This window comes from Narcine bancroftii, chromosome 2 (assembly GCF_036971445.1).
Source record: "Narcine bancroftii isolate sNarBan1 chromosome 2, sNarBan1.hap1, whole genome shotgun sequence".
NCBI classification, from domain to species: Eukaryota; Metazoa; Chordata; class Chondrichthyes; order Torpediniformes; family Narcinidae; genus Narcine; species Narcine bancroftii.
This window is the reverse complement of record NC_091470.1, coordinates 260509122-260580765: the sequence shown is the minus strand read 5'-3', so window position 1 is coordinate 260580765 and position 71644 is coordinate 260509122.

Below are 71644 nucleotides of genomic sequence, written 5' to 3'. Positions count from 1 at the left end.
TCAGATATAGGGAATCAGAGGTGGGGAATCAAGGGTTGTGAATCAGAGGTAGGGAATCAGACGCGGGGAATAAGAGGCGGGGAATCAGAGGCAGGGAATCGGATGTGCGGAATCAGAGCTGGGGAATCAGAGGTGGGGAATCAGAGGTGGTGATTCAGAGCTGGGGAATCAGAGGCGGGGAATCAGAGGCAGGGAATCAGACGCGGGGTATCAGAGGCGGGGAATCAGAGCTGGGGAATCAGAGGTGGGGAATCAGATATGGGGAAACAGAGTCGGAGAATCAGAGGCTGGGAAACAGAGGCGGAGAATATGATATAGGGAATCAGAGGTGGGGAATCATAGATTGGGAATCAGAGGTAAGGAATCAGACGCGGTGAATCAGAGGCGGGGAATCAGAGGCAGGGAATCGGATGTGCGGAATCAGAGATGGGGAATCAGAGGTGGGGAATCAGAATCCGGGAATCAGATATGGGGAAACAGAGGCGGGGAATCAGACGCAGGGAATCAGAGGTGGTGAATCAGAGATTGGTATTCAGAGGTGGGGAATCAGAGGCAGGGAATCAGACGCGGGGAATCAGAGGCGGGGAATCATAGCTGGCGAATCAGAGGCGGGGAATCAGAGTTGGGGAATCAGAAGCGGAGAATCAGATATGGGGAATCAGAGGCGGGGAATCAGAGTCGGGGAAACAGAGGCGGGGAATCAGATATGGGGAATCAGAGGTGGGGAATCAGAGGTGATGAATCAGAGATGGGGAATAAGAGGCGGGGAATCAGAGGCAGGGAATCAGACGTGGGGAATCAGAGGTGGGGAATCAGAGCTGTGGATCAGAGGCGGGGAATCAGAGGCAGGGAATCAGATGCGGGGTATCAGAGGCGGGGAATCAGAGCTGGGGAATCAGAGGCAGGGAATCAGAGTTGGTGAATCAGAGGTGGGGAATCAGATATGGGGAAACAGAGTCAGAAAATCAGAGGCTGGGAAACAGAGGCGGAGAATCAGATATAGGGAATCAGAGGTGGGGAATCATAGATTGGGAATCAGAGGTAAGGAATCAGACGCGGGGAATCAGAGGCGGGGTATCAGAGGCAGGGAATCGGATGTGCGGAATCAGAGATGGGGAATCAGAGGTGGGGAATCAGAATCCGGGAATCAGATATGTTGAAACAGAGGCGGGGAATCAGAGGCGGGGAAACAGAGGCGGGGCATCAGATATGGGGAATCAGAGGTGGGGAATCAGAGGTTGGGAATCAGAGGCGGGGAATCAAAGGTGGTGATCAGAGGCAGGGAATCAGAGGCATGGAATCAGATGTGGGGAATCAGAGATGGGGAATCAGAGGCAGGGAATCAGAATCAGAAGCGGGGAATCAGAGGCCGTGAATCAGAGGCCGGGAATCAAAGGCCGGGAATCAGAGGCCGGGAATCAGAGGCCGGGAATCAGAGGTGGGGACTCAGAGTCCGGGAATCAGAGGCGGGGAATCTGAGGCGGGGAAACAGAGGCGGGGAATCAGATATGGGGAATCAGAGGTGGGGAATCAGAGGTGGTGAATCACAGATGGTGAATAAGAGGCGGGGAATCAGAGGCGGGGAATCAGACGCGGGGAATCAGAGGCGGCGAATCAGAGCTGGGGAATCAGAGGCGGGGAATCAGAGTTGGGGAATCAGAGGCGGGGAATCAGATATGGGGAATCAGAGGCGGGGAATCAGAGGCGGGGAATCAGAGGCAGGGAATCAGAGATTAGGAATCAGAGGCAGGGCATCAGAGGCAGGGAATCAGACGCGGTGTATCAGAGGTGGGGAATTAGAGCTGGGGAATCAGGGGCAGGGAATCAGAGTTGGGGAATCAGAGGCGGGGAATCAGATATGGGGAAACAGAGGCGGGGAATCAGAGGCTGGGAAACAGTGGCGGAGAATCAGATATAGGGAATCAGAGGTGGGGAATCATAGGTTGGGAATCAGAGGTAGGGAATCAGATGCAGGGAATCAGAGGCGGGGAATCAGAGGCATGGAATTGGATGTGCAGAATCAGAGATGGGTAATGTTAGCTGGGGAATCAGAGTCCGGGAATCAGATATGGGGAACCAGAGGCGGGGAATCAGAGGCGGGGAAACAGAGGCGGGTAATCAGATATGGGGAATCAGAGGTGGGGAATCAGAGGCGGGGATTCAGAGGCGGGGAATCAGAGGCAGGGTATCAGAGGCAGGGAATCAGATGTGGGGAATCAGAGATGGGGAATCAGAGTCAGGGAATCAGAATCAGAAGCGGGGAATCAGAGGCCGGGAATCAGAGGCCGGGAATCAGAGGTGGGGAAACAGACGCGGGGAATCAGATATGGGGAATCAGAGGTGGGGAATCAGAGGTTGAGAATCAGAGGCAGGGAATCAGAGGCGGGGTATCAGAGCTGGGGAATCAGAGGCGGGGAATCAGACGCAGGGAATCAGAGGTGGGGAATCAGAGGTTGAGAATCAGAGGCAGGGAATCAGAGGCGGGGTATCAGAGCTGGGGAATCAGAGGCGGGGAATCAGAATTGGGGAATCAGAGATGGGGAATCAGAGATGGGGAATCAGAGGTGGGGAATCAGAGTCGGGGAAACAGAGGCGGGGTTTCAGATATGGGGAATCAGAGGTGGGGAATCAGAGGTGATGAATCAGAGATGGGGAATCAGAGGCGGGGAATCAGTGGCAGGGAATCAGAGGCAGGGAATCAGACGTGGGGTATCAGAGGCGGGGAATCAGAGCTGGGGAATCAGAGGCGGGGAATCAGAGTTGGGGAATCAGAGGCGGGGAATCAGATATGGGGAAACAGAGTCAGAGAATCAGAGGCTGGGAAACAGAGGCGGAGAATCAGATATAGGGAATCAGAGGTGGGGAATCAAGGGTTGTGAATCAGAGGTAGGGAATCAGACGCGGGGAATCAGAGGCGGGGAATCAGAGGCAGGGAATCGGATGTACAGAATCAGAGCTGGGGAATCAGAGGTGGGGAATCAGATTCCGGGAATGAGATATGGGGAAACAGAGGCGGGGAATCAGATATGGGGAATCAGAGGTGGCGAATCAGAGGTGGTGATTCAGAGATGGGAATCGGAGGCGGGGAATCAGAGGCAGGGAATCAGAGGCGGGGAATCAGAGGTGGGGAATCAGAGCTGGGGAATCAGAGGTGGGGAATCAGAGGCAGGGAATCAGACGCGGGGTATCAGAGGCGGGGAATCAGAGCTGGGGAATCAGAGGTGGGGAATCAGATATGGGGAAACAGAGTCGGAGAATTAGAGGCTGGGAAACAGAGGAGGAGAATAAGATATAGGGAATCAGAGGTGGCGAATCATAGATTGGGAATCAGAGGTAAGGAATCAGACGCGTGGAATCAGAGGCGGGGAGTCAGAGGCAGGGAATCGGATGTGCGGAAACAGAGATGGGGAATCAGAGGTGGGGAATCAGAATCCGGGAATCAGATATGGGGAAACAGAGGCGGGGAATCAGAGGCGGGGAATCAGAGGCGGGGCATCAGAGGTGGGGAATCAGACGCAGGGAATCAGAGGTGGTGAATCAGAGATGGGGATTCAGAGGCGGGGAATCAGAGGCAGGAAATCAGACGTGGGGAATCAGAGGTGGGGAATCAGAGCTGGGGATCAGAGGCGGGGAATCAGAGGCAGGGAATCAGAAGCGGGGTATCAGAGGCGGGGAATCGGAGCTGGGGAATCAGAGGCGGGGAATCAGAGTTGGGGAATCAGAGGTGGGGAATCAGATATGGGGAAACAGAGTCAGAGAATCAGAGGCTGGGAAACAGAGGCGGAGAATCAGATATAGGGAATCAGAGGTGGGGAATCATAGATTGGGAATCAGAGGTAAGGAATCAGACGCGGGGAATCAGAGGCGGGGAATCAGAGGCAGGGAATCGGATGTGCGGAATCAGAGATGGGGAATCAGAGGTGGGGAATCAGAATCCGGGAATCAGATATGTTGAAACAGAGGCGGGGAATCAGAGGCGGGGAAACAGAGGCGGGGCATCAGATATGGGGAATCTGAGGTGGGGAATCAGAGGTTGGGAATCAGAGGCGGGGAATCAAAGGTGGTGATCAGAGGCAGGGAATCAGAGGCATGGAATCAGATGTGGGGAATCAGAGATGGGGAATCAGAGGCAGGGAATCGGATGTACGGAATCAGAGCTGGGGAATCAGAGGTGGGGAATCAGATTCCGGGAATGAGATATGGGGAAACAGAGGCGGGGAATCAGATATGGGGAATCAGAGGTGGCGAATCAGAGGTGGTGATTCAGAGATGGGAATCGGAGGCGGGGAATCAGAGGCAGGGAATCAGACGCGGGGAATCAGAGGTGGAGAATCAGAGCTGGGGAATCAGAGGTGGGGAATCAGAGGCAGGGAATCAGACGCGGGGTATCAGAGGCGGGGAATCAGAGCTGGGGAATCAGAGGTGGGGAATCAGATATGGGGAAACAGAGTCGGAGAATTAGAGGCTGGGAAACAGAGGAGGAGAATAAGATATAGGGAATCAGAGGTGGCGAATCATAGATTGGGAATCAGAGGTAAGGAATCAGACGCGGGGAATCAGAGGCGGGGAGTCAGAGGCAGGGAATCGGATGTGCGGAAACAGAGATGGGGAATCAGAGGTGGGGAATCAGAATCCGGGAATCAGATATGGGGAAACAGAGGCGGGGAATCAGAGGCGGGGAATCAGAGGCGGGGCATCAGAGGCGGGGAATCAGACGCAGGGAATCAGAGGTGGTGAATCAGAGATGGGGATTCAGAGGCGGGGAATCAGAGGCAGGGAATCAGACGTGGGGAATCAGAGGTGGGGAATCAGAGCTGGGGATCAGAGGCGGGGAATCAGAGGCAGGGAATCAGAAGCGGGGCATCAGAGGCGGGGAATCAGACGCAGGGAATCAGAGGTGGTGAATCAGAGATGGGGATTCAGAGGCGGGGAATCAGAGGCAGGGAATCAGACGTGGGGTATCAGAGGCGGGGAATCGGAGCTGGGGAATCAGAGGCGGGGAATCAGAGTTGGGGAATTAGAGGTGGGGAATCAGATATGGGGAAACAGAGTCAGAGAATCAGAGGCTGGGAAACAGAGGCTGAGAATCAGATATAGGGAATCAGAGGTGGGGAATCATAGATTGGGAATCAGAGGTAAGGAATCAGACGCGGGGAATCAGAGGCGGGGAATCAGAGGCAGGGAATCGGATGTGCGGAATCAGAGATGGGGAATCAGAGGTGGGGAATCAGAGGCGGGGAAACAGAGCCGGGGCATCAGATATGGGGAATCAGAGGTGGGGAATCAGAGGTTGGGAATCAGAGGCGGGGAATCAAAGGTGGTGATCAGAGGCAGGGAATCAGAGGCATGGAATCAGATGTGGGGAATCAGAGATGGGGAATCAGAGGCAGGGAATCAGAATCAGAAGCGGGGAATCAGAGGCCGGGAATCAGAGGCCGGGAATCAAAGGCCGGGAATCAGAGGCCGGGAATCAGAGGCCGGGAATCAGAGGTGGGGACTCAGAGTCCGGGAATCAGAGGCGGGGAATCTGAGGCGGGGAAACAGAGGCGGGGAATCAGATATGGGGAATCAGAGGTGGGGAATCAGAGGTGGTGAATCAAAGATGGTGAATCAGAGGCGGGGAATCAGAGGCGGGGAATCAGACGCGGGGAATCAGAGGCGGGGAATCAGAGCTGGGGAATCAGAGGCGGGGAATCAGAGTTGGGGAATCAGAGGCGGGGAATCAGATATGGGGAATCAGAGGCGGGGAATCAGAGGCGGGGAATCAGAGGCGGGGAATCAGATATGGGGAAACAGAGGCGGAGAATCAGATATAGGGAATCAGAGGTGGGGAATCATAGGTTGGGAATCAGAGGTAGGGAATCAGATGCAGGGAATCAGAGGCGGGGAATCAGAGGCAGGGAATCGGATGTGCAGAATCAGAGATGGGTAATCTGAGCTGGGGAATCAGAGTCCGGGAATCAGATATGGGGAAACAGAGGCGGGGAATCAGAGGCGGGGAAACAGAGGCGGGTAATCAGATATGGGGAATCAGAGGTGGGGAATCAGAGGCGGGGATTCAGAGGCGGGGAATCAGAGGCAGGGTATCAGCGGCAGGGAATCAGATGTGGGGAATCAGAGATGGGGAATCAGAGTCAGGGAATCAGAATCAGAAGCGGGGAATCAGAGGCCGAAAATCAGAGGCCGGGAATCAGAGGTCTGGAATCAGAGGCCGGGAATCAGAGGTGGGGAAACAGACGCGGGGAATCAGATATGGGGAATCAGAGGTGGGGAATCAGAGGTTGAGAATCAGAGGCAGGGAATCAGAGGCGGGGTATCAGAGCTGGGGAATCAGAGGCGGGGAATCAGAATTGGGGAATCAGAGATGGGGAATCAGAGATGGGGAATCAGAGGCGTGGAATCAGACGCAGGGAATCAGAGGTGGTGAATCAGAGATGGCGATTCAGTGGCGGGGAATCAGAGGCAGGGAATCAGACGCGGGGAATCAGAGGCGGGGAATCATAGCTGGCGATTCAGAGGCGGGGAATCAGAGTTGGGGAATCAGAAGCGGAGAATCAGATATGGGGAGTCAGAGGTGGGGAATCAGAGTCGGGGAAACAGAGGCGGGGTATCAGATATGGGGAATCAGAGGTGGGGAATCAGAGGTGATGAATCAGAGATGGGGAATCAGAGGCAGGGAATCAGAGGCAGGGAATCAGACGCGGGGAATCAGAGGTGGGGAATCAGAGCTGGGGAATCAGTGGCAGGGAATCAGAGGCAGGGAATCAGACGTGGGGCATCAGAGGCGGGGAATCAGAGCTGGGGAATCAGAGGCGGGGCATCAGAGGTGGGGAATCAGACGCAGGGAATCAGAGGCGGGGCATCAGAGGCGGGGCATCAGAGGTGGGGAATCAGACGCAGGGAATCAGAGGTGGTGAATCAGAGATGGGGATTCAGAGGCGGGGAATCAGAGGCAGGAAATCAGACGTGGGGAATCAGAGGTGGGGAATCAGAGCTGGGGATCAGAGGCGGGGAATCAGAGGCAGGGAATCAGAAGCGGGGTATCAGAGGCGGGGAATCGGAGCTGGGGAATCAGAGGCGGGGAATCAGAGTTGGGGAATCAGAGGTGGGGAATCAGATATGGGGAAACAGAGTCAGAGAATCAGAGGCTGGGAAACAGAGGCGGAGAATCAGATATAGGGAATCAGAGGTGGGGAATCATAGATTGGGAATCAGAGGTAAGGAATCAGACGCGGGGAATCAGAGGCGGGGAATCAGAGGCAGGGAATCGGATGTGCGGAATCAGAGATGGGGAATCAGAGGTGGGGAATCAGAATCCGGGAATCAGATATGTTGAAACAGAGGCGGGGAATCAGAGGCGGGGAAACAGAGGCGGGGCATCAGATATGGGGAATCTGAGGTGGGGAATCAGAGGTTGGGAATCAGAGGCGGGGAATCAAAGGTGGTGATCAGAGGCAGGGAATCAGAGGCATGGAATCAGATGTGGGGAATCAGAGATGGGGAATCAGAGGCAGGGAATCGGATGTACGGAATCAGAGCTGGGGAATCAGAGGTGGGGAATCAGATTCCGGGAATGAGATATGGGGAAACAGAGGCGGGGAATCAGATATGGGGAATCAGAGGTGGCGAATCAGAGGTGGTGATTCAGAGATGGGAATCGGAGGCGGGGAATCAGAGGCAGGGAATCAGACGCGGGGAATCAGAGGTGGAGAATCAGAGCTGGGGAATCAGAGGTGGGGAATCAGAGGCAGGGAATCAGACGCGGGGTATCAGAGGCGGGGAATCAGAGCTGGGGAATCAGAGGTGGGGAATCAGATATGGGGAAACAGAGTCGGAGAATTAGAGGCTGGGAAACAGAGGAGGAGAATAAGATATAGGGAATCAGAGGTGGCGAATCATAGATTGGGAATCAGAGGTAAGGAATCAGACGCGGGGAATCAGAGGCGGGGAGTCAGAGGCAGGGAATCGGATGTGCGGAAACAGAGATGGGGAATCAGAGGTGGGGAATCAGAATCCGGGAATCAGATATGGGGAAACAGAGGCGGGGAATCAGAGGCGGGGAATCAGAGGCGGGGCATCAGAGGCGGGGAATCAGACGCAGGGAATCAGAGGTGGTGAATCAGAGATGGGGATTCAGAGGCGGGGAATCAGAGGCAGGGAATCAGACGTGGGGAATCAGAGGTGGGGAATCAGAGCTGGGGATCAGAGGCGGGGAATCAGAGGCAGGGAATCAGAAGCGGGGCATCAGAGGCGGGGAATCAGACGCAGGGAATCAGAGGTGGTGAATCAGAGATGGGGATTCAGAGGCGGGGAATCAGAGGCAGGGAATCAGACGTGGGGTATCAGAGGCGGGGAATCGGAGCTGGGGAATCAGAGGCGGGGAATCAGAGTTGGGGAATTAGAGGTGGGGAATCAGATATGGGGAAACAGAGTCAGAGAATCAGAGGCTGGGAAACAGAGGCTGAGAATCAGATATAGGGAATCAGAGGTGGGGAATCATAGATTGGGAATCAGAGGTAAGGAATCAGACGCGGGGAATCAGAGGCGGGGAATCAGAGGCAGGGAATCGGATGTGCGGAATCAGAGATGGGGAATCAGAGGTGGGGAATCAGAGGCGGGGAAACAGAGCCGGGGCATCAGATATGGGGAATCAGAGGTGGGGAATCAGAGGTTGGGAATCAGAGGCGGGGAATCAAAGGTGGTGATCAGAGGCAGGGAATCAGAGGCATGGAATCAGATGTGGGGAATCAGAGATGGGGAATCAGAGGCAGGGAATCAGAATCAGAAGCGGGGAATCAGAGGCCGGGAATCAGAGGCCGGGAATCAAAGGCCGGGAATCAGAGGCCGGGAATCAGAGGCCGGGAATCAGAGGTGGGGACTCAGAGTCCGGGAATCAGAGGCGGGGAATCTGAGGCGGGGAAACAGAGGCGGGGAATCAGATATGGGGAATCAGAGGTGGGGAATCAGAGGTGGTGAATCAAAGATGGTGAATCAGAGGCGGGGAATCAGAGGCGGGGAATCAGACGCGGGGAATCAGAGGCGGGGAATCAGAGCTGGGGAATCAGAGGCGGGGAATCAGAGTTGGGGAATCAGAGGCGGGGAATCAGATATGGGAAATCAGAGGCGGGGAATCAGAGGCGGGGAATCAGAGGCGGGGAATCAGATATGGGGAAACAGAGGCGGAGAATCAGATATAGGGAATCAGAGGTGGGGAATCATAGGTTGGGAATCAGAGGTAGGGAATCAGATGCAGGGAATCAGAGGCGGGGAATCAGAGGCAGGGAATCGGATGTGCAGAATCAGAGATGGGTAATCTGAGCTGGGGAATCAGAGTCCGGGAATCAGATATGGGGAAACAGAGGCGGGGAATCAGAGGCGGGGAAACAGAGGCGGGTAATCAGATATGGGGAATCAGAGGTGGGGAATCAGAGGCGGGGATTCAGAGGCGGGGAATCAGAGGCAGGGTATCAGCGGCAGGGAATCAGATGTGGGGAATCAGAGATGGGGAATCAGAGTCAGGGAATCAGAATCAGAAGCGGGGAATCAGAGGCCGAAAATCAGAGGCCGGGAATCAGAGGTCTGGAATCAGAGGCCGGGAATCAGAGGTGGGGAAACAGACGCGGGGAATCAGATATGGGGAATCAGAGGTGGGGAATCAGAGGTTGAGAATCAGAGGCAGGGAATCAGAGGCGGGGTATCAGAGCTGGGGAATCAGAGGCGGGGAATCAGAATTGGGGAATCAGAGATGGGGAATCAGAGATGGGGAATCAGAGGCGTGGAATCAGACGCAGGGAATCAGAGGTGGTGAATCAGAGATGGCGATTCAGTGGCGGGGAATCAGAGGCAGGGAATCAGACGCGGGGAATCAGAGGCGGGGAATCATAGCTGGCGATTCAGAGGCGGGGAATCAGAGTTGGGGAATCAGAAGCGGAGAATCAGATATGGGGAGTCAGAGGTGGGGAATCAGAGTCGGGGAAACAGAGGCGGGGTATCAGATATGGGGAATCAGAGGTGGGGAATCAGAGGTGATGAATCAGAGATGGGGAATCAGAGGCAGGGAATCAGAGGCAGGGAATCAGACGCGGGGAATCAGAGGTGGGGAATCAGAGCTGGGGAATCAGTGGCAGGGAATCAGAGGCAGGGAATCAGACGTGGGGCATCAGAGGCGGGGAATCAGAGCTGGGGAATCAGAGGCGGGGAATCAGTGTTGGGGAATCAGAGGCGGGGAATCAGATATGGGGAAACAGAGTCAGAGAATCAGAGGCTGGGAAACAGAGGCGGAGAATCAGATATAGGGAATCAGAGGTGGGGAATCAAGGGTTGTGAATCAGAGGTAGGGAATCAGACGCGGGGAATCAGAGGCGGGGAATCAGAGGCAGGGAATCGGATGTACGGAATCAGAGCTGGGGAATCAGAGGTGGGAAATCAGATTCCGGGAATGAGATATGGGGAAACAGAGGCGGGGAATCAGATATGGGGAATCAGAGGTGGCGAATCAGAGGCGGTGATTCAGAGATGGGAATCAGAGGCGGGGAATCAGAGGCAGGGAATCAGACGCGGGGAATCAGAGGTGGGGAATCAGAGCTGGGGAATCAGAGGTGGGGAATCAGAGGCAGGGAATCAGACGCGGGGTATCAGAGGCGGGGAATCAGAGCTGGGGAATCAGAGGTGGGGAATCAGAGGCCGTGAATCAGAGGTGGGGACTCAGAGTCCGGGAATCAGAGGAGGGGAATCTGAGGCGGGGAAACATAGGCGGGGAATCAGATATGGGGAATCAGAGGTGGGGAATCAGAGGTGGTGAATCAGAGATGGTGAATCAGAGGCGGGGAATCAGAGGCGGGGAATCATACGCGGGGAATCAGAGGCGGGGAATCAGAGCTGGGGAATCAGAGGCGGGGAATCAGAGTTGGGGAATCAGAGGCGGGGAATCAGATATGGGGAATCAGAGGCGGGGAATCAGAGGCGGGGAATCAGAGGCAGGGAATCAGAGATTAGGAATCAGAGGCAGGGCATCAGAGGCAGGGAATCAGACGCGGTGTATCAGAGGTGGGGAATTAGAGCTGGGGAATCAGCGGCAGGGAATCAGAGTTGGGGAATCAGAGGCGGGGAATCAGATATGGGGAAACAGAGGCGGGGAATCAGAGGCTGGGAAACAGAGGCGGGGAATCAGATATGGGGAATCAGAGGTGGGGAATCATAGATTGGGAATCAGAGGTAAGGAATCAGACGCTGGGAATCAGAGGCGGGGAATCAGAGGCAGGGAATCGGATGTGCGGAATCAGAGATGGGGAATCAGAGGTGGGGAATCAGAATCCGGGAATCAGAGGTGGGGAATCAGAGGTTGGGAATCAGAGGCGGGGAATCAAAGGTGGGGATCAGAGGCAGGGAATCAGAGGCAGGGAATCAGATGTGGGGAATCAGAGATGGGGAATCAGAGGCAGGGAATCAGAATCAGAAGCGGGGAATCAGAGGCCGGGAATCAGAGGCCGGGAATCAGAGGCCGGGAATCAGAGGCCGGGAATCAGAGGCCGGGAATCAGAGGTGGGGACTCAGAGTCCGGGAATCAGAGGCGGGGAATCTGAGGCGGGGAAACAGAGGCGGGGAATCAGATATGGGGAATCAGAGGTGGGGAATCAGAGGTGGTGAATCAGAGATGGTGAATCAGAGGCGGGGAATCAGAGGTGGGGAATCAGACGCGGGGAATCAGAGGCGGGGAATCAGAGCTGGGGAATCAGAGGCGGGGTATCAGAGTTGGGGAATCAGAGGCGGGGAATCAGATATGGGGAATCAGAGGCTGGGAATCAGAGGCGGGGAATCAGAGGCAGGGAATCAGAGATTAGGAATCAGAGGCAGGGCATCAGAGGCAGGGAATCAGACGCGGTGTATCAGAGGTGGGGAATTAGAGTTGGGGAATCAGAGGCGGGGAATCAGATATGGGGAAACAGAGGCGGGGAATCAGAGGCTGGGAAACAGAGGCGGAGAATCAGATATAGGGAATCAGAGGTGGGGAATCATAGGTTGGGAATCAGAGTTGGGAATCAGATGCCGGGAATCAGAGGCGGGGAATCAGAGGCAGGGAATCGGATGTGCGGAATCAGAGATGGGTAATCTGAGCTGGGGAATCAGAGTCCGGGAATCAGATATGGGGAAACAGAGGCGGGGAATCAGAGGCGGGGAAACAGAGGCGGGTAATCAGATATGGGGAGTCAGAGGTGGGGAATCAGAGGTGGGGAATCAGAGGCGGGGAATCAGAGGCAGGGTATCAGAGGCAGGGAATCAGATGTGGGGAATCAGAGATGGGGAATCAGAGGCAGGGAATCAGAATCAGAAGCGGGGAATCAGAGGCCGGGAATCAGAGGCCGGGAATCAGAGGCCTGGAATCAGAGGCAGGGAATCAGAGGCAGGGAATCAGATGTGGGGAATCAGAGATGGGGAATCAGAGGCAGGGAATCAGAATCAGAAGTGCGGAATCAGAGTCCGGGAATCAGAGGCCGGGAATCAGAGGCCGGGAATCAGAGGCCGGGAATCAGAGGTGGGGACTCAGAGTCCGGGAATCAGAGGCGGGGAATCTGAGGCGGGGAAACAGAGGCGGGGAATCAGATATGGGGAATCAGAGGTGGGGAATCAGAGGTGGTGAATCAGAGATGGTGAATCAGAGGCGGGGAATCAGAGGCGGGGAATCAGACGCGGGGAATCAGAGGCGGGGAATCAGAGCTGGGGAATCAGAGGCGGGGAATCAGAGTTGGGGAATCAGAGGCGGGGAATCAGATATGGGGAATAAGAGGCTGGGAATCAGAGGCGGGGAATCAGAGGCAGGGAATCAGAGATTAGGAATCAGAGGCAGGGCATCAGAGGCAGGGAATCAGACGCGGTGTATCAGAGGTGGGGAATTAGAGCTGGGGAATCAGGGGCAGGGAATCAGAGTTGGGGAATCAGAGGCGGGGAATCAGATATGGGGAAACAGAGGCGGGGAATCAGAGGCTGGGAAACAGAGGCGGAGAATCAGATATAGGGAATCAGAGGTGGGGAATCATAGGTTGGGAATCAGAGGTAGGGAATCAGACGTAGGGAATCAGAGGCGGGGAATCAGAGGCAGGGAATCGGATGTGCGGAATCAGAGATGGGTAATCTGAGCTGGGGAATCAGAGTCCGGGAATCAGATATGGGGAAACAGAGGCGGGGAATCAGAGGCGGGGAAACAGAGGCGGGTAATCAGATATGGGGAATCAGAGGTGGGGAATCAGAGGTGGGGAATCAGAGGCGGGGAATCAGAGGCAGGGTATCAGAGGCAGGGAATCAGATGTGGGGAATCAGAGATGGGGAATCAGAGGCAGGGAATCAGAATCAGAAGCGGGGAATCAGAGGCCGGGAATCAGAGGCCGGGAATCAGAGGCCTGGAATCAGAGGCCGGGAATCAGAGGTGGGGAAACAGACGCGGGGAATCAGATATGGGGAATCAGAGGTGGGGAATCAGAGGTTGAGAATCAGAGGCAGGTAATCAGAGGCGGGGTATCAGAGCTGGGGAATCAGAGGCGGGGAATCAGAATTGGGGAATCAGAGATGGGGAATCAGAGATGGGGAATCAGAGGCGGGGAATCAGACGCAGAGAATCAGAGGTGGTGAATCAGAGATGGGGATTCTGAGGCGGGGAATCAGAGGCAGGGAATCAGACGCGGGGAATCAGAGGCGGGGAATCATAGCTGGCGAATCAGAGGCGGGGAATCAGAGTTGGGGAATCAGAAGCGGAGAATCAGATATGGGGAATCAGAGGCGGGGAATCAGAGTCGGGGAAACAGAGGCGGGGTATCAGATATGGGGAATCAGAGGTGGGGAATCAGAGGTGATGAATCAGAGATGGGGAATCAGAGGCGGGGAATCAGAGGCAGGGAATCAGACGCGGGGAATCAGAGGTGGGGAATCAGAGCTGGGGAATCAGAGGCAGGGAATCAGAGGCAGGGAATCAGACGCGGGGTATCAGAGGCGGGGAATCAGAGCTGGGGAATCAGGGGCGGGGAATCAGAGTTGGGGAATCAGAGGCGGGGAATCAGATATGGGGAAACAGAGTCAGAGAATCAGAGGCTGGGAAACAGAGGCGGAGAATCAGATATAGGGAATCAGAGGTGGGGAATCAAGGGTTGTGAATCAGAGGTAGGGAATCAGACGCTGGGAATCAGAGGCGGGAAATCAGAGGCAGGGAATCGGATGTGCGGAATCAGAGGTGGTGATTCAGAGATGGGGAATCAGAGGCGGGGAATCAGAGGCAGGGAATCAGACGCGGGGAGTCAGAGGTGGGGAATCAGAGCTGGGGAATCAGAGGCGGGGAATCAGAGGCAGGGAATCAGACGCGGGGTATCAGAGGCGGGGAATCAGTGCTGGGGAATCAGAGGTGGGGAATCAGAGTTGGGGAATCAGAGGCTGGGAAACAGAGGCGGAGTATAAGATATAGGGAATCAGAGGTGGGGAATCATAGATTGGGAATCAGAGGTAAGGAATCAGATGCGGGGAATCAGAGGCGGGGAATCAGAGGCAGGGAATCGGATGTGCGGAATCAGAGATGGGGAATCAGAGGTGGGGAATCAGAATCCGGGAATCAGATATGGGGAAACAGAGGCGGGGAATCAGAAGCGGGGAATCAGAGGCGGGGCATCAGATATGGGGAATCAGAGGTGGGGAATCAGAGGTTGGGAATCAGAGGCGGGGAATCAAATGTGGGGATCAGAGGCAGGGAATCAGAGGCAGGGAATCAGATGTGGGGAATCAGAAATTGGGAATCAGAGGCAGGGAATCAGAATCAGAAGCGGGGAATCAGAGGCCGGGAATCAGAGGCCGGGAATCAGAGGCCGGGAATCTGAGGCCGGGAATCAGAGGCCGGGAATCAGAGGTGGGGACTCAGAGTCCGGGAATCAGAGGCGGGGAATCTGAGGCGGGGAAACAGAGGCGTGGAATCAGATATGGGGAATCAGAGATGGTGAATCAGAGATGGTGAATCAGAGGCGGGGAATCAGAGGCAGGGAATCAGACGCGGGGAATCAGAGGCGGGGAATCAGAGCTGGGGAATCAGAGGCGGGGAATCAGAGTTGGGGAATCAGAGGCGGGGAATCAGATATGGGGAATCAGAAGCGGGGAATCAGAGGCGGGGAATCAGAGACAGGGAATCAGAGATTAGGAATCAGAGGCAGGGCATCAGAGGCAGGGAATCAGACGCGGGGTATCAGAGGTGGGGAATCAGAGCTGGGGAATCAGGGGCAGGGAATCAGAGTTGGGGAATCAGAGGCGGGGAATCAGATATGGGGAAACAGAGGCGGGGAATCAGAGGCTGGGAAACAGAGGCGGAGAATCAGATATAGGGAATCAGAGGTGGGGAATCATAGGTTGGGAATCAGAGGCGGAGAATCAGAGGCAGGGAATCGGATGTGCGGAATCAGAGATGGGTAATCTGAGCTGGGGAATCAGAGTCCGGGAATCAGATATGGGGAAACAGAGGCGGGGAATCAGAGGCGGGGAAACAGAGGCGGGTAATCAGATATGGGGAGTCAGAGGTGGGGAATCAGAGGTGGGGAATCAGAGGCGGGGAATCAGAGGCAGGGTATCAGAGGCAGGGAATCAGATGTGGGGAATCAGAGATGGGGAATCAGAGGCAGGGAATCAGAATCAGAAGCGGGGAATCAGAGGCCGGGAATCAGAGGCCGGGAATCAGAGGCCTGGAATCAGAGGCAGGGAATCAGAGGCAGGGAATCAGATGTGGGGAATCAGAGATGGGGAATCAGAGGCAGGGAATCAGAATCAGAAGTGCGGAATCAGAGTCCGGGAATCAGAGGCCGGGAATCAGAGGCCGGGAATCAGAGGCCGGGAATCAGAGGTGGGGACTCAGAGTCCGGGAATCAGAGGCGGGGAATCTGAGGCGGGGAAACAGAGGCGGGGAATCAGATATGGGGAATCAGAGGTGGGGAATCAGAGGTGGTGAATCAGAGATGGTGAATCAGAGGCGGGGAATCAGAGGCGGGGAATCAGACGCGGGGAATCAGAGGCGGGGAATCAGAGCTGGGGAATCAGAGGCGGGGAATCAGAGTTGGGGAATCAGAGGCGGGGAATCAGATATGGGGAATCAGAGGCTGGGAATCAGAGGCGGGGAATCAGAGGCAGGGAATCAGAGATTAGGAATCAGAGGCAGGGCATCAGAGGCAGGGAATCAGGCGCGGTGTATCAGAGGTGGGGAATTAGAGCTGGGGAATCAGGGGCAGGGAATCAGAGTTGGGGAATCAGAGGCGGGGAATCAGATATGGGGAAACAGAGGCGGGGAATAAGAGGCTGGGAAACAGAGGCGGAGAATCAGATATAGGGAATCAGAGGTGGGGAATCATAGGTTGGGAATCAGAGGTAGGGAATCAGACGCAGGGAATCAGAGGCGGGGAATCAGAGGCAGGGAATCGGATGTGCGGAATCAGAGATGGGTAATCTGAGCTGGGGAATCAGAGTCCGGGAATCAGATATGGGGAAACAGAGGCGGGGAATCAGAGGCGGGGAAACAGAGGCGGGTAATCAGATATGGGGAATCAGAGGTGGGGAATCAGAGGTGGGGAATCAGAGGCGGGGAATCAGAGGCAGGGTATCAGAGGCAGGGAATCAGATGTGGGGAATCAGAGATGGGGAATCAGAGGCAGGGAATCAGAATCAGAAGCGGGGAATCAGAGGCCGGGAATCAGAGGCCGGGAATCAGAGGCCTGGAATCAGAGGCCGGGAATCAGAGGTGGGGAAACAGACGCGGGGAATCAGATATGGGGAATCAGAGGTGGGGAATCAGAGGTTGAGAATCAGAGGCAGGTAATCAGAGGCGGGGTATCAGAGCTGGGGAATCAGAGGCGGGGAATCAGAATTGGGGAATCAGAGATGGGGAATCAGAGATGGGGAATCAGAGGCGGGGAATCAGACGCAGGGAATCAGAGGTGGTGAATCAGAGATGGGGATTCTGAGGCGGGGAATCAGAGGCAGGGAATCAGACGCGGGGAATCAGAGGCGGGGAATCATAGCTGGCGAATCAGAGGCGGGGAATCAGAGTTGGGGAATCAGAAGCGGAGAATCAGATATGGGGAATCAGAGGCGGGGAATCAGAGTCGGGGAAACAGAGGCGGGGTATCAGATATGGGGAATCAGAGGTGGGGAATCAGAGGTGATGAATCAGAGATGGGGAATCAGAGGCGGGGAATCAGAGGCAGGGAATCAGGCGCGGGGAATCAGAGGTGGGGAATCAGAGCTGGGGAATCAGAGGCAGGGAATCAGAGGCAGGGAATCAGACGCGGGGTATCAGAGGCGGGGAATCAGAGCTGGGGAATCAGGGGCGGGGAATCAGAGTTGGGGAATCAGAGGCGGGGAATCAGATATGGGGAAACAGAGTCAGAGAATCAGAGGCTGGGAAACAGAGGCGGAGAATCAGATATAGGGAATCAGAGGTGGGGAATCAAGGGTTGTGAATCAGAGGTAGGGAATCAGACGCGGGGAATCAGAGGCGGGAAATCAGAGGCAGGGAATCGGATGTGCGGAATCAGAGGTGGTGATTCAGAGATGGGGAATCAGAGGCGGGGAATCAGAGGCAGGGAATCAGACGCGGGGAGTCAGAGGTGGGGAATCAGAGCTGGGGAATCAGAGGCGGGGAATCAGAGGCAGGGAATCAGACGCGGGGTATCAGAGGCGGGGAATCAGAGCTGGGGAATCAGAGGTGGGGAATCAGAGTTGGGGAATCAGAGGCTGGGAAACAGAGGCGGAGTATAAGATATAGGGAATCAGAGGTGGGGAATCATAGATTGGGAATCAGAGGTAAGGAATCAGACGCGGGGAATCAGAGGCGGGGAATCAGAGGCAGGGAATCGGATGTGCGGAATCAGAGAAGGGGAATCAGAGGTGGGGAATCAGAATCCGGGAATCAGATATGGGGAAACAGAGGCGGGGAATCAGAGGCGGGGAATCAGAGGCGGGGCATCAGATATGGGGAATCAGAGGTGGGGAATCAGAGGTTGGGAATCAGAGGCGGGGAATCAAATGTGGGGATCAGAGGCAGGGAATCAGAGGCAGGGAATCAGATGTGGGGAATCAGAAATGGGGAATCAGAGGCAGGGAATCAGAATCAGAAGCGGGGAATCAGAGGCCGGGAATCAGAGGCCGGGAATCAGAGGCCGGGAATCTGAGGCCGGGAATCAGAGGCCGGGAATCAGAGGTGGGGACTCAGAGTCCGGGAATCAGAGGCGGGGAATCTGAGGCGGGGAAACAGAGGCGTGGAATCAGATATGGGGAATCAGAGGCGGGGAATCAGAGGCAGGGAATCAGACGCGGGGAGTCAGAGGTGGGGAATCAGAGCTGGGGAATCAGAGGCGGGGAATCAGAGTTGGGGAATCAGACGCGGGGTATCAGATATGGGGAATCAGAAGCGGGGAATCAGAGGCGGGGAATCAGAGACAGGGAATCAGAGATTAGGAATCAGAGGCAGGGCATCAGAGGCAGGGAATCAGACGCGGGGTATCAGAGGTGGGGAATCAGAGCTGGGGAATCAGGGGCAGGGAATCAGAGTTGGGGAATCAGAGGCGGGGAATCAGATATGGGGAATCAGAGGCCGGGAATCAGAGGTGGGGACTCAGAGTCCGGGAATCAGAGGCGGGGAATCTGAGGCGGGGAAACAGAGGCGTGGAATCAGATATGGGGAATCAGAGGTGGTGAATCAGAGATGGTGAATCAGAGGCGGGGAATCAGAGGCAGGGAATCAGACGCGGGGAATCAGAGGCGGGGAATCAGAGCTGGGGAATCAGAGGCGGGGAATCAGAGTTGGGGAATCAGAGGCGGGGAATCAGATATGGGGAATCAGAAGCGGGGAATCAGAGGCGGGGAATCAGAGACAGGGAATCAGAGATTAGGAATCAGAGGCAGGGCATCAGAGGCAGGGAATCAGACGCGGGGTATCAGAGGTGGGGAATCAGAGCTGGGGAATCAGGGGCAGGGAATCAGAGTTGGGGAATCAGAGGCGGGGAATCAGATATGGGGAAACAGAGGCGGGGAATCAGAGGCTGGGAAACAGAGGCGGAGAATCAGATATAGGGATCAGAGGTGGGGAATCATAGGTTGGGAATCAGAGGTAGGGAATCAGACGCAGGGAATCAGAGGCGGGGAATCAGAGGCAGGGAATCGGATGTGCGGAATCAGAGATGGGTAATCTGAGCTGGGGAATCAGAGTCCGGGAATCAGATATGGGGAAACAGAGGCGGGGAATCAGAGGCGGAGAAACAGAGGCGGGTAATCAGATATGGGGAATCAGAGGTGGGGAATCAGAGGTGGGGAATCAGAGGCGGGGAGTCAGAGGCAGGGTATCAGAGGCAGGGAATCAGATGTGGGGAATCAGAGATGGGGAATCAGAGGCAGGGAATCAGAATCAGAAGCGGGGAATCAGAGGCCGGGAATCAGAGGCCGGCAATCAGAGGCCTGGAATCAGAGGCCGGGAATCAGAGGTGGGGAAACAGTCACGGGGAATCAGATATGGGGAATCAGAGGTGGGGAATCAGAGGTTGAGAATCAGAGGCAGGGAATCAGAGGTGGTGTATCAGAGCTGGGGAATCAGAGGCGGGGAATCAGAATTGGGGAATCAGAGATGGGGAATCAGAGATGGGGAATCAGAGGCGGGGAATCAGACGCAGGGAATCAGAGGAGGTGAATCAGAGATGGGGATTCAGACGCGGGGAATTAGAGGCAGGGAATCAGACGCGGGGAATCAGAGGCGTGGAATCATAGCTGGCGAATCAGAGGCGGGGAATCAGAGTTGGGGAATCAGAAGCGGAGAATCAGATATGGGGAATCAGAGGCGGGGAATCAGATTCGGGGAAACAGAGGCGGGGAATCAGATATGGGGAAGAAGATGTGGGGAATCAGAGGTGATGAATCAGAGATGGGGAATCAGAGGCGGGGAATCAGAGGCAGGGAATCAGACGCGGGGAATCAGAGGTGGGGACTCAGAGCTGGGGAATCAGAGGCGGGGAATCAGAGGCAGGGAATCAGACGCGGGGTATCAGAGGCGGGGAATCAGAGCTGGGGAATCAGAGCTGGGGAATCAGAGTTGGGGAATCAGAGGCTGGGAAACAGAGGCGGAGTATAAGATATAGGGAATCAGAGGTGGGGAATCATAGATTGGGAATCAGAGGTAAGGAATCAGACGCGGGGAATCAGAGGCGGGGAATCAGAGGCAGGGAATCGGATGTGCGGAATCAGAGAAGGGGAATCAGAGGTGGGGAATCAGAATCCGGGAATCAGATATGGGGAAACAGAGGCGGGGAATCAGAGGCGGGGAATCAGAGGCGGGGCATCAGATATGGGGAATCAGAGGTGGGGAATCAGAGGTTGGGAATCAGAGGCGGGGAATCAAATGTGGGGATCAGAGGCAGGGAATCAGAGGCAGGGAATCAGATGTGGGGAATCAGAAATGGGGAATCAGAGGCAGGGAATCAGAATCAGAAGCGGGGAATCAGAGGCCGGGAATCAGAGGCCGGGAATCAGAGGCCGGGAATCTGAGGCCGGGAATCAGAGGCCGGGAATCAGAGGTGGGGACTCAGAGTCCGGGAATCAGAGGCGGGGAATCTGAGGCGGGGAAACAGAGGCGTGGAATCAGATATGGGGAATCAGAGGCGGGGAATCAGAGGCAGGGAATCAGACGCGGGGAGTCAGAGGTGGGGAATCAGAGCTGGGGAATCAGAGGCGGGGAATCAGAGTTGGGGAATCAGACGCGGGGTATCAGATATGGGGAATCAGAAGCGGGGAATCAGAGGCGGGGAATCAGAGACAGGGAATCAGAGATTAGGAATCAGAGGCAGGGCATCAGAGGCAGGGAATCAGATGCGGGGTATCAGAGGTGGGGAATCAGAGCTGGGGAATCAGGGGCAGGGAATCAGAGTTGGGGAATCAGAGGCGGGGAATCAGATATGGGGAATCAGAGGCCGGGAATCAGAGGTGGGGACTCAGAGTCCGGGAATCAGAGGCGGGGAATCTGAGGCGGGGAAACAGAGGCGTGGAATCAGATATGGGGAATCAGAGGTGGTGAATCAGAGATGGTGAATCAGAGGCGGGGAATCAGAGGCAGGGAATCAGACGCGGGGAATCAGAGGCGGGGAATCAGAGCTGGGGAATCAGAGGCGGGGAATCAGAGTTGGGGAATCAGAGGCGGGGAATCAGATATGGGGAATCAGAAGCGGGGAATCAGAGGCGGGGAATCAGAGACAGGGAATCAGAGATTAGGAATCAGAGGCAGGGCATCAGAGGCAGGGAATCAGACGCGGGGTATCAGAGGTGGGGAATCAGAGCTGGGGAATCAGGGGCAGGGAATCAGAGTTGGGGAATCAGAGGCGGGGAATCAGATATGGGGAAACAGAGGCGGGGAATCAGAGGCTGGGAAACAGAGGCGGAGAATCAGATATAGGGAATCAGAGGTGGGGAATCATAGGTTGGGAATCAGAGGTAGGGAATCAGACGCAGGGAATCAGAGGCGGGGAATCAGAGGCAGGGAATCGGATGTGCGGAATCAGAGATGGGTAATCTGAGCTGGGGAATCAGAGTCCGGGAATCAGATATGGGGAAACAGAGGCGGGGAATCAGAGGCGGAGAAACAGAGGCGGGTAATCAGATATGGGGAATCAGAGGTGGGGAATCAGAGGTGGGGAATCAGAGGCGGGGAGTCAGAGGCAGGGTATCAGAGGCAGGGAATCAGATGTGGGGAATCAGAGATGGGGAATCAGAGGCAGGGAATCAGAGTCAGAAGCGGGGAATCAGAGGCCGGGAATCAGAGGCCGGCAATCAGAGGCCTGGAATCAGAGGCCGGGAATCAGAGGTGGGGAAACAGTCACGGGGAATCAGATATGGGGAATCAGAGGTGGGAAATCAGAGGTTGAGAATCAGAGGCAGGGAATCAGAGGTGGTGTATCAGAGCTGGGGAATCAGAGGCGGGGAATCAGAATTGGGGAATCAGAGATGGGGAATCAGAGATGGGGAATCAGAGGCGGGGAATCAGACGCAGGGAATCAGAGGAGGTGAATCAGAGATGGGGATTCAGACGCGGGGAATTAGAGGCAGGGAATCAGACGCGGGGAATCAGAGGCGGGGAATCATAGCTGGCGAATCAGAGGCGGGGAATCAGAGTTGGGGAATCAGAAGCGGAGAATCAGATATGGGGAATCAGAGGCGGGGAATCAGATTCGGGGAAACAGAGGCGGGGAATCAGATATGGGGAAGAAGATGTGGGGAATCAGAGGTGATGAATCAGAGATGGGGAATCAGAGGCGGGGAATCAGAGGCAGGGAATCAGACGCGGGGAATCAGAGGTGGGGACTCAGAGCTGGGGAATCAGAGGCGGGGAATCAGAGGCAGGGAATCAGATGCGGGGTATCATAGGCGGGGAATCAGAGCTGGGGAATCAGAGGTGGGGTATCAGGGTTGGGGAATCAGAGGCGGGGAATCAGATATGGGGAAACAGAGTGAGAGAATCAGAGGCTGGGAAACAGAGGCGGAGAATCAGATATAGGGAATCAGAGGTGGGGAATCATAGATTGGGAATCAGAGGTAAGGAATCAGACGCGGGGAATCAGAGGCGGGGAATCAGAGGCAGGGAATCGGATGTGCGGAATCAAAGATGGGGAATCAGAGGTGGGGAATCAGAATCCGGGAATCAGATATGGGGAAACAGAGGCGGGGAATCAGAGGCGGGGAAACAGAGGCGGGGCATCAGATATGGGGAATCAGAGGTGGGGAATCAGAGGTTGGGAATCAGAGGCGGGGAATCAAAGGTGGGGATCAGAGGCAGGGAATCAGAGGCAGGGAATCAGATGTGGGGAATCAGAGATGGTGAATCAGAGGCCGGGAATCAGAGGCCGGGAATCAGAGGCCTGGAATCAGAGGCCGGGAATCAGAGGTGGGGACTCAGAGTCCGGGAAATCTGAGGCGGGGAAACAGAGGCGGGGAATCAGATATGGGGAATCAGAGGTGGGGAATCAGAGGTGGTGAATCAGAGATGGTGAATCAGAGGCGGGGAATCAGAGCTGGGGAATCAGAGGCGGGGAATCAGAGTTGGGGAATCAGAGGCGGGGAATCAGATATGGGGAATCAGAGGCGGGGAATCAGAGGCGGGGAATCAGAGGCAGGGAATCAGAGATTAGGAATCAGAGGCAGGGTATCAGAGGCAGGGAATCAGACGCGGGGTATCAGAGGTGGGGAATTAGAGCTGGGGAATCAGGGGCAGGGAATCAGAGTTGGGGAATCAAAGGCGAGGAATCAGATATGGGGAAACAGAGGCGGGAAATCAGAGGCTGGGAAACAGAGGCGGAGAATCAGATATAGGGAATCAGAGGTGGGGAATCATAGGTTGGGAATGAGAGGTAGGGAATCAGACGCAGGGAATCATAGGCGGGGAAACAGAGGCGGGTAATCAGATATGGGGAATCAGAGGTGGGGAATCAGAGGCGGGGAATCAGAGGCGGGGAATCAGAGGCGGGGAATCAGAGGCAGGGTATCAGAGGCAGGGAATCAGATGTGGGGAATCAGAGATGGGGAATCAGAGGCAGGGAATCAGAATCAGAAGCGGGGAATCAGAGGCCGGGAATCAGAGGCCGGGAATCAGAGGCCTGGAATCAGAGGCCGGGAATCAGAGGTGTGGAAACAGACGCGGGGAATCAGATATGGGGAATCAGAGCTGGGGAATCAGAGGTTGAGAATCAGAGGCAGGGAATCAGAGGTGGGGTATCAGAGCTGGGGAATCAGAGGCGGGGAATCAGAATTGGGGAATCAGAGATGGGGAATCAGAGATGGGGAATCAGAGGCGGGAAATCAGACGCAGGGAATCAGAGGTGGTGAATCAGAGATGGGGATTCAGAGGCGGGCAATCAGAGGCAGGGAATCAGAAGCGGGGAATCAGAGGCGGGGAATCATAGCTGGCGATTCAGAGGCGGGGAATCAGAGTTGGGGAATCAGAAGCAGAGAATCAGATATGGGGAATCAGAGGTGGGGAATCAGAGTCGGGGAAACAGAGGCGGGGTATCAGATATGGGGAATCAGAGGTGGGGAATCAGAGGTGATGAATCAGAGATGGGGAATCAGAGGCGGGGAATCAGAGGCAGGGAATCAGACGCGGGGAATCAGAGGTGGGGAATCAGAGCTGGGGAATCAGTGGCAGGGAATCAGAGGCAGGGAATCAGACGTGGGGTATCAGAGGCGGGGAATCAGAGCTGGGGAATCAGAGGCAGGGAATCAGAGTTGGGGAATCAGAGGCGGGGAATCAGATATGGGGAAACAGAGTCAGAGAATCAGAGGCTGGGAAACAGAGGCGGAGAATCAGATATAGGGAATCAGAGGTGGGGAATCATAGATTGGGAATCAGAGGTAAGGAATCAGACGCGGGGAATCAGAGGCGGGGAATCAGAGGCAGGGAATCGGATGTGCGGAATCAGAGATGGGGAATCAGAGGTGGGGAATCAGAATCCGGGAATCAGATATGTTGAAACAGAGGCGGGGAATCAGAGGCGGGGAAACAGAGGCGGGGCATCAGATATGGGGAATCAGAGGTGGGGAATCAGAGGTTGGGAATCAGAGGCGGGGAATCAAAGGTGGTGATCAGAGGCAGGGAATCAGAGGCATGGAATCAGATGTGGGGAATCAGAGATGGGGAATCAGAGGCAGGGAATCGGATGTACGGAATCAGAGCTGGGGAATCAGAGGTGGGGAATCAGATTCCGGGAGTGAGATATGGGGAAACAGAGGCGGGGAATCAGATATGGGGAATCAGAGGTGGCGAATCAGAGGTGGTGATTCAGAGATGGGAATCGGAGGCGGGGAATCAGAGGCAGGGAATCAGACGCGGGGAATCAGAGGTGGGGAATCAGAGCTGGGGAATCAGAGGTGGGGAATCAGAGGCAGGGAATCAGACGCGGGGTATCAGAGGCGGGGAATCAGAGCTGGGGAATCAGAGGTGGGGAATCAGATATGGGGAAACAGAGTCGGAGAATTAGAGGCTGGGAAACAGAGGAGGAGAATAAGATATAGGGAATCAGAGGTGGCGAATCATAGATTGGGAATCAGAGGTAAGGAATCAGACGCGGGGAATCAGAGGCGGGGAGTCAGAGGCAGGGAATCAGATATGGGGAAACAGAGGCGGGGAATCAGAGGCGGGGAATCAGAGGCGGGGCATCAGAGGCGGGGAATCAGACGCAGGGAATCAGAGGTGGTGAATCAGAGATGGGGATTCAGAGGCGGGGAATCAGAGGCAGGGAATCAGACGTGGGGAATCAGAGGTGGGGAATCAGAGCTGGGGATCAGAGGCGGGGAATCAGAGGCAGGGAATCAGAAGCGGGGTATCAGAGGCGGGGAATCGGAGCTGGGGAATCAGAGGCGGGGAATCAGAGTTGGGGAATCAGAGGTGGGGAATCAGATATGGGGAAACAGAGTCAGAGAATCAGAGGCTGGGAAACAGAGGCGGAGAATCAGATATAGGGAATCAGAGGTGGGGAATCATAGATTGGGAATCAGAGGTAAGGAATCAGACGCGGGGAATCAGAGGTGGGGAATCAGAGGCAGGGAATCGGATGTGCGGAATCAGAGATGGGGAATCAGAGGTGGGGAATCAGAGGCGGGGAAACAGAGGCGGGGCATCAGATATGGGGATTCAGAGGTGGGGAATCAGAGGTTGGGAATCAGAGGCGGGGAATCAAAGGTGGTGATCAGAGGCAGGGAATCAGAGGCATGGAATCAGATGTGGGGAATCAGAGATGGGGAATCAGAGGCAGGGAATCAGAATCAAAAGCGGGGAATCAGAGGCCGGGAATCAGAGGCCGGGAATCAAAGGCCGGGAATCAGAGGCCGGGAATCAGAGGCCGGGAATCAGAGGTGGGGACTCAGAGTCCGGGAATCAGAGGCGGGGAATCTGAGGCGGGGAAACAGAGGCGGGGAATCAGATATGGGGAATCAGAGGTGGGGAATCAGAGGTGGTGAATCAGAGATGGTGAATCAGAGGCGGGGAATCAGAGGCGGGGAATCAGACGCGGGGAATCAGAGGCGGGGAATCAGAGCTGGGGAATCAGAGGCGGGGAATCAGAGTTGGGGAATCAGAGGCGGGGAATCAGATATGGGGAATCAGAGGCGGGGAATCAGAGGCGGGGAATCAGAGGCGGGGAATCAGATATGGGGAAACAGAGGCGGGGAATCAGAGGCTGGGAAACAGAGGCGGAGAATCAGATATAGGGAATCAGAGGTGGGGAATCATAGGTTGGGAATCAGAGGTAGGGAATCAGATGCAGGGAATCAGAGGCGGGGAATCAGAGGCAGGGAATCGGATGTGCAGAATCAGAGATGGGTAATCTGAGCTGGGGAATCAGAGTCCGGGAATCAGATATGGGGAAACAGAGGCGGGGAATCAGAGGCGGGGAAACAGAGGCGGGTAATCAGATATGGGGAATCAGAGGTGGGGAATCAGAGGCGGGGATTCAGAGGCGGGGAATCAGAGGCAGGGTATCAGCGGCAGGGAATCAGATGTGGGGAATCAGAGATGGGGAATCAGAGTCAGGGAATCAGAATCAGAAGCGGGGAATCAGAGGCCGAAAATCAGAGGCCGGGAATCAGAGGTCTGGAATCAGAGGCCGGGAATCAGAGGTGGGGAAACAGACGCGGGGAATCAGATATGGGGAATCAGAGGTGGGGAATCAGAGGTTGAGAATCAGAGGCAGGGAATCAGAGGCGGGGTATCAGAGCTGGGGAATCAGAGGCGGGGAATCAGAATTGGGGAATCAGAGATGGGGAATCAGAGATGGGGAATCAGAGGCGTGGAATCAGACGCAGGGAATCAGAGGTGGTGAATCAGAGATGGGGATTCAGTGGCGGGGAATCAGAGGCAGGGAATCAGACGCGGGGAATCAGAGGCGGGGAATCATAGCTGGCGATTCAGAGGCGGGGAATCAGAGTTGGGGAATCAGAAGCGGAGAATCAGATATGGGGAGTCAGAGGTGGGGAATCAGAGTCGGGGAAACAGAGGCGGGGTATCAGATATGGGGAATCAGAGGTGGGGAATCAGAGGTGATGAATCAGAGATGGGGAATCAGAGGCGGGGAATCAGAGGCAGGGAATCAGAAGCGTGGAATCAGAGGTGGGGAATCAGAGCTGGGGAATCAGTGGCAGGGAATCAGAGGCAGGGAATCAGACGTGGGGCATCAGAGGGGGGGAATCAGAGCTGGGGAATCAGAGGCGGGGAATCAGTGTTGGGGAATCAGAGGCGGGGAATCAGATATGGGGAAACAGAGTCAGAGAATCAGAGGCTGGGAAACAGAGGCGGAGAATCAGATATAGGGAATCAGAGGTGGGGAATCAAGGGTTGTGAATCAGAGGTAGGGAATCAGACGCAGGGAATCAGAGGCGGGGAATCAGAGGCAGGGAATCGGATGTACGGAATCAGAGCTGGGGAATCAGAGGTGGGGAATCAGATTCCGGGAATGAGATATGGGGAAACAGAGGCGGGGAATCAGATATGGGGAATCAGAGGTGGCGAATCAGAGGTGGTGATTCAGAGATGGGAATCAGAGGCGGGGAATCAGAGGCAGGGAATCAGACGCGGGGAATCAGAGGTGGGGAATCAGAGGCAGGGAATCAGAATCAGAAGCGGGGAATCAGAGGCCGGGAATCAGAGGCCGGGAATCAGAGGCCTGGAATCAGAGGCCGGGAATCAGAGGTGTGGAAACAGACGCGGGGAATCAGATATGGGGAATCAGAGCTGGGGAATCAGAGGTTGAGAATCAGAGGCAGGGAATCAGAGGTGGGGTATCAGAGCTGGGGAATCAGAGGCGGGGAATCAGAATTGGGGAATCAGAGATGGGGAATCAGAGATGGGGAATCAGAGGCGGGAAATCAGACGCAGGGAATCAGAATTGGTGAATCAGAGATGGGGATTCAGAGGCGGGCAATCAGAGGCAGGGAATCAGACGCGGGGAATCAGAGGCGGGGAATCATAGCTGGCGATTCAGAGGCGGGGAATCAGAGTTGGGGAATCAGAAGCAGAGAATCAGATATGGGGAATCAGAGGTGGGGAATCAGAGTCGGGGAAACAGAGGCGGGGTATCAGATATGGGGAATCAGAGGTGGGGAATCAGAGGTGATGAATCAGAGATGGGGAATCAGAGGCGGGGAATCAGAGGCAGGGAATCAGACGCGGGGAATCAGAGGTGGGGAATCAGAGCTGGGGAATCAGTGGCAGGGAATCAGAGGCAGGGAATCAGACGTGGGGTATCAGAGGCGGGGAATCAGAGCTGGGGAATCAGAGGCGGGGAATCAGAGTTGGGGAATCAGAGGCGGGGAATCAGATATGGGGAAACAGAGTCAGAGAATCAGAGGCTGGGAAACAGAGGCGGAGAATCAGATATAGGGAATCAGAGGTGGGGAATCATAGATTGGGAATCAGAGGTAAGGAATCAGACGCGGGGAATCAGAGGCGGGGAATCAGAGGCAGGGTATCGGATGTGCGGAATCAGAGATGGGGAATCAGAGGTGGGGAATCAGAATCCGGGAATCAGATATGTTGAAACAGAGGCGGGGAATCAGAGGCGGGGAAACAGAGGCGGGGCATCAGATATGGGGAATCAGAGGTGGGGAATCAGAGGTTGGGAATCAGAGGCGGGGAATCAAAGGTGGTGATCAGAGGCAGGGAATCAGAGGCATGGAATCAGATGTGGGGAATCAGAGATGGGGAATCAGAGGCAGGGAATCGGATGTACGGAATCAGAGCTGGGGAATCAGAGGTGGGGAATCAGATTCCGGGAGTGAGATATGGGGAAACAGAGGCGGGGAATCAGATATGGGGAATCAGAGGTGGCGAATCAGAGGTGGTGATTCAGAGATGGGAATCGGAGGCGGGGAATCAGAGGCAGGGAATCAGACGCGGGGAATCAGAGGTGGGGAATCAGAGCTGGGGAATCAGAGGTGGGGAATCAGAGGCAGGGAATCAGACGCGGGGTATCAGAGGCGGGGAATCAGAGCTGGGGAATCAGAGGTGGGGAATCAGATATGGGGAAACAGAGTCGGAGAATTAGAGGCTGGGAAACAGAGGAGGAGAATAAGATATAGGGAATCAGAGGTGGCGAATCATAGATTGGGAATCAGAGGTAAGGAATCAGACGTGGGGAATCAGAGGCGGGGAGTCAGAGGCAGGGAATCAGATATGGGGAAACAGAGGCGGGGAATCAGAGGCGGGGAATCAGAGGCGGGGCATCAGAGGCGGGGAATCAGACGCAGGGAATCAGAGGTGGTGAATCAGAGATGGGGATTCAGAGGCGGGGAATCAGAGGCAGGGAATCAGACGTGGGGAATCAGAGGTGCGGAATCAGAGCTGGGGATCAGAGGCGGGGAATCAGAGGCAGGGAATCAGAAGCGGGGTATCAGAGGCGGGGAATCGGAGCTGGGGAATCAGAGGCGGGGAATCAGAGTTGGGGAATCAGAGGTGGGGAATCAGATATGGGGAAACAGAGTCAGAGAATCAGAGGCTGGGAAACAGAGGCGGAGAATCAGATATAGGGAATCAGAGGTGGGGAATCATAGATTGGGAATCAGAGGTAAGGAATCAGACGCGGGGAATCAGAGGCGGGGAATCAGAGGCAGGGAATCGGATGTGCGGAATCAGAGATGGGGAATCAGAGGTGGGGAATCAGAGGCGGGGAAACAGAGGCGGGGCATCAGATATGGGGAATCAGAGGTGGGGAATCAGAGGTTGGGAATCAGAGGCGGGGAATCGGAGGCGGGGAAACAGAGGCGGGGCATCAGATATGGGGAATCAGAGGTGGGGAATCAGAGGTTGGGAATCAGAGGCAGGGAATCGGAGGCATGGAATCAGATGTGGGGAATCAGAGATGGGGAATCAGAGGCAGGGAATCAGAATCAAAAGCGGGGAATCAGAGGCCGGGAATCAGAGGCCGGGAATCAAAGGCCGGGAATCAGAGGCCGGGAATCAGAGGCCGGGAATCAGAGGTGGGGACTCAGAGTCCGGGAATCAGAGGCGGGGAATCTGAGGCGGGGAAACAGAGGCGGGGAATCAGATATGGGGAATCAGAGGTGGGGAATCAGAGGTGGTGAATCAGAGATGGTGAATCAGAGGCGGGGAATCAGAGGCGGGGAATCAGACGCGGGGAATCAGAGGCGGGGAATCAGAGCTGGGGAATCAGAGGCGGGGAATCAGAGTTGGGGAATCAGAGGCGGGGAATCAGATATGGGGAATCAGAGGCGGGGAATCAGAGGCGGGGAATCAGAGGCGGGGAATCAGATATGGGGAAACAGAGGCGGGGAATCAGAGGCTGGGAAACAGAGGCGGAGAATCAGATATAGGGAATCAGAGGTGGGGAATCATAGGTTGGGAATCAGAGGTAGGGAATCAGATGCAGGGAATCAGAGGCGGGGAATCAGAGGCAGGGAATCGGATGTGCAGAATCAGAGATGGGTAATCTGAGCTGGGGAATCAGAGTCCGGGAATCAGATATGGGGAAACAGAGGCGGGGAATCAGAGGCGGGGAAACAGAGGCGGGTAATCAGATATGGGGAATCAGAGGTGGGGAATCAGAGGCGGGGATTCAGAGGCGGGGAATCAGAGGCAGGGTATCAGCGGCAGGGAATCAGATGTGGGGAATCAGAGATGGGGAATCAGAGTCAGGGAATCAGAATCAGAAGCGGGGAATCAGAGGCCGAAAATCAGAGGCCGGGAATCAGAGGTCTGGAATCAGAGGCCGGGAATCAGAGGTGGGGAAACAGACGCGGGGAATCAGATATGGGGAATCAGAGGTGGGGAATCAGAGGTTGAGAATCAGAGGCAGGGAATCAGAGGCGGGGTATCAGAGCTGGGGAATCAGAGGCGGGGAATCAGAATTGGGGTATCAGAGATGGGGAATCAGAGATGGGGAATCAGAGGCGTGGAATCAGACGCAGGGAATCAGAGGTGGTGAATCAGAGATGGGGATTCAGTGGCGGGGAATCAGAGGCAGGGAATCAGACGCGGGGAATCAGAGGCGGGGAATCATAGCTGGCGATTCAGAGGCGGGGAATCAGAGTTGGGGAATCAGAAGCGGAGAATCAGATATGGGGAGTCAGAGGTGGGGAATCAGAGTCGGGGAAACAGAGGCGGGGTATCAGATATGGGGAATCAGAGGTGGGGAATCAGAGGTGATGAATCAGAGATGGGGAATCAGAGGCGGGGAATCAGAGGCAGGGAATCAGACGCGGGGAATCAGAGGTGGGGAATCAGAGCTGGGGAATCAGTGGCAGGGAATCAGAGGCAGGGAATCAGACGTGGGGCATCAGAGGGGGGGAATCAGAGCTGGGGAATCAGAGGCGGGGAATCAGTGTTGGGGAATCAGAGGCGGGGAATCAGATATGGGGAAACAGAGTCAGAGAATCAGAGGCTGGGAAACAGAGGCGGAGAATCAGATATAGGGAATCAGAGGTGGGGAATCAAGGGTTGTGAATCAGAGGTAGGGAATCAGACGCAGGGAATCAGAGGCGGGGAATCAGACGCAGGGAATCGGATGTACGGAATCAGAGCTGGGGAATCAGAGGTGGGGAATCAGATTCCGGGAATGAGATATGGGGAAACAGAGGCGGGGAATCAGATATGGGGAATCAGAGGTGGCGAATCAGAGGTGGTGATTCAGAGATGGGAATCAGAGGCGGGGAATCAGAGGCAGGGAATCAGACGCGGGGAATCAGAGGTGGGGAATCAGAGCTGGGGAATCAGAGGTGGGGAATCAGAGGCAGGGAATCAGAAGCGGGGTATCAGAGGCGGGGAATCAGAGCTGGGGAATCAGAGGTGGGGAATCAGAGGCCGTGAATCAGAGGTGGGGACTCAGAGTCCGGGAATCAGAGGAGGGGAATCTGAGGCGGGGAAACAGAGGCGGGGAATCAGATATGGGGAATCAGAGGTGGGGAATCAGAGGTGGTGAATCAGAGATGGTGAATCAGAGGCGGGGAATCAGAGGCGGGGAATCAGACGCGGGGAATCAGAGGCGGGGAATCAGAGCTGGGGAATCAGAGGCGGGGAATCAGAGTTGGGGAATCAGAGGCGGTGAATCAGATATGGGGAATCAGAGGCGGGGAATCAGAGGCGGGGAATCAGAGGCAGGGAATCAGAGATTAGGAATCAGAGGCAGGGCATCAGAGGCAGGGAATCAGACGCGGTGTATCAGAGGTGGGGAATTAGAGCTGGGGAATCAGGGGAAGGGAATCAGAGTTGGGGAATCAGAGGCGGGGAATCAGATATGGGGAAACAGAGGCGGGGAATCAGAGGCTGGGAAACAGAGGCGGGGAATCAGATATGGGGAATCAGAGGTGGGGAATCATAGATTGGGAATCAGAGGTAAGGAATCAGACGCGGGGAATCAGAGGCTGGGAATCAGAGGCAGGGAATCGGATGTGCGGAATCAGAGATGGGGAATCAGAGGTGGGGAATCAGAATCCGGGAATCAGAGGTGGGGAATCAGAGGTTGGGAATCAGAGGCGGGGAATCAAAGGTGGGGATCAGAGGCAGGGAATCAGAGGCAGGGAATCAGATGTGGGGAATCAGAGATGGGGAATCAGAGGCAGGGAATCAGAATCAGAAGCGGGGAATCAGAGGCCGGGAATCAGAGGCCGGGAATCAGAGGCCGGGAATCAGAGGCCGGGAATCAGAGGCCGGGAATCAGAGGTGGGGACTCAGAGTCCGGGAATCAGAGGCGGGGAATCTGAGGCGGGGAAACAGAGGCGGGGAATCAGATATGGGGAATCAGAGGTGGGGAATCAGAGGTGGTGAATCAGAGATGGTGAATCAGAGGCGGGGAATCAGAGGTGGGGAATCAGACGCGGGGAATCAGAGGCGGGGAATCAGAGCTGGGGAATCAGAGGCGGGGTATCAGAGTTGGGGAATCAGAGGCGGGGAATCAGATATGGGGAATCAGAGGCTGGGAATCAGAGGCGGGGAATCAGAGGCAGGGAATCAGAGATTAGGAATCAGAGGCAGGGCATCAGAGGCAGGGAATCAGACGCGGTGTATTAGAGGTGGGGAATTAGAGTTGGGGAATCAGAGGCGGGGAATCAGATATGGGGAAACAGAGGCGGGGAATCAGAGGCTGGGAAACAGAGGCGGAGAATCAGATATAGGGAATCAGAGGTGGGGAATCATAGGTTGGGAATCAGAGTTGGGAATCAGATGCAGGGAATCAGAGGCGGGGAATCAGAGGCAGGGAATCGGATGTGCGGAATCAGAGATGGGTAATCTGAGCTGGGGAATCAGAGTCCAGGAATCAGATATGGGGAAACAGAGGCGGGGAATCAGAGGCGGGGAAACAGAGGCGGGTAATCAGATATGGGGAGTCAGAGGTGGGGAATCAGAGGTGGGGAATCAGAGGCGGGGAATCAGAGGCAGGGTATCAGAGGCAGGGAATCAGATGTGGGGAATCAGAGATGGGGAATCAGAGGCAGGGAATCAGAATCAGAAGCGGGGAATCAGAGGCCGGGAATCAGAGGCCGGGAATCAGAGGCCTGGAATCAGAGGCAGGGAATCAGAGGCAGGGAATCAGATGTGGGGAATCAGAGATGGGGAATCAGAGGCAGGGAATCAGAATCAGAAGTGCGGAATCAGAGTCCGGGAATCAGAGGCCGGGAATCAGAGGCCGGGAATCAGAGGCCGGGAATCAGAGGTGGGGACTCAGAGTCCGGGAATCAGAGGCGGGGAATCTGAGGCGGGGAAACAGAGGCGGGGAATCAGATATGGGGAATCAGAGGTGGGGAATCAGAGGTGGTGAATCAGAGATGGTGAATCAGAGGCGGGGAATCAGAGGCGGGGAATCAGACGCGGGGAATCAGAGGCGGGGAATCAGAGCTGGGGAATCAGAGGCGGGGAATCAGAGTTGGGGAATCAGAGGCGGGGAATCAGATATGGGGAATCAGAGGCTGGGAATCAGAGGCAGGGAATCAGAGGCAGGGAATCAGAGATTAGGAATCAGAGGCAGGGCATCAGAGGCAGGGAATCAGACGCGGTGTATCAGAGGTGGGGAATTAGAGCTGGGGAATCAGGGGCAGGGAATCAGAGTTGGGGAATCAGAGGCGGGGAATCAGATATGGGGAAACAGAGGCGGGGAATCAGAGGCTGGGAAACAGAGGCGGAGAATCAGATATAGGGAATCAGAGGTGGGGAATCATAGGTTGGGAATCAGAGGTAGGGAATCAGACGCAGGGAATCAGAGGCGGGGAATCAGAGGCAGGGAATCGGATGTGCGGAATCAGAGATGGGTAATCTGAGCTGGGGAATCAGAGTCCGGGAATCAGATATGGGGAAACAGAGGCGGGGAATCAGAGGTGGGGAAACAGAGGCGGGTAATCAGATATGGGGAATCAGAGGTGGGGAATCAGAGGTGGGGAATCAGAGGCGGTGAATCAGAGGCAGGGTATCAGAGGCAGGGAATCAGATGTGGGGAATCAGAGATGGGGAATCAGAGGCAGGGAATCAGAATCAGAAGCGGGGAATCAGAGGCCGGGAATCAGAGGCCGGGAATCAGAGGCCTGGAATCAGAGGCCGGGAATCAGAGGTGGGGAAACAGACGCGGGGAATCAGATATGGGGAATCAGAGGTGGGGAATCAGAGGTTGAGAATCAGAGGCAGGTAATCAGAGGCGGGGTATCAGAGCTGGGGAATCAGAGGCGGGGAATCAGAATTGGGGAATCAGAGATGGGGAATCAGAGATGGGGAATCAGAGGCGGGGAATCAGACGCAGGGAATCAGAGGTGGTGAATCAGAGATGGGGATTCTGAGGCGGGGAATCAGAGGCAGGGAATCAGACGCGGGGAATCAGAGGCGGGGAATCATAGCTGGCGAATCAGAGGCGGGGAATCAGAGTTGGGGAATCAGAAGCGGAGAATCAGATATGGGGAATCAGAGGCGGGGAATCAGAGTCGGGGAAACAGAGGCGGGGTATCAGATATGGGGAATCAGAGGTGGGGAATCAGAGGTGATGAATCAGAGATGGGGAATCAGAGGCGGGGAATCAGAGGCAGGGAATCAGACGCGGGGAATCAGAGGTGGGGAATCAGAGCTGGGGAATCAGAGGCAGGGAATCAGAGGCAGGGAATCACACGCGGGGTATCAGAGGCGGGGAATCAGAGCTAGGGAATCAGGGGCGGGGAATCAGAGTTGGGGAATCAGAGGCGGGGAATCAGATATGGGGAAACAGAGTCAGAGAATCAGAGGCTGGGAAACAGAGGCGGAGAATCAGATATAGGGAATCAGAGGTGGGGAATCAAGGGTTGTGAATCAGAGGTAGGGAATCAGACGCGGGGAATCAGAGGCGGGAAATCAGAGGCAGGGAATCGGATGTGCGGAATCAGAGGTGGTGATTCAGAGATGGGGAATCAGAGGCGGGGAATCAGATATGGGGAAACAGAGGCGGGGAATCAGAGGCGGGGAATCAGAGGCGGGGCATCAGATATGGGGAATCAGAGGTGGGGAATCAGAGGTTGGGAATCAGAGGCGGGGAATCAAATGTGGGGATCAGAGGCAGGGAATCAGAGGCAGGGAATCAGATGTGGGGAATCAGAAATTAGGAATCAGAGGCAGGGAATCAGAATCAGAAGCGGGGAATCAGAGGCCGGGAATCAGAGGCCGGGAAACAGAGGCCGGGAATCTGAGGCCGGGAATCAGAGGCCGGGAATCAGAGGTGGGGACTCAGAGTCCGGGAATCAGAGGCGGGGAATCTGAGGTGGGGAAACAGAGGCGTGGAATCAGATATGGGGAATCAGAGGTGGTGAATCAGAGATGGTGAATCAGAGGCGGGGAATCAGAGGCAGGGAATCAGACGCGGGGAATCAGAGGCGGGGAATCAGAGCTGGGGAATCAGAGGCGGGGAATCAGAGTTGGGGAATCAGAGGCGGGGAATCAGATATGGGGAATCAGAAGCGGGGAATCAGAGGCGGGGAATCAGAGACAGGGAATCAGAGATTAGGAATCAGAGGCAGGGCATCAGAGGCAGGGAATCAGACGCGGGGTATCAGAGGTGGGGAATCAGAGCTGGGGAATCAGGGGCAGGGAATCAGAGTTGGGGAATCAGAGGCGGGGAATCAGATATGGGGAAACAGAGGCGGGGAATCAGGGGCTGGGAAACAGAGGCGGAGAATCAGATATAGGGAATCAGAGGTGGTGAATCATAGGTTGGGAATCAGAGGTAGGGAATCAGACGCAGGGAATCAGAGGCGGGGAATCAGAGGCAGGGAATCGGATGTGCGGAATCAGAGATGGGTAATCTGAGCTGGGGAATCAGAGTCCGGGAATCAGATATGGGGAAACAGAGGCGGGGAATCAGAGGCGGGGAAACAGAGGCGGGTAATCAGATATGGGGAATCAGAGGTGGGGAATCAGAGGTGGGGAATCAGAGGCGGGGAGTCAGAGGCAGGGTATCAGAGGCAGGGAATCAGATGTGGGGAATCAGAGATGGGGAATCAGAGGCAGGGAATCAGAATCAGAAGCGGGGAATTAGGCCGGGAATCAGAGGCCGGCAATCAGAGGCCTGGAATCAGAGGCCGGGAATCAGAGGTGGGGAAACAGTCGCGGGGAATCAGATATGGGGAATCAGAGGTGGGGAATCAGAGGTTGAGAATCAGAGGCAGGGAATCAGAGGTGGTGTATCAGAGCTGGGGAATCAGAGGCGGGGAATCAGAATTGGGGTATCAGAGATGGGGAATCAGAGATGGGGAATCAGAGGCGGGGAATCAGACGCAGGGAATCAGAGGAGGTGAATCAGAGATGGGGATTCAGACGCGGGGAATTAGAGGCAGGGAATCAGACGCGGGGAATCAGAGGCGGTGAATCATAGCTGGCGAATCAGAGGCGGGGAATCAGAGTTGGGGAATCAGAAGCGGAGAATCAGATATGGGGAATCAGAGGCGGGGAATCAGATTCGGGGAAACAGAGGCGGGGAATCAGATATGGGGAAGAAGATGTGGGGAATCAGAGGTGATGAATCAGAGATGGGGAATCAGAGGCGGGGAATCAGAGGCAGGGAATCAGACGCGGGGAATCAGAGGTGGGGACTCAGAGCTGGGGAATCAGAGGCGGGGAATCAGAGGCAGGGAATCAGATGCGGGGTATCATAGGCGGGGAATCAGAGCTGGGGAATCAGAGGTGGGGTATCAGGGTTGGGGAATCAGAGGCGGGGAATCAGATATGGGGAAACAGAGTGAGAGAATCAGAGGCTGGGAAACAGAGGCGGAGAATCAGATATAGGGAATCAGAGGTGGGGAATCATAGATTGGGAATCAGAGGTAAGGAATCAGACGCGGGGAATCAGAGGCGGGGAATCAGAGGCAGGGAATCGGATGTGCGGAATCAAAGATGGGGAATCAGAGGTGGGGAATCAGAGTCCGGGAATCAGATATGGGGAAACAGAGGCGGGGAATCAGAGGCGGGGAAACAGAGGCGGGGCATCAGATATGGGGAATCAGTGGTGGGGAATCAGAGGTTGGGAATCAGAGGCGGGGAATCAAAGGAGGGGATCAGAGGCAGGGAATCAGAGGCAGGGAATCAGATGTGGGGAATCAGAGATGGTGAATCAGAGGCCGGGAATCAGAGGCCGGGAATCAGAGGCCTGGAATCAGAGGCCGGGAATCAGAGGTGGGGACTCAGAGTCCGGGAAATCTGAGGCGGGGAAACAGAGGCGGGGAATCAGATATGGGGAATCAGAGGTGGGGAATCAGAGGTGGTGAATCAGAGATGGTGAATCAGAGGCGGGGAATCAGAGCTGGGGAATCAGAGGCGGGGAATCAGAGTTGGGGAATCAGAGGCGGGGAATCAGATATGGGGAATCAGAGGCGGGGAATCAGAGGCGGGGAATCAGAGGCAGGGAATCAGAGATTAGGAATCAGAGGCAGGGTATCAGAGGCAGGGAATCAGACGCGGGGTATCAGAGGTGGGGAATTAGAGCTGGGGAATCAGGGGCAGGGAATCAGAGGTTGGGAATCAGAGGCGAGGAATCAGATATGGGGAAACAGAGGCGGGAAATCAGAGGCTGGGAAACAGAGGCGGAGAATCAGATATAGGGAATCAGAGGTGGGGAATCATAGGTTGGGAATGAGAGGTAGGGAATCAGACGCAGGGAATCATAGGCGGGGAAACAGAGGCGGGTAATCAGATATGGGGAATCAGAGGTGGGGAATCAGAGGTTGAGAATCAGAGGCAGGTAATCAGAGGCGGGGTATCAGAGCTGGGGAATCAGAGGCGGGGAATCAGAATTGGGGAATCAGAGATGGGGAATCAGAGATGGGGAATCAGAGGCGGGGAATCAGACGCAGGGAATCAGAGGTGGTGAATCAGAGATGGGGATTCTGAGGCGGGGAATCAGAGGCAGGGAATCAGACGCGGGGAATCAGAGGCGGGGAATCATAGCTGGCGAATCAGAGGCGGGGAATCAGAGTTGGGGAATCAGAAGCGGAGAATCAGATATGGGGAATCAGAGGCGGGGAATCAGAGTCGGGGAAACAGAGGCGGGGTATCAGATATGGGGAATCAGAGGTGGGGAATCAGAGGTGATGAATCAGAGATGGGGAATCAGAGGCGGGGAATCAGAGGCAGGGAATCAGACGCGGGGAATCAGAGGTGGGGAATCAGAGCTGGGGAATCAGAGGCAGGGAATCAGAGGCAGGGAATCAGACGCGGGGTATCAGAGGTGGGGAATCAGAGCTGGGGAATCAGGGGCGGGGAATCAGAGTTGGGGAATCAGAGGCGGGGAATCAGATATGGGGAAACAGAGTCAGAGAATCAGAGGCTGGGAAACAGAGGCGGAGAATCAGATATAGGGAATCAGAGGTGGGGAATCAAGGGTTGTGAATCAGAGGTAGGGAATCAGACGCGGGGAATCAGAGGCGGGAAATCAGAGGCAGGGAATCGGATGTGCGGAATCAGAGGTGGTGATTCAGAGATGGGGAATCAGAGGCGGGGAATCAGATATGGGGAAACAGAGGCGGGGAATCAGAGGCGGGGAATCAGAGGCGGGGCATCAGATATGGGGAATCAGAGGTGGGGAATCAGAGGTTGGGAATCAGAGGCGGGGAATCAAATGTGGGGATCAGAGGCAGGGAATCAGAGGCAGGGAATCAGATGTGGGGAATCAGAAATTAGGAATCAGAGGCAGGGAATCAGAATCAGAAGCGGGGAATCAGAGGCCGGGAATCAGAGGCCGGGAATCAGAGGCCGGGAATCTGAGGCCGGGAATCAGAGGCCGGGAATCAGAGGTGGGGACTCAGAGTCCGGGAATCAGAGGCGGGGAATCTGAGGCGGGGAAACAGAGGCGTGGAATCAGATATGGGGAATCAGAGGTGGTGAATCAGAGATGGTGAATCAGAGGCGGGGAATCAGAGGCAGGGAATCAGACGCGGGGAATCAGAGGCGGGGAATCAGAGCTGGGGAATCAGAGGCGGGGAATCAGAGTTGGGGAATCAGAGGCGGGGAATCAGATATGGGGAATCAGAAGCGGGGAATCAGAGGCGGGGAATCAGAGACAGGGAATCAGAGATTAGGAATCAGAGGCAGGGCATCAGAGGCAGGGAATCAGACGCGGGGTATCAGAGGTGGGGAATCAGAGCTGGGGAATCAGGGGCAGGGAATCAGAGTTGGGGAATCAGAGGCGGGGAATCAGATATGGGGAAACAGAGGCGGGGAATCAGAGGCTGGGAAACAGAGGCGGAGAATCAGATATAGGGAATCAGAGGTGGGGAATCATAGGTTGGGAATCAGAGGTAGGGAATCAGACGCAGGGAATCAGAGGTGGGGAATCAGAGGCAGGGAATCGGATGTGCGGATTCAGAGATGGGTAATCTGAGCTGGGGAATCAGAGTCCGGGAATCAGATATGGGGAAACAGAGGCGGGGAATCAGAGGCGGGGAAACAGAGGCGGGTAATCAGATATGGGGAATCAGAGGTGGGGAATCAGAGGTGGGGAATCAGAGGCGGGGAGTCAGAGGCAGGGTATCAGAGGCAGGGAATCAGATGTGGGGAATCAGAGATGGGGAATCAGAGGCAGGGAATCAGAATCAGAAGCGGGGAATCAGAGGCCGGGAATCAGAGGCCGGCAATCAGAGGCCTGGAATCAGAGGCCGGGAATCAGAGGTGGGGAAACAGTCGCGGGGAATCAGATATGGGGAATCAGAGGTGGGGAATCAGAGGTTGAGAATCAGAGGCAGGGAATCAGAGGTGGTGTATCAGAGCTGGGGAATCAGAGGCGGGGAATCAGAATTGGGGAATCAGAGATGGGGAATCAGAGATGGGGAATCAGAGGCGTGGAATCAGACGCAGGGAATCAGAGGAGGTGAATCAGAGATGGGGATTCAGACGCGGGGAATTAGAGGCAGGGAATCAGACGCGGGGAATCAGAGGCGGGGAATCATAGCTGGCGAATCAGAGGCGGGGAATCAGAGTTGGGGAATCAGAAGCGGAGAATCAGATATGGGGAATCAGAGGCGGGGAATCAGATTCGGGGAAACAGAGGCGGGGAATCAGATATGGGGAAGAAGATGTGGGGAATCAGAGGTGATGAATCAGAGATGGGGAATCAGAGGCGGGGAATCAGAGGCAGGGAATCAGACGCGGGGAATCAGAGGTGGGGACTCAGAGCTGGGGAATCAGAGGCGGGGAATTAGAGGCAGGGAATCAGATGCTGGGTATCATAGGCGGGGAATCAGAGCTGGGGAATCAGAGGTGGGGTATCAGGGTTGGGGAATCAGAGGCGGGGAATCAGATATGGGGAAACAGAGTGAGAGAATCAGAGGCTGGGAAACAGAGGCGGAGAATCAGATATAGGGAATCAGAGGTGGGGAATCATAGATTGGGAATCAGAGGTAAGGAATCAGACGGGGGGAATCAGAGGCGGGGAATCAGAGGCAGGGAATCGGATGTGCGGAATCAAAGATGGGGAATCAGAGGTGGGGAATCAGAGTCCGGGAATCAGATATGGGGAAACAGAGGCGGGGAATCAGAGGCGGGGAAACAGAGGCGGGGCATCAGATATGGGGAATCAGAGGTGGGGAATCAGAGGTTGGGAATCAGAGGCGGGGAATCAAAGGAGGGGATCAGAGGCAGGGAATCAGAGGCAGGGAATCAGATGTGGGGAATCAGAGATGGTGAATCAGAGGCCGGGAATCAGAGGCCGGGAATCAGAGGCCTGGAATCAGAGGCCGGGAATCAGAGGTGGGGACTCAGAGTCCGGGAAATCTGAGGCGGGGAAACAGAGGCGGGGAATCAGATATGGGGAATCAGAGGTGGGGAATCAGAGGTGGTGAATCAGAGATGGTGAATCAGAGGCGGGGAATCAGAGCTGGGGAATCAGAGGCGGGGAATCAGAGTTGGGGAATCAGAGGCGGGGAATCAGATATGGGGAATCAGAGGCGGGGAATCAGAGGCGGGGAATCAGAGGCAGGGAATCAGAGATTAGGAATCAGAGGCAGGGTATCAGAGGCAGGGAATCAGACGCGGGGTATCAGAGGTGGGGAATTAGAGCTGGGGAATCAGGGGCAGGGAATCAGAGTTGGGGAATCAAAGGCGAGGAATCAGATATGGGGAAACAGAGGCGGGAAATCAGAGGCTGGGAAACAGAGGCGGAGAATCAGATATAGGGAATCAGAGGTGGGGAATCATAGGTTGGGAATGAGAGGTAGGGAATCAGACGCAGGGAATCATAGGCGGGGAAACAGAGGCGGGTAATCAGATATGGGGAATCAGAGGTGGGGAATCAGAGGCGGGGAATCAGAGGCGGGGAATCAGAGGCGGGGAATCAGAGGCAGGGTATCAGAGGCAGGGAATCAGATGTGGGGAATCAGAGATGGGGAATCAGAGGCAGGGAATCAGAATCAGAAGCGGGGAATCAGAGGCCGGGAATCAGAGGCCGGGAATCAGAGGCCTGGAATCAGAGGCCGGGAATCAGAGGTGTGGAAACAGACGCGGGGAATCAGATATGGGGAATCAGAGCTGGGGAATCAGAGGTTGAGAATCAGAGGCAGGGAATCAGAGGTGGGGTATCAGAGCTGGGGAATCAGAGGCGGGGAATCAGAATTGGGGAATCAGAGATGGGGAATCAGAGATGGGGAATCAGAGGCGGGAAATCAGACGCAGGGAATCAGAGGTGGTGAATCAGAGATGGGGATTCAGAGGCGGGCAATCAGAGGCAGGGAATCAGACGCGGGGAATCAGAGGCGGGGAATCATAGCTGGCGATTCAGAGGCGGGGAATCAGAGTTGGGGAATCAGAAGCAGAGAATCAGATATGGGGAATCAGAGGTGGGGAATCAGAGTCGGGGAAACAGAGGCGGGGTATCAGATATGGGGAATCAGAGGTGGGGAATCAGAGGTGATGAATCAGAGATGGGGAATCAGAGGCGGGGAATCAGAGGCAGGGAATCAGACGCGGGGAATCAGAGGTGGGGAATCAGAGCTGGGGAATCAGTGGCAGGGAATCAGAGGCAGGGAATCAGACGTGGGGTATCAGAGGCGGGGAATCAGATATGGGGAAACAGAGGCGGGGAATCAGAGGCTGGGAAACAGAGGCGGAGAATCAGATATAGGGAATCAGAGGTGGGGAATCATAGGTTGGGAATCAGAGTTGGGAATCAGATGCAGGGAATCAGAGGCGGGGAATCAGAGGCAGGGAATCGGATGTGCGGAATCAGAGATGGGTAATCTGAGCTGGGGAATCAGAGTCCGGGAATCAGATATGGGGAAACAGAGGCGGGGAATCAGAGGCGGGGAAACAGAGGCGGGTAATCAGATATGGGGAGTCAGAGGTGGGGAATCAGAGGTGGGGAATCAGAGGCGGGGAATCAGAGGCAGGGTATCAGAGGCAGGGAATCAGATGTGGGGAATCAGAGATGGGGAATCAGAGGCAGGGAATCAGAATCAGAAGCGGGGAATCAGAGGCCGGGAATCAGAGGCCGGGAATCAGAGGCCTGGAATCAGAGGCAGGGAATCAGAGGCAGGGAATCAGATGTGGGGAATAAGAGATGGGGAATCAGAGGCAGGGAATCAGAATCAGAAGTGCGGAATCAGAGTCCGGGAATCAGAGGCCGGGAATCAGAGGCCGGGAATCAGAGGCCGGGAATCAGAGGTGGGGACTCAGAGTCCGGGAATCAGAGGCGGGGAATCTGAGGCGGGGAAACAGAGGCGGGGAATCAGATATGGGGAATCAGAGGTGGGGAATCAGAGGTGGTGAATCAGAGATGGTGAATCAGAGGCGGGGAATCAGAGGAGGGGAATCAGACGCGGGGAATCAGAGGCGGGGAATCAGAGCTGGGGAATCAGAGGCGGGGAATCAGAGTTGGGGAATCAGAGGCGGGGAATCAGATATGGGGAATCAGAGGCTGGGAATCAGAGGCGGGGAATCAGAGGCAGGGAATCAGAGATTAGGAATCAGAGGCAGGGCATCAGAGGCAGGGAATCAGACGCGGTGTATCAGAGGTGGGGAATTAGAGCTGGGGAATCAGGGGCAGGGAATCAGAGTTGGGGAATCAGAGGCGGGGAATCAGATATGGGGAAACAGAGGCGGGGAATCAGAGGCTGGGAAACAGAGGCGGAGAATCAGATATGGGGAATCAGAGGTGGGGAATCAGAGGTGGGGAATCAGAGGTGGGGAATCAGAGGTGGGGAATCAGAGGCGGTGAATCAGAGGCAGGGTATCAGAGGCAGGGAATCAGATGTGGGGAATCAGAGATGGGGAATCAGAGGCAGGGAATCAGAATCAGAAGCGGGGAATCAGTGGCCGGGAATCAGAGGCCGGGAATCAGAGGCCTGGAATCAGAGGCCGGGAATCAGAGGTGGGGAAACAGACGCGGGGAATCAGATATGGGGAATCAGAGGTGGGGAATCAGAGGTTGAGAATCAGAGGCAGGTAATCAGAGGCGGGGTATCTGAGCTGGGGAATCAGAGGCGGGGAATCAGAATTGGGGAATCAGAGATGGGGAATCAGAGATGGGGAATCAGAGGCGGGGAATCAGACGCAGGGAATCAGAGGTGGTGAATCAGAGATGGGGATTCTGAGGCGGGGAATCAGAGGCAGGGAATCAGACGCGGGGAATCAGAGGCGGGGAATCATAGCTGGTGAATCAGAGGCGGGGAATCAGAGTTGGGGAATCAGAAGCGGAGAATTAGATATGGGGAATCAGAGGCGGGGAATCAGAGTCGGGGAAACAGAGGCGGGGTATCAGATATGGGGAATCGGAGGTGGGGAATCAGAGGTGATGAATCAGAGATGGGGAATCAGAGGCGGGGAATCAGAGGCAGGGAATCAGACGCGGGGAATCAGAGGTGGGGAATCAGAGCTGGGGAATCAGAGGCAGGGAATCAGAGGCAGGGAATCAGACGCGGGGTATCAGAGGCGGGGAATCAGAGCTGGGGAATCAGGGGCGGGGAATCAGAGTTGGGGAATCAGAGGCGGGGAATCAGATATGGGGAAACAGAGTCAGAGAATCAGAGGCTGGGAAACAGAGGCGGAGAATCAGATATAGGGAATCAGAGGTGGGGAATCAAGGGTTGTGAATCAGAGGTAGGGAATCAGACGCGGGGAATCAGAGGCGGGAAATCAGAGGCAGGGAATCGGATGTGCGGAATCAGAGGTGGTGATTCAGAGATGGGGAATCAGAGGCGGGGAATCAGATATGGGGAAACAGAGGCGGGGAATCAGAGGCGGGGAATCAGAGGCGGGGCATCAGATATGGGGAATCAGAGGTGGGGAATCAGAGGTTGGGAATCAGAGGCGGGGAATCAAATGTGGGGATCAGAGGCAGGGAATCAGAGGCAGGGAATCAGATGTGGGGAATCAGAAATTAGGAATCAGAGGCAGGGAATCAGAATCAGAAGCGGGGAATCAGAGGCCGGGAATCAGAGGCCGGGAATCAGAGGCCGGGAATCTGAGGCCGGGAATCAGAGGCCGGGAATCAGAGGTGGGGACTCAGAGTCTGGGAATCAGAGGCGGGGAATCTGAGGCGGGGAAACAGAGGCGTGGAATCAGATATGGGGAATCAGTGGTGGTGAATCAGAGATGGTGAATCAGAGGCGGGGAATCAGAGGCAGGGAATCAGACGCGGGGAATCAGAGGCGGGGAATCAGAGCTGGGGAATCAGAGGCGGGGAATCAGAGTTGGGGAATCAGAGGCGGGGAATCAGATATGGGGAATCAGAAGCGGGGAATCAGAGGCGGGGAATCAGAGACAGGGAATCAGAGATTAGGAATCAGAGGCAGGGCATCAGAGGCAGGGAATCAGACGCGGGGTATCAGAGGTGGGGAATCAGAGCTGGGGAATCAGGGGCAGGGAATCAGAGTTGGGGAATCAGAGGCGGGGAATCAGATATGGGGAAACAGAGGCGGGGAATCAGAGGCTGGGAAACAGAGGCGGAGAATCAGATATAGGGAATCAGAGGTGGGGAATCATAGGTTGGGAATCAGAGGTAGGGAATCAGATGCAGGGAATCAGAGGCGGGGAATCAGAGGCAGGGAATCGGATGTGCGAATCAGAGATGGGTAATCTGAGCTGGGGAATCAGAGTCCGGGAATCAGATATGGGGAAACAGAGGCGGGGAATCAGAGGCGGGGAAACAGAGGCGGGTAATCAGATATGGGGAATCAGAGGTGGGGAATCAGAGGTGGGGAATCAGAGGTGGGGAGTCAGAGGCAGGGTATCAGAGGCAGGGAATCAGATGTGGGGAATCAGAGATGGGGAATCAGAGGCAGGGAATCAGAATCAGAAGCGGGGAATCAGAGGCCGGGAATCAGAGGCCGGCAATCAGAGGCCTGGAATCAGAGGCCGGGAATCAGAGGTGGGGAAACAGTCGCGGGGAATCAGATATGGGGAATCAGAGGTGGGGAATCAGAGGTTGAGAATCAGAGGCAGGGAATCAGAGGTGGTGTATCAGAGCTGGGGAATCAGAGGCGGGGAATCAGAATTGGGGAATCAGAGATGGGGAATCAGAGATGGGGAATCAGAGGCGGGGAATCAGACGCAGGGAATCAGAGGAGGTGAATCAGAGATGGGGATTCAGACGCGGGGAATTAGAGGCAGGGAATCAGACGCGGGGAATCAGAGGCGGGGAATCATAGCTGGCGAATCAGAGGCGGGGAATCAGAGTTGGGGAATCAGAAGCGGAGAATCAGATATGGGGAATCAGAGGCGGGGAATCAGATTCGGGGAAACAGAGGCGGGGAATCAGATATGGGGAAGAAGATGTGGGGAATCAGAGGTGATGAATCAGAGATGGGGAATCAGAGGCGGGGAATCAGAGGCAGGGAATCAGACGCGGGGAATCAGAGGTGGGGACTCAGAGCTGGGGAATCAGAGGCGGGGAATCAGAGGCAGGGAATCAGATGCGGGGTATCATAGGCGGGGAATCAGAGCTGGGGAATCAGAGGTGGGGTATCAGGGTTGGGGAATCAGAGGCGGGGAATCAGATATGGGGAAACAGAGTGAGAGAATCAGAGGCTGGGAAACAGAGGCGGAGAATCAGATATAGGGAATCAGAGGTGGGGAATCATAGATTGGGAATCAGAGGTAAGGAATCAGACGCGGGGAATCAGAGGCGGGGAATCAGAGGCAGGGAATCGGATGTGCGGAATCAAAGATGGGGAATCAGAGGTGGGGAATCAGAGTCCGGGAATCAGATATGGGGAAACAGAGGCGGGGAATCAGAGGCGGGGAAACAGAGGCGGGGCATCAGATATGGGGAATCAGAGGTGGGGAATCAGAGGTTGGGAATCAGAGGCGGGGAATCAAAGGAGGGGATCAGAGGCAGGGAATCAGAGGCAGGGAATCAGATGTGGGGAATCAGAGATGGTGAATCAGAGGCCGGGAATCAGAGGCCGGGAATCAGAGGCCTGGAATCAGAGGCCGGGAATCAGAGGTGGGGACTCAGAGTCCGGGAAATCTGAGGCGGGGAAACAGAGGCGGGGAATCAGATATGGGGAATCAGAGGTGGGGAATCAGAGGTGGTGAATCAGAGATGGTGAATCAGAGGCGGGGAATCAGAGCGGGGGAATCAGAGGCGGGGAATCAGAGTTGGGGAATCAGAGGCGGGGAATCAGATATGGGGAATCAGAGGCGGGGAATCAGAGGCGGGGAATCAGAGGCAGGGAATCAGAGATTAGGAATCAGAGGCAGGGTATCAGAGGCAGGGAATCAGACGCGGGGTATCAGAGGTGGGGAATTAGAGCTGGGGAATCAGGGGCAGGGAATCAGAGTTGGGGAATCAAAGGCGAGGAATCAGATATGGGGAAACAGAGGCGGGAAATCAGAGGCTGGGAAACAGAGGCGGAGAATCAGATATAGGGAATCAGAGGTGGGGAATCATAGGTTGGGAATGAGAGGTAGGGAATCAGACGCAGGGAATCATAGGCGGGGAAACAGAGGCGGGTAATCAGATATGGGGAATCAGAGGTGGGGAATCAGAGGCGGGGAATCAGAGGCGGGGAATCAGAGGCGGGGAATCAGAGGCAGGGTATCAGAGGCAGGGAATCAGATGTGGGGAATCAGAGATGGGGAATCAGAGGCAGGGAATCAGAATCAGAAGCGGGAAATCAGAGGCCGGGAATCAGAGGCCGGGAATCAGAGGCCTGGAATCAGAGGCCGGGAATCAGAGGTGTGGAAACAGACGCGGGGAATCAGATATGGGGAATCAGAGCTGGGGAATCAGAGGTTGAGAATCAGAGGCAGGGAATCAGAGGTGGGGTATCAGAGCTGGGGAATCAGAGGCGGGGAATCAGAATTGGGGAATCAGAGATGGGGAATCAGAGATGGGGAATCAGAGGCGGGAAATCAGACGCAGGGAATCAGAGGTGGTGAATCAGAGATGGGGATTCAGAGGCGGGCAATCAGAGGCAGGGAATCAGACGCGGGGAATCAGAGGCGGGGAATCATAGCTGGCGATTCAGAGGCGGGGAATCAGAGTTGGGGAATCAGAAGCAGAGAATCAGATATGGGGAATCAGAGGTGGGGAATCAGAGTCGGGGAAACAGAGGCGGGGTATCAGATATGGGGAATCAGAGGTGGGGAATCAGAGGTGATGAATCAGAGATGGGGAATCAGAGGCGGGGAATCAGAGGCAGGGAATCAGACGCGGGCAATCAGAGGTGGGGAATCAGAGCTGGGGAATCAGTGGCAGGGAATCAGAGGCAGGGAATCAGACGTGGGGTATCAGAGGCGGGGAATTAGAGCTGGGGAATCAGAGGAGGGGAATCAGAGTTGGGGAATCAGAGGCGGGGAATCAGATATGGGGAAACAGAGTCAGAGAATCAGAGGCTGGGAAACAGAGGCGGAGAATCAGATATAGGGAATCAGAGGTGGGGAATCAAGGGTTGTGAATCAGAGGTAGGGAATCAGACGCGGGGAATCAGAGGCGGGGAATCAGAGGCAGGGAATCGGATGTACGGAATCAGAGCTGGGGAATCAGAGGTGGGGAATCAGATTCCGGGAATGAGATATGGCGAAACAGAGGCGGGGAATCAGATATGGGGAATCAGAGGTTGCGAATCAGAGGTGGTGATTCAGAGATGGGAATCAGAGGCGGGGAATCAGAGACAGGGAATCAGACGCGGGGAATCAGAGGTGGGGAATCAGAGCTGGGGAATCAGAGGTGGGGAATCAGAGGCAGGGAATCAGACGCGGGGTATCAGAGGCGGGGAATCAGAGCTGGGGAATCAGAGGTGGGGAATCAGAGGCTGGGAAACAGAGGCGGAGAATAAGATATAGGGAATCAGAGGTGGGGAATCATAGATTGGGAATCAGAGGTAAGGAATCAGACGCGGGGAATCAGAGGCGGGGAATCAGAGGCAGGGAATCGGATGTGCGGAATCAGAGATGGGGAATCAGAGGTGGGGAATCAGAATCCGGGAATCAGATATGGGGAAACAGAGGCGGGGAATCAGAGGCGGGGAATCAGAGGCGGGGCATCAGATATGGGGAATCAGAGGTGGGGAATAAGAGGTTGGGAATCAGAGGTGGGGAATCAAATGTGGGGATCAGAGGCAGGGAATCAGAGGCAGGGAATCAGATGTGGGGAATCAGAAATGGGGAATCAGAGGCAGGGAATCAGAATCAGAAGCGGGGAATCAGAGGCCGGGAATCAGAGGCCGGGAATCAGAGGCCGGGAATCTGAGGCCGGGAATCAGAGGCCGGGAATCAGAGGTGGGGACTCAGAGTCCGGGAATCAGAGGCGGGGAATCTGAGGCGGGGAAACAGAGGCGGGGAATCAGATATGGGGAATCATAGGTGGTGAATCAGAGATGGTGAATCAGAGGCGGGGAATCAGAGGCAGGGCATCAGAGGCAGGGAATCAGACGCGGGGTATCAGAGGTGGGGAATAAGAGCAGGGGAATCAGGGGCAGGGAATCAGAGTTGGGGAATCAGAGGCGGGGAATCAGATATGGGGAAACAGAGGCGGGGAATCAGAGGCTGGGAAACAGAGGCGGAGAATCAGATATAGGGAATCAGAGGTGGGGAATCATAGGTTGGGAATCAGAGGTAGGGAATCAGACGCATGGAATCAGAGGCGGGGAATCAGAGGCAGGGAATCGGATGTGCGGAATCAGAGATGGGTAATCTGAGCTGGGGAATCAGAGTCCGGGAATCAGATATGGGGAAACAGAGGTGGGGAATCAGAGGCGGGGAAACAGAGGCAGGGAATCAGAATCAGAAGCGGGGAATCAGAGGACGGGAATCAGAGGCCGGGAATCAGAGGCCTGGAATCAGAGGCCGGGAATCAGAGGTGTGGAAACAGACGCAGGGAAGCAGATATGGGGAATCGGAGCTGGGGAATCAGAGGTTGAGAATCAAGGGCAGGGAATCAGAGGTGGGGTATCAGAGCTGGGGAATCAGAGGCGGGGAATCAGAATTGGGGAATCAGAGATGGGGAATCAGAGATGGGGAATCAGAGGCGGGGAATCAGACGCAGGGAATCAGAGGTGGTGAATCAGAGATGGGGATTCAGAGGCGGGGAATCAGAGGCAGGGAATCAGACGCGGGAATCAGAGGCAGGGAATCATAGCTGGCGATTCAGAGGCGGGGAATCAGAGTTGGGGAATCAGAAGCGGAGAATCAGATATGGGGAATCAGAGGTGGGGAATCAGAGTCGGGGAAACAGAGGCGGGGTATCAGATATGGGGAATCAGAGGTGGGGAATCAGAGCTGGGGAATCAGTGGCAGGGAATCAGAGGCAGGGAATCAGACGTGGGGTATCAGAGGCGGGGAATCAGAGCTGGGGAATCAGATGCGGGGAATCAGAGTTGGGGAATCAGAGGCTGGGAATCAGATATGGGGAAACAGAGTCAGAGAATCAGAGGCTGGGAAACAGAGGCGGAGAATCAGATATAGGGAATCAGAGGTGGGGAATCAAGGGTTGTGAATCAGAGGTAGGGAATCAGACGCGGGGAATCAGAGGCGGGGAATCAGAGGCAGGGAATCGGATGTACGGAATCAGAGCTGGGGAATCAGAGGTGGGGAATCAGATTCCGGGAATGAGATATGGGGAAACAGAGGCGGGGAATCAGATATGGGGAATCAGAGGTTGCGAATCAGAGGTGGTGATTCAGAGATGGGAATCAGAGGCGGGGAATCAGAGGCAGGGAATCAGACGTGGGGAATCAGAGGTGGGGAATCAGAGCTGGGGAATCAGAGGTGGGGAATCAGAGGCAGGGAATCAGACGCGGGGTATCAGAGGCGGGGAATCAGAGCTGGGGAATCAGAGGTGGGGAATCAGATATGGGGAAACAGAGTCGGAGAATTAGAGGCTGGGAAACAGAGGAGGAGAATAAGATATAGGGAATCAGAGGTGGGGAATCATAGATTGGGAATCAGAGGTAAGGAATCAGACGCGGGGAATCAGAGGCAGGGAGTCAGAGGCAGGGAATCGGATGTGCGGAATCAGAGATGGGGAATCAGAGGTGGGGAATCAGAATCCGGGAATCAGATATTGGGAAACAGAGGCGGGGAATCAGAGGCGGGGAATCAGAGGCGGGGCATCAGAGGCGGGGAATCAGACGCAGGGAATCAGAGGTGGTGAATCAGAGATGGGGATTCAGAGGCGGGGAATCAGAGGCAGGGTATCAGACGCGGGGAAACAGAGGCGGGGAATCATAGCTGGCGAATCAGAGGCGGGGAATCAGAGTTGGGGAATCAGAAGCGGAGAATCAGATATGGGGAATCAGAGGCGGGGAATCAGAGTCGTGGAAACAGAGGCGGGGAATCAGATATGGGGAATCAGAGGTGGGGAATCAGAGGTGATGAATCAGAGATGGGGAATCAGAGGCGGGGAATCAGAGGCAGGGAATCAGACGTGGGGAATCAGAGGTGGGGAATCAGAGCTGGGGATCAGAGGCGGGGAATCAGAGGCAGGGAATCAGAAGCGGGGTATCAGAGGCGGGGAATCAGAGCTGGGGAATCAGAGGCGGGGAATCAGAGTTGGGGAATCAGAGGCAGGGAATCGGATGTGCGGAATCAGAGATGGGGAATCAGAGGTGGGGAATCAGAATCCTGGAATCAGATATGTTGAAACAGAGGCGGGGAATCAGAGGCGGGGAAACAGAGGCGGGGCATCAGATATGGGGAATCAGAGGTGGAGAATCAGAGGTTGGGAATCAGAGGCGGGGAATCAAAGGTGGTGATCAGAGGCAGGGAATCAGAGGCATGGAATCAGATGTGGGGAATCAGAGATGGGGAATCAGAGGCAGGGAATCAGAATCAGAAGCGGGGAATCAGAGGCCGGGAATCAGAGGCCGGGAATCAAAGGCCGGGAATCAGAGGCCGGGAATCAGAGGTCGGGAATCAGAGGTGGGGACTCAGAGTCCTGGAATCAGAGGCGGGGAATCTGAGGCGGGGAAACAGAGGAGGGGAATCAGATATGGGGAATCAGAGGTGGGGAATCAGAGGTGGTGAATCAGAGATGGTGAATCAGAGGCGGGGAATCAGAGGCGGGGAATCAGATGCGGGGAATCAGAGGCGGGGAATCAGAGCTGGGGAATCAGAGGCTGGGAATCAGAGTTGGGGAATCAGAGGCGGGGAATCAGATATGGGGAATCAGAGGCGGGGAATCAGAGGCGGGGAATCAGAGGCAGGGAATCAGAGATTAGGAATCAGAGGCAGGGCATCAGAGGCAGGGAATCAGACGCGGTGTATCAGAGGTGGAGAATTAGAGCTGGGGAATCAGGGGCAGGGAATCAGAGTTGGGGAATCAGAGGCGGGGAATCAGGTATGGGGAAACAGAGGCGGGGAATCAGAGGCTGGGAAACAGAGGCGGAGAATCAGATATAGGGAATCAGAGGTGGGGAATCATAGGTTGGGAATCAGAGGTAGGGAATCAGATTCAGGGAATCAGAGGCGGGGAATCAGAGGCAGGGAATCGGATGTGCAGAATCAATGATGGGTAATCTGAGCTGGGGAATAAGAGTCCGGGAATCAGATATGGGGAAACAGAGGCGGGGAATCAGAGGCGGGGAAACAGAGGCGGGTAATCAGATATGGGGAATCAGAGGTGGGGAATCAGAGGCGGGGATTCAGAGGCGGGGAATCAGAGCCAGGGTATCAGAGGCAGGGAATCAGATGTGGGGAATCAGAGATGGGGAATCAGAGTCAGGGAATCAGAGGTGGTGAATCAGAGATGGTGAATCAGAGGCGGCGAATCAGAGGCGGGGAATCAGACGCGGGGAATCAGAGGCGGCGAATCAGAGCTGGGGAATCAGAGGCGGGGAATCAGAGGCAGGGAATCAGACGCGGGGAATCAGAGGTGGGGAATCAGAGCTGGGGAATCAGAGGCAGGGAATCAGAGGCAGGGAATCAGACGCGGGGTATCAGAGGCGGGGAATCAGAGCTGGGGAATCAGAGGCGGGGAATCAGAGTTGGGGAATCACAGGCGGGGAATCAGATATGGGGAAACAGAGTCAGAGAATCAGAGGCTGGGAAACAGAGGCGGAGAATCAGATATAGGGAATCAGAGGTGGGGAATCAAGGGTTGTGAATCAGAGGTAGGGAATCAGACGCGGGGAATCAGAGGCGGGGAATCAGAGGCAGGGAATCGGATGTGCGGAATCAGAGCTGGGGAATCAGAGGTGGGGAATCAGAGTCCGGGAATGAGATATGGGGAAACAGAGGCGGGGAATCAGATATGGGGAATCAGAGGTGGCGAATCAGAGGTGGTGATTCAGAGATGGGGAATCAGAGGCGGGGAATCAGAGGCAGGGAATCAGACGCGGTGAATCAGAGGTGGGGAATCAGAGCTGGGGAATCAGAGGCGGGGAATCAGAGGCAGGGAATCAGACGCGGGGTATCAGAGGCGGGGAATCAGAGCAGGGGAATCAGAGGTGGGGAATCAGATATGGGGAAACAGAGTCGGAGAATCAGAGGCTGGGAAACAGAGGCGGAGAATAAGATATAGGGAATCAGAGGTGGGGAATCAGACGCGGGGAATCAGAGGCGGGGAATCAGAGGCAGGGAATCGGATGTGCGGAATCAGAGATGGGGAATCAGAGGTGGGGAATCAGAATCCGGGAATCAGATATGGGGAAACAGAGGCGGGGAATCAGAGGCGGGGAATCAGAGGTGGGGCATCAGATATGGGGAATCAGAGGTGGGGAATCAGAGGTTGGGAATCAGAGGCGGGGAATCAAATGTGGGGATCAGAGGCAGGGAATCAGAGGCAGGGAATCAGATGTGGGGAATCAGAAATGGGGAATCAGAGGCAGGGAATCAGAATCAGAAGCGGGGAATCAGAGGCCGGGAATCAGAGGCCGGGAATCAGAGGCCGGGAATCTGAGGCCGGGAATCAGAGGCCGGGAATCAGAGGTGGGGACTCAGAGTCCGGGAATCAGAGGCGGGGAATCTGAGGCGGGGAAACAGAGGCGGGGAATCAGATATGGGGAATCAGAGGTAGTGAATCAGAGATGGTGAATCAGAGGCGGGGAATCAGAGGCAGGGAATCAGACGCGGGGAATCAGAGGCGGGGAATCAGAGCTGGGGAATCAGAGGCGGGGAATCAGAGTTGGGGAATCAGAGGCGGGGAATCAGATATGGGGAATCAGAAGCGGGGAATCAGAGCTGGGGAATCAGAGGCGGGGAATCAGAGTTGGGGAATCAGAGGCGGGGAATCAGATATGGGGAAACAGAGGCGGGGAATCAGAGGCTGGGAAACAGAGGCGGAGAATCAGATATAGGGAATCAGAGGTGGGGAATCATAGGTTGGGAACCAGAGGTAGGGAATCAGACGCAGGGAATCAGAGGCGTGGAATCAGAGGCATGGAATCGGATGTGCGGAATCAGAGATGGGGAATCTGAGCTGGGGAATCAGAGTCCGGGAATCAGATATGGGGAAACAGAGGTGGGGAATCAGAGGCGGGGAAACAGAGGCGGGTAATCAGATATGGGGAATCAGAGGTGGGGAATCAGAGGTGGGGAATCAGAGGCGGGGAATCAGAGGCAGGGTATCAGAGGCAGGGAATCAGATGTGGGGAATCAGAGATGGGGAATCAGAGGCAGGGAATCAGAATCAGAAGCGGGGAATCAGAGGCGGGGAATCAGAGTTGGGGAATCACAGGCGGGGAATCAGATATGGGGAAACAGAGTCAGAGAATCAGAGGCTGGGAAACAGAGGCGGAGAATCAGATATAGGGAATCAGAGGTGGGGAATCAAGGGTTGTGAATCAGAGGTAGGGAATCAGACGCGGGGAATCAGAGGCGGGGAATCAGAGGCAGGGAATCGGATGTGCGGAATCAGAGCTGGGGAATCAGAGGTGGGGAATCAGAGTCCGGGAATGAGATATGGGGAAACAGAGGCGGGGAATCAGATATGGGGAATCAGAGGTGGCGAATCAGAGGTGGTGATTCAGAGATGGGGAATCAGAGGCGGGGAATCAGAGGCAGGGAATCAGACGCGGTGAATCAGAGGTGGGGAATCAGAGCTGGGGAATCAGAGGCGGGGAATCAGAGGCAGGGAATCAGACGCGGGGTATCAGAGGCGGGGAATCAGAGCAGGGGAATCAGAGGTGGGGAATCAGATATGGGGAAACAGAGTCGGAGAATCAGAGGCTGGGAAACAGAGGCGGAGAATAAGATATAGGGAATCAGAGGTGGGGAATCAGACGCGGGGAATCAGAGGCGGGGAATCAGAGGCAGGGAATCGGATGTGCGGAATCAGAGATGGGGAATCAGAGGTGGGGAATCAGAATCCGGGAATCAGATATGGGGAAACAGAGGCGGGGAATCAGAGGCGGGGAATCAGAGGTGGGGCATCAGATATGGGGAATCAGAGGTGGGGAATCAGAGGTTGGGAATCAGAGGCGGGGAATCAAATGTGGGGATCAGAGGCAGGGAATCAGAGGCAGGGAATCAGATGTGGGGAATCAGAAATGGGGAATCAGAGGCAGGGAATCAGAATCAGAAGCGGGGAATCAGAGGCCGGGAATCAGAGGCCGGGAATCAGAGGCCGGGAATCTGAGGCCGGGAATCAGAGGCCGGGAATCAGAGGTGGGGACTCAGAGTCCGGGAATCAGAGGCGGGGAATCTGAGGCGGGGAAACAGAGGCGGGGAATCAGATATGGGGAATCAGAGGTAGTGAATCAGAGATGGTGAATCAGAGGCGGGGAATCAGAGGCAGGGAATCAGACGCGGGGAATCAGAGGCGGGGAATCAGAGCTGGGGAATCAGAGGCGGGGAATCAGAGTTGGGGAATCAGAGGCGGGGAATCAGATATGGGGAATCAGAAGCGGGGAATCAGAGCTGGGGAATCAGAGGCGGGGAATCAGAGTTGGGGAATCAGAGGCGGGGAATCAGATATGGGGAAACAGAGGCGGGGAATCAGAGGCTGGGAAACAGAGGCGGAGAATCAGATATAGGGAATCAGAGGTGGGGAATCATAGGTTGGGAACCAGAGGTAGGGAATCAGACGCAGGGAATCAGAGGCGTGGAATCAGAGGCAGGGAATCGGATGTGCGGAATCAGAGATGGGGAATCTGAGCTGGGGAATCAGAGTCCGGGAATCAGATATGGGGAAACAGAGGTGGGGAATCAGAGGCGGGGAAACAGAGGCGGGTAATCAGATATGGGGAATCAGAGGTGGGGAATCAGAGGTGGGGAATCAGAGGCGGGGAATCAGAGGCAGGGTATCAGAGGCAGGGAATCAGATGTGGGGAATCAGAGATGGGGAATCAGAGGCAGGGAATCAGAATCAGAAGCGGGGAATCAGAGGCCGGGAATCAGAGGCCGGCAATCAGAGGCCTGGAATCAGAGGCCGGGAATCAGAGGTGGGGAAACAGTCGCGGGGAATCAGATATGGGGAATCAGAGGTGGGGAATCAGAGGTTGAGAATCAGAGGCAGGGAATCAGAGGTGGGGTATCAGAGCTGGGGAATCAGAGGCGGGGAATCAGAATTGGGGAATCAGAGATGGGGAATCAGAGATGGGGAATCAGAGGCGGGGAATCAGACGCAGGGAATCAGAGGAGGTGAATCAGAGATGGGGATTCAGACGCGGGGAATTAGAGGCAGGGAATCAGACGCGGGGAATCAGAGGCGGGGAATCATAGCTGGCGAATCAGAGGCGGGGAATCAGAGTTGGGGAATCAGAAGCGGAGAATCAGATATGGGGAATCAGAGGCGGGGAATCAAATTCGGGGAAAGAGAGGCGGGGAATCAGATATGGGGAATCAGATGTGGGGAATCAGAGGTGATGAATCAGAGATGGGGAATCAGAGGCGGGGAATCAGAGGCAGGGAATCAGACGCGGGGAATCAGAGGTGGGGAATCAGAGCTGGGGAATCAGAGGCGGGGAATCAGAGGCAGGGAATCAGATGCGGGGTATCAGAGGCGGGGAATCAGAGCTGGGGAATCAGAGGTGGGGTATCAGGGTTGGGGAATCAGAGGCGGGGAATCAGATATGGGGAAACAGAGTGAGAGAATCAGAGGCTGGGAAACAGAGGCGGAGAATCAGATATAGGGAATCAGAGGTGGGGAATCATAGATTGGGAATCAGAGGTAAGGAATCAGATGCGGGGAATCAGAGGCGTGGAATCAGAGGCAAGGAATCGGATGTGCGGAATCAAAGATGGGGAATCAGAGATGGGGAATCAGAATCCGGGAATCAGATATGGGGAAACAGAGGCGGGGAATCAGAGGCGGGGAAACAGAGGCGGGGCATCAGATATGGGGAATCAGAGGTGGGGAATCAGAGGTTGGGAATCAGAGGCGGGGAATCAAAGGTGGGGATCAGAGGAAGGGAATCAGAGGCAGGGAATCAGATGTGGGGAATCAGAGATGGTGAATCAGAGGCAGGGAATCAGAATCAGAAGCGGGGAATCAGAGGCCGGGAATCAGAGGCCGGGAATCAGAGGCCTGGAATCAGAGGCCGGGTATCAGAAGTGGGGACTCAGAGTCCTGGAAATCTGAGGCGGGGAAACAGAGGCGGGGAATCAGATATGGGGAATCAGAGGTGGGGAATCAGAGGTTGTGAATCAGAGATGGTGAATCAGAGGCGGCGAATCAGAGGCGGGGAATCAGACGCGGGGAATCAGAGGCGGGGAATCAGAGCTGGGGAATCAGAGGCGGGGAATCAGAGTTGGGGAATCAGAGGCGGGGAATCAGATATGGGGAATCAGAGGCGGGGAGTCAGAGGCGGGGAATCAGAGGCAGGGAATCAGAGATTAGGAATCAGAGGCAGGGTATCAGAGGCAAGGAATCAGACGCGGGGTATCAGAGGTGGGGAATTAGAGCTGGGGAATCAGGGGCAGGGAATCAGAGTTGGGGAATCAAAGGCGAGGAATCAGATATGGGGAAACAGAGGCGGGAAATCAGAGGCTGGGAAACAGAGGCGGAGAATCAGATATAGGGAATCAGAGGTGGGGAATCATAGGTTGGGAATGAGAGGTAGGGAATCAGACGCAGGGAATCAGAGGCGGGGAATCAGAGGCAGGGAATCGGATGTGCGGAATCAGAGATGGGTAATCTGAGCTGGGGAATCAGAGTCCGGGAATCAGATATGGGGTAACAGAGGTGGGGAATCAGAGGAGGGGAAACAGAGGCGGGTAATCAGATATGGGGAATCAGAGGTGGGGAATCAGAGGCGGGGAATCAGAGGCAGGGAATCAGATGTGGGGAATCAGAGATGGGGAATCAGAGGCAGGGAATCAGAATCAGAAGCGGGAAATCAGAGGCCGGGAATCAGAGGCCGGGAATCAGAGGCCTGGAATCAGAGGCCGGGAATCAGAGGTGTGGAAACAGACGCGGGGAATCAGATATGGGGAATCAGAGCTGGGGAATCAGAGGTTGAGAATCAGAGGCAGGGAATCAGTGGTGGGGTATCAGAGCTGGGGAACCAGAGGCGGGGAATCAGAATTGGGGAATCAGAGATGGGGAATCAGAGATGGAGAATCAGAGGCGGGGAATCAGACGCAGGGAATCAGAGGTGGTGAATCAGAGATGGGGATTCAGAGGCGGGGAATCAGAGGCAGGGAATCAGACGCGGGGAATCAGAGGCGGGGAATCATAGCTGGAGATTCAGAGGCGGGGAATCAGAGTTGGGGAATCAGAAGCGGAGAATCATATATGGGGAATCAGAGGTGGGGAATCAGAGTCGGGGAAACAGAGGCGGGGTATCAGATATGGGGAATCAGAGGTGGGGAATCAGAGGTGATGAATCAGAGATGGGGAATCAGAGGCGGGGAATCAGAGGCAGGGAATCAGACGCGGGGAATCAGAGGTGGGGAATCATAGCTGGGGAATCAGTGGCAGGGAATCAGAGGCAGGGAATCAGACGTGGGGTATCAGAGGTGGGGAATCAGAGCTGGGGAATCAGAGGCGGGGAATCAGAGTTGGGGAATCAGAGGCGGGGAATCAGATATGGGGAAACAGAGTCAGAGAATCAGAGGCTGGGAAACAGAGGCGGAGAATCAGATATAGGGAATCAGAGGTGGGGAATCAAGGGTTGTGAATCAGAGGTAGGGAATCAGATGCGGGGAATCAGAGGCGGGGAATCAGAGGCAGGGAATCGGATATACGGAATCGGAGCTGGGGAATCAGAGGTGGGGAATCAGATTCCGGGAATGAGATATGGGGAAACAGAGGCGGGGAATCAGATATGGGGAATCAGAGGTTGCGAATCAGAGGTGGTGATTCAGAGATGGGAATCAGAGGCGGGGAATCAGAGGCAGGGAATCAGACGCGGGGAATCAGAGGTGGGGAATCAGAGCTGGGGAATCAGAGGTGGGGAATCAGAGGCAGGGAATCAGACGCGGGGTATCAGAGGCGGGGAATCAGAGCTGGGGAATCAGAGGTGGGGAATCAGATATGGGGAAACAGAGTCGGAGAATTAGAGGCTGGGAAACAGAGGAGGAGAATAAGATATAGGGAATCAGAGGTGGGGAATCATAGATTGGGAATCAGAGGTAAGGAATCAGACGCGGGGAATCAGAGGCAGGGAGTCAGAGGCAGGGATTCGGATGTGCGGAATCAGAGATGGGGAATCAGAGGTGGGGAATCAGAATCCGGGAATCAGATATGGGGAAACAGAGGCGGGGAATCAGAGGCGGGGAATCAGAGGCGGGGCATCAGAGGCGGGGAATCAGACGCAGGGAATCAGAGGTGGTGAATCAGAGATGGGGATTCAGAGGCGGGGAATCAGAGGCAGGGTATCAGACGCGGGGAAACAGAGGCGGGGAATCATAGCTGGCGAATCAGAGGCGGGGAATCAGAGTTGGGGAATCAGAAGCGGGGAATCAGATATGGGGAATCAGAGGCGGGGAATCAGAGTCGGGGAAACAGAGGCGGGGAATCAGATATGGGGAATCAGAGGTGGGGAATCAGAGGTGATGAATCAGAGATGGGGAATCAGAGGCGGGGAATCAAAGGCAGGGAATCAGACGTGGGGAATCAGAGGTGGGGAATCAGAGCTGGGGATCAGAGGCGGGGAATCAGAGGCAGGGAATCAGAAGCGGGGTATCTGAGGCGGGGAATCAGAGCTGGGGAATCAGAGGCGGGGAATCAGAGTTGGGGAATCAGAGGTGGGGAATCAGATATGGGGAAACAGAGTCAGAGAATCAGAGGCTGGGAAACAGAGGCGGAGAATCAGATATAGGGAATCAGAGGTGGGGAATCATAGATTGGGAATCAGAGGTAAGGAATCAGACGCGGGGAATCAGAGGCGGGGAATCAGAGGCAGGGAATCGGATGTGCGGAATCAGAGATGGGGAATCAGAGGTGGGGAAACAGAGGCGGGGAATCAGATATGGGGAATCATAGGTGGTGAATCAGAGATGGTGAATCAGAGGCGGGGAATCAGAGGCAGGGCATCAGAGGCAGGGAATCAGACGCGGGGTATCAGAGGTGGGGAATCAGAGCAGGGGAATCAGGGGCAGGGAATCAGAGTTGGGGAATCAGAGGCGGGGAATCAGATATGGGGAAACAGAGGCGGGGAATCAGAGGCTGGGAAACAGAGGCGGAGAATCAGATATAGGGAATCAGAGGTGGGGAATCATAGGTTGGGAATCAGAGGTAGGGAATCAGACGCATGGAATCAGAGGCGGGGAATCAGAGGCAGGGAATCGGATGTGCGGAATCAGAGATGGGTAATCTGAGCTGGGGAATCAGAGTCCGGGAATCAGATATGGGGAAACAGAGGTGGGGAATCAGAGGCGGGGAAACAGAGGCAGGGAATCAGAATCAGAAGCGGGGAATCAGAGGACGGGAATCAGAGGCCGGGAATCAGAGGCCTGGAATCAGAGGCCGGGAATCAGAGGTGTGGAAACAGACGCAGGGAAGCAGATATGGGGAATCGGAGCTGGGGAATCAGAGGTTGAGAATCAAGGGCAGGGAATCAGAGGTGGGGTATCAGAGCTGGGGAATCAGAGGCGGGGAATCAGAATTGGGGAATCAGAGATGGGGAATCAGAGATGGGGAATCAGAGGCGGGGAATCAGACGCAGGGAATCAGAGGTGGTGAATCAGAGATGGGGATTCAGAGGCGGGGAATCAGAGGCAGGGAATCAGACGCGGGAATCAGAGGCAGGGAATCATAGCTGGCGATTCAGAGGCGGGGAATCAGAGTTGGGGAATCAGAAGCGGAGAATCAGATATGGGGAATCAGAGGTGGGGAATCAGAGTCGGGGAAACAGAGGCGGGGTATCAGATATGGGGAATCAGAGGTGGGGAATCAGAGCTGGGGAATCAGTGGCAGGGAATCAGAGGCAGGGAATCAGACGTGGGGTATCAGAGGCGGGGAATCAGAGCTGGGGAATCAGATGCGGGGAATCAGAGTTGGGGAATCAGAGGCGGGGAATCAGATATGGGGAAACAGAGTCAGAGAATCAGAGGCTGGGAAACAGAGGCGGAGAATCAGATATAGGGAATCAGAGGTGGGGAATCAAGGGTTGTGAATCAGAGGTAGGGAATCAGACGCGGGGAATCAGAGGCGGGGAATCAGAGGCAGGGAATCGGATGTACGGAATCAGAGCTGGGGAATCAGAGGTGGGGAATCAGATTCCGGGAATGAGATATGGGGAAACAGAGGCGGGGAATCAGATATGGGGAATCAGAGGTTGCGAATCAGAGGTGGTGATTCAGAGATGGGAATCAGAGGCGGGGAATCAGATGCAGGGAATCAGACGCGGGGAATCAGAGGTGGGGAATCAGAGCTGGGGAATCAGAGGTGGGGAATCAGAGGCAGGGAATCAGACGCGGGGTATCAGAGGCGGGGAATCAGAGCTGGGGAATCAGAGGTGGGGAATCAGATATGGGGAAACAGAGTCGGAGAATTAGAGGCTGGGAAACAGAGGAGGAGAATAAGATATAGGGAATCAGAGGTGGGGAATCATAGATTGGGAATCAGAGGTAAGGAATCAGACGCGGGGAATCAGAGGCAGGGAGTCAGAGGCAGGGAATCGGATGTGCGGAATCAGAGATGGGGAATCAGAGGTGGGGAATCAGAATCCGGGAATCAGATATTGGGAAACAGAGGCGGGGAATCAGAGGCGGGGAATCAGAGGCGGGGCATCAGAGGCGGGGAATCAGACGCAGGGAATCAGAGGTGGTGAATCAGAGATGGGGATTCAGAGGCGGGGAATCAGAGGCAGGGTATCAGACGCGGGGAAACAGAGGCGGGGAATCATAGCTGGCGAATCAGAGGCGGGGAATCAGAGTTGGGGAATCAGAAGCGGAGAATCAGATATGGGGAATCAGAGGCGGGGAATCAGAGTCGTGGAAACAGAGGCGGGGAATCAGATATGGGGAATCAGAGGTGGGGAATCAGAGGTGATGAATCAGAGATGGGGAATCAGAGGCGGGGAATCAGAGGCAGGGAATCAGACGTGGGGAATCAGAGGTGGGGAATCAGAGCTGGGGATCAGAGGCGGGGAATCAGAGGCAGGGAATCAGAAGCGGGGTATCAGAGGCGGGGAATCAGAGCTGGGGAATCAGAGGCGGGGAATCAGAGTTGGGGAATCAGAGGTGGGGAATCAGATATGGGGAAACAGAGTCAGAGAATCAGAGGCTGGGAAACAGAGGCGGAGAATCAGATATAGGGAATCAGAGGTGGGGAATCATAGATTGGGAATCAGAGGTAAGGAATCAGACGCGGGGAATCAGAGGCGGGGAATCAGAGGCAGGGAATCGGATGTGCGGAATCAGAGATGGGGAATCAGAGGTGGGGAATCAGAATCCTGGAATCAGATATGTTGAAACAGAGGCGGGGAATCAGAGGCGGGGAAACAGAGGCGGGGCATCAGATATGGGGAATCAGAGGTGGGGAATCAGAGGTTGGGAATCAGAGGCGGGGAATCAAAGGTGGTGATCAGAGGCAGGGAATCAGAGGCATGGAATCAGATGTGGGGAATCAGAGATGGGGAATCAGAGGCAGGGAATCAGAATCAGAAGCGGGGAATCAGAGGCCGGGAATCAGAGGCCGGGAATCAAAGGCCGGGAATCAGAGGCCGGGAATCAGAGGTCGGGAATCAGAGGTGGGGACTCAGAGTCCTGGAATCAGAGGCGGGGAATCTGAGGCGGGGAAACAGAAGAGGGGAATCAGATATGGGGAATCAGAGGTGGGGAATCAGAGGTGGTGAATCAGAGATGGTGAATCAGAGGCGGGGAATCAGAGGCGGGGAATCAGATGCGGGGAATCAGAGGCGGGGAATCAGAGCTGGGGAATCAGAGGCTGGGAATCAGAGTTGGGGAATCAGAGGCGGGGAATCAGATATGGGGAATCAGAGGCGGGGAATCAGAGGCGGGGAATCAGAGGCAGGGAATCAGAGATTAGGAATCAGAGGCAGGGCATCAGAGGCAGGGAATCAGACGCGGTGTATCAGAGGTGGAGAATTAGAGCTGGGGAATCAGGGGCAGTGAATCAGAGTTGGGGAATCAGAGGCGGGGAATCAGGTATGGGGAAACAGAGGCGGGGAATCAGAGGCTGGGAAACAGAGGCGGAGAATCAGATATAGGGAATCAGAGGTGGGGAATCATAGGTTGGGAATCAGAGGTAGGGAATCGGATGTGCAGAATCAATGATGGGTAATCTGAGCTGGGGAATAAGAGTCCGGGAATCAGATATGGGGAAAAAGAGGCGGGGAATCAGAGGCGGGGAAACAGAGGCGGGTAATCAGATATGGGGAATCAGAGGTGGGGAATCAGAGGCGGGGATTCAGAGGCGGGGAATCAGAGCCAGGGTATCAGAGGCAGGGAATCAGATGTGGGGAATCAGAGATGGGGAATCAGAGTCAGGGAATCAGAGGTGGTGAATCAGAGATGGTGAATCAGAGGCGGCGAATCAGAGGCGGGGAATCAGACGCGGGGAATCAGAGGCGGCGAATCAGAGCTGGGGAATCAGAGGCGGGGAATCAGAGGCAGGGAATCAGACGCGGGGAATCAGAGGTGGGGAATCAGAGCTGGGGAATCAGAGGCAGGGAATCAGAGGCAGGGAATCAGACGCGGGGTATCAGAGGCGGGGAATCAGAGCTGGGGAATCAGAGGCGGGGAATCAGAGTTGGGGAATCACAGGCGGGGAATCAGATATGGGGAAACAGAGTCAGAGAATCAGAGGCTGGGAAACAGAGGCGGAGAATCAGATATAGGGAATCAGAGGTGGGGAATCAAGGGTTGTGAATCAGAGGTAGGGAATCAGACGCGGGGAATCAGAGGCGGGGAATCAGAGGCAGGGAATCGGATGTGCGGAATCAGAGCTGGGGAATCAGAGGTGGGGAATCAGAGTCCGGGAATGAGATATGGGGAAACAGAGGCGGGGAATCAGATATGGGGAATCAGAGGTGGCGAATCAGAGGTGGTGATTCAGAGATGGGGAATCAGAGGCGGGGAATCAGAGGCAGGGAATCAGACGCGGTGAATCAGAGGTGGGGAATCAGAGCTGGGGAATCAGAGGCGGGGAATCAGAGGCAGGGAATCAGACGCGGGGTATCAGAGGCGGGGAATCAGAGCAGGGGAATCAGAGGTGGGGAATCAGATATGGGGAAACAGAGTCGGAGAATCAGAGGCTGGGAAACAGAGGCGGAGAATAAGATATAGGGAATCAGAGGTGGGGAATCAGACGCGGGGAATCAGAGGCGGGGAATCAGAGGCAGGGAATCGGATGTGCGGAATCAGAGATGGGGAATCAGAGGTGGGGAATCAGAATCCGGGAATCAGATATGGGGAAACAGAGGCGGGGAATCAGAGGCGGGGAATCAGAGGTGGGGCATCAGATATGGGGAATCAGAGGTGGGGAATCAGAGGTTGGGAATCAGAGGCGGGGAATCAAATGTGGGGATCAGAGGCAGGGAATCAGAGGCAGGGAATCAGATGTGGGGAATCAGAAATGGGGAATCAGAGGCAGGGAATCAGAATCAGAAGCGGGGAATCAGAGGCCGGGAATCAGAGGCCGGGAATCAGAGGCCGGGAATCTGAGGCCGGGAATCAGAGGCCGGGAATCAGAGGTGGGGACTCAGAGTCCGGGAATCAGAGGCGGGGAATCTGAGGCGGGGAAACAGAGGCGGGGAATCAGATATGGGGAATCAGAGGTAGTGAATCAGAGATGGTGAATCAGAGGCGGGGAATCAGAGGCAGGGAATCAGACGCGGGGAATCAGAGGCGGGGAATCAGAGCTGGGGAATCAGAGGCGGGGAATCAGAGTTGGGGAATCAGAGGCGGGGAATCAGATATGGGGAATCAGAAGCGGGGAATCAGAGCTGGGGAATCAGAGGCGGGGAATCAGAGTTGGGGAATCAGAGGCGGGGAATCAGATATGGGGAAACAGAGGCGGGGAATCAGAGGCTGGGAAACAGAGGCGGAGAATCAGATATAGGGAATCAGAGGTGGGGAATCATAGGTTGGGAACCAGAGGTAGGGAATCAGACGCAGGGAATCAGAGGCGTGGAATCAGAGGCAGGGAATCGGATGTGCGGAATCAGAGATGGGGAATCTGAGCTGGGGAATCAGAGTCCGGGAATCAGATATGGGGAAACAGAGGTGGGGAATCAGAGGCGGGGAAACAGAGGCGGGTAATCAGATATGGGGAATCAGAGGTGGGGAATCAGAGGTGGGGAATCAGAGGCGGGGAATCAGAGGCAGGGTATCAGAGGCAGGGAATCAGATGTGGGGAATCAGAGATGGGGAATCAGAGGCAGGGAATCAGAATCAGAAGCGGGGAATCAGAGGCGGGGAATCAGAGTTGGGGAATCACAGGCGGGGAATCAGATATGGGGAAACAGAGTCAGAGAATCAGAGGCTGGGAAACAGAGGCGGAGAATCAGATATAGGGAATCAGAGGTGGGGAATCAAGGGTTGTGAATCAGAGGTAGGGAATCAGACGCGGGGAATCAGAGGCGGGGAATCAGAGGCAGGGAATCGGATGTGCGGAATCAGAGCTGGGGAATCAGAGGTGGGGAATCAGAGTCCGGGAATGAGATATGGGGAAACAGAGGCGGGGAATCAGATATGGGGAATCAGAGGTGGCGAATCAGAGGTGGTGATTCAGAGATGGGGAATCAGAGGCGGGGAATCAGAGGCAGGGAATCAGACGCGGTGAATCAGAGGTGGGGAATCAGAGCTGGGGAATCAGAGGCGGGGAATCAGAGGCAGGGAATCAGACGCGGGGTATCAGAGGCGGGGAATCAGAGCAGGGGAATCAGAGGTGGGGAATCAGATATGGGGAAACAGAGTCGGAGAATCAGAGGCTGGGAAACAGAGGCGGAGAATCAGATATAGGGAATCAGAGGTGGGGAATCATAGATTGGGAATCAGAGGTAAGGAATCAGACGCGGGGAATCAGAGGCGGGGAATCAGAGGCAGGGAATCGGATGTGCGGAATCAGAGATGGGGAATCAGAGGTGGGGAATCAGAATCCTGGAATCAGATATGTTGAAACAGAGGCGGGGAATCAGAGGCGGGGAAACAGAGGCGGGGCATCAGATATGGGGAATCAGAGGTGGGGAATCAGAGGTTGGGAATCAGAGGCGGGGAATCAAAGGTGGTGATCAGAGGCAGGGAATCAGAGGCATGGAATCAGATGTGGGGAATCAGAGATGGGGAATCAGAGGCAGGGAATCAGAATCAGAAGCGGGGAATCAGAGGCCGGGAATCAGAGGCCGGGAATCAAAGGCCGGGAATCAGAGGCCGGGAATCAGAGGTCGGGAATCAGAGGTGGGGACTCAGAGTCCTGGAATCAGAGGCGGGGAATCTGAGGCGGGGAAACAGAAGAGGGGAATCAGATATGGGGAATCAGAGGTGGGGAATCAGAGGTGGTGAATCAGAGATGGTGAATCAGAGGCGGGGAATCAGAGGCGGGGAATCAGATGCGGGGAATCAGAGGCGGGGAATCAGAGCTGGGGAATCAGAGGCTGGGAATCAGAGTTGGGGAATCAGAGGCGGGGAATCAGATATGGGGAATCAGAGGCGGGGAATCAGAGGCGGGGAATCAGAGGCAGGGAATCAGAGATTAGGAATCAGAGGCAGGGCATCAGAGGCAGGGAATCAGACGCGGTGTATCAGAGGTGGAGAATTAGAGCTGGGGAATCAGGGGCAGTGAATCAGAGTTGGGGAATCAGAGGCGGGGAATCAGGTATGGGGAAACAGAGGCGGGGAATCAGAGGCTGGGAAACAGAGGCGGAGAATCAGATATAGGGAATCAGAGGTGGGGAATCATAGGTTGGGAATCAGAGGTAGGGAATCGGATGTGCAGAATCAATGATGGGTAATCTGAGCTGGGGAATAAGAGTCCGGGAATCAGATATGGGGAAAAAGAGGCGGGGAATCAGAGGCGGGGAAACAGAGGCGGGTAATCAGATATGGGGAATCAGAGGTGGGGAATCAGAGGCGGGGATTCAGAGGCGGGGAATCAGAGCCAGGGTATCAGAGGCAGGGAATCAGATGTGGGGAATCAGAGATTGGGAATCAGAGTCAGGGAATCAGAGGTGGTGAATCAGAGATGGTGAATCAGAGGCGGCGAATCAGAGGCGGGGAATCAGACGCGGGGAATCAGAGGCGGCGAATCAGAGCTGGGGAATCAGAGGCGGGGAATCAGAGGCAGGGAATCAGACGCGGGGAATCAGAGGTGGGGAATCAGAGCTGGGGAATCAGAGGCAGGGAATCAGAGGCAGGGAATCAGACGCGGGGTATCAGAGGCGGGGAATCAGAGCTGGGGAATCAGAGGCGGGGAATCAGAGTTGGGGAATCACAGGCGGGGAATCAGATATGGGGAAACAGAGTCAGAGAATCAGAGGCTGGGAAACAGAGGCGGAGAATCAGATATAGGGAATCAGAGGTGGGGAATCAAGGGTTGTGAATCAGATATAGGGAATCAGACGCGGGGAATCAGAGGCGGGGAATCAGAGGCAGGGAATCGGATGTGCGGAATCAGAGCTGGGGAATCAGAGGTGGGGAATCAGAGTCCGGGAATGAGATATGGGGAAACAGAGGCGGGGAATCAGATATGGGGAATCAGAGGTGGCGAATCAGAGGTGGTGATTCAGAGATGGGGAATCAGAGGCGGGGAATCAGAGGCAGGGAATCAGACGCGGTGAATCAGAGGTGGGGAATCAGAGCTGGGGAATCAGAGGCGGGGAATCAGAGGCAGGGAATCAGACGCGGGGTATCAGAGGCGGGGAATCAGAGCAGGGGAATCAGAGGTGGGGAATCAGATATGGGGAAACAGAGTCGGAGAATCAGAGGCTGGGAAACAGAGGCGGAGAATAAGATATAGGGAATCAGAGGTGGGGAATCAGACGCGGGGAATCAGAGGCGGGGAATCAGAGGCAGGGAATCGGATGTGCGGAATCAGAGATGGGGAATCAGAGGTGGGGAATCAGAATCCGGGAATCAGATATGGGGAAACAGAGGCGGGGAATCAGAGGCGGGGAATCAGAGGTGGGGCATCAGATATGGGGAATCAGAGGTGGGGAATCAGAGGTTGGGAATCAGAGGCGGGGAATCAAATGTGGGGATCAGAGGCAGGGAATCAGAGGCAGGGAATCAGATGTGGGGAATCAGAAATGGGGAATCAGAGGCAGGGAATCAGAATCAGAAGCGGGGAATCAGAGGCCGGGAATCAGAGGCCGGGAATCAGAGGCCGGGAATCTGAGGCCGGGAATCAGAGGCCGGGAATCAGAGGTGGGGACTCAGAGTCCGGGAATCAGAGGCGGGGAATCTGAGGCGGGGAAACAGAGGCGGGGAATCAGATATGGGGAATCAGAGGTAGTGAATCAGAGATGGTGAATCAGAGGCGGGGAATCAGAGGCAGGGAATCAGACGCGGGGAATCAGAGGCGGGGAATCAGAGCTGGGGAATCAGAGGCGGGGAATCAGAGTTGGGGAATCAGAGGCGGGGAATCAGATATGGGGAATCAGAAGCGGGGAATCAGAGCTGGGGAATCAGAGGCGGGGAATCAGAGTTGGGGAATCAGAGGCGGGGAATCAGATATGGGGAAACAGAGGCGGGGAATCAGAGGCTGGGAAACAGAGGCGGAGAATCAGATATAGGGAATCAGAGGTGGGGAATCATAGGTTGGGAACCAGAGGTAGGGAATCAGACGCAGGGAATCAGAGGCGTGGAATCAGAGGCAGGGAATCGGATGTGCGGAATCAGAGATGGGGAATCTGAGCTGGGGAATCAGAGTCCGGGAATCAGATATGGGGAAACAGAGGTGGGGAATCAGAGGCGGGGAAACAGAGGCGGGTAATCAGATATGGGGAATCAGAGGTGGGGAATCAGAGGTGGGGAATCAGAGGCGGGGAATCAGAGGCAGGGTATCAGAGGCAGGGAATCAGATGTGGGGAATCAGAGATGGGGAATCAGAGGCAGGGAATCAGAATCAGAAGCGGGGAATCAGAGGCGGGGAATCAGAGTTGGGGAATCACAGGCGGGGAATCAGATATGGGGAAACAGAGTCAGAGAATCAGAGGCTGGGAAACAGAGGCGGAGAATCAGATATAGGGAATCAGAGGTGGGGAATCAAGGGTTGTGAATCAGAGGTAGGGAATCAGACGCGGGGAATCAGAGGCGGGGAATCAGAGGCAGGGAATCGGATGTGCGGAATCAGAGCTGGGGAATCAGAGGTGGGGAATCAGAGTCCGGGAATGAGATATGGGGAAACAGAGGCGGGGAATCAGATATGGGGAATCAGAGGTGGCGAATCAGAGGTGGTGATTCAGAGATGGGGAATCAGAGGCGGGGAATCAGAGGCAGGGAATCAGACGCGGTGAATCAGAGGTGGGGAATCAGAGCTGGGGAATCAGAGGCGGGGAATCAGAGGCAGGGAATCAGACGCGGGGTATCAGAGGCGGGGAATCAGAGCAGGGGAATCAGAGGTGGGGAATCAGATATGGGGAAACAGAGTCGGAGAATCAGAGGCTGGGAAACAGAGGCGGAGAATAAGATATAGGGAATCAGAGGTGGGGAATCAGACGCGGGGAATCAGAGGCGGGGAATCAGAGGCAGGGAATCGGATGTGCGGAATCAGAGATGGGGAATCAGAGGTGGGGAATCAGAATCCGGGAATCAGATATGGGGAAACAGAGGCGGGGAATCAGAGGCGGGGAATCAGAGGTGGGGCATCAGATATGGGGAATCAGAGGTGGGGAATCAGAGGTTGGGAATCAGAGGCGGGGAATCAAATGTGGGGATCAGAGGCAGGGAATCAGAGGCAGGGAATCAGATGTGGGGAATCAGAAATGGGGAATCAGAGGCAGGGAATCAGAATCAGAAGCGGGGAATCAGAGGCCGGGAATCAGAGGCCGGGAATCAGAGGCCGGGAATCTGAGGCCGGGAATCAGAGGCCGGGAATCAGAGGTGGGGACTCAGAGTCCGGGAATCAGAGGCGGGGAATCTGAGGCGGGGAAACAGAGGCGGGGAATCAGATATGGGGAATCAGAGGTAGTGAATCAGAGATGGTGAATCAGAGGCGGGGAATCAGAGGCAGGGAATCAGACGCGGGGAATCAGAGGCGGGGAATCAGAGCTGGGGAATCAGAGGCGGGGAATCAGAGTTGGGGAATCAGAGGCGGGGAATCAGATATGGGGAATCAGAAGCGGGGAATCAGAGCTGGGGAATCAGAGGCGGGGAATCAGAGTTGGGGAATCAGAGGCGGGGAATCAGATATGGGGAAACAGAGGCGGGGAATCAGAGGCTGGGAAACAGAGGCGGAGAATCAGATATAGGGAATCAGAGGTGGGGAATCATAGGTTGGGAACATGAGGTAGGGAATCAGACGCAGGGAATCAGAGGCGTGGAATCAGAGGCAGGGAATCGGATGTGCGGAATAAGAGATGGGGAATCTGAGCTGGGGAATCAGAGTCCGGGAATCAGATATGGGGAAACAGAGGTGGGGAATCAGAGGCGGGGAAACAGAGGCGGGTAATCAGATATGGGGAATCAGAGGTGGGGAATCAGAGGTGGGGAATCAGAGGCGGGGAATCAGAGGCAGGTTATCAGAGGCAGGGAATCAGATGTGGGGAATCAGAGATGGGGAATCAGAGGCAGGGAATCAGAATCAGAAGCGGGGAATCAGAGGCCGGGAATCAGAGGCCGGCAATCAGAGGCCTGGAATCAGAGGCCGGGAATCAGAGGTGGGGAAACAGTCGCGGGGAATCAGATATGGGGAATCAGAGGTGGGGAATCAGAGGTTGAGAATCAGAGGCAGGGAATCAGAGGTGGGGTATCAGAGCTGGGGAATCAGAGGCGGGGAATCAGAATTGGGGAATCAGAGATGGGGAATCAGAGATGGGGAATCAGAGGCGGGGAATCAGACGCAGGGAATCAGAGGAGGTGAATCAGAGATGGGGATTCAGACGCGGGGAATTAGAGGCAGGGAATCAGACGCGGGGAATCAGAGGCGGGGAATCATAGCTGGCGAATCAGAGGCGGGGAATCAGAGTTGGGGAATCAGAAGCGGAGAATCAGATATGGGGAATCAGAGGCGGGGAATCAAATTCGGGGAAACAGAGGCGGGGAATCAGATATGGGGAATCAGATGTGGGGAATCAGAGGTGATGAATCAGAGATGGGGAATCAGAGGCGGGGAATCAGAGGCAGGGAATCAGACGCGGGGAATCAGAGGTGGGGAATCAGAGCTGGGGAATCAGAGGCGGGGAATCAGAGGCAGGGAATCAGATGCGGGGTATCAGAGGCGGGGAA